We start from the raw sequence: 71,485 nt of genomic DNA on the forward strand, positions 1-71,485 counted from the left end.
GTGGAAGAGGAGTGATGTTGATTACACTCGTAGGTTCTGGACCTTTTGCAGGATATCAAAATTGTCCATACACACAATAGGACTTATAGTGTAAGGCTTGGACATTATCGCCCGGAGGGTGGCTTGTCTTGAGCTACGTAGATGATCCATTGCTGATACGGCCGTTTCGCGACCACTGGATAGACCAAGCTTATTTAAATATTTAAAAACTCTACTTGAAACCCCGCAAGCCAAGAATGTCATTGCGTTGTGTAGTTGTAGGGCATTGTAACGGTAATTCGACAGAAAGGAAACCATCAAACATATCGTTGTTGCAACCTGGTGTTATTATGTTACAATTATTATGATGTAGCTTGATGTTGTAACATGGAACAAGAACAACTAACCAGAGTAGCCCAATTGTTTCAAGCCTTCTCTTCGTCCTCAGGAACGTACTCGATACCTTCATCATTACGGGTTTCTTCTTTGCTCAAAGACTCTTGCATTTCAGGAAGTGAATCACCCTCAGTTCCAGTGTCCTTCATTATGGATTCTTTGTCTTCCAGTGTCACACCATCGTCGGGAGCGCTCTTCATGAGATCTTCGCGGTTGTTTGCCCTAGCGGATACTTGATGATAGATGAGTTTCCAAAAAAAAGGCATTGATGTCCTTATAGCATTTTCGCGGTTGTCCAGCTCCTCCAGTTTAAAAAAAGTGGGCGTGATCTTCTGAGAACTGTAAAACTTTCGAGGTTTTTTCCAGACCTCCTTATGGATTTGCTCCTGCGCCTATAATCATAAAGTTCATCATCAGTCTGAAAACTGATATGGGTGAAATCAGTATATAGATCCACCTCGGTCAAAATGAAATCCATCCATCTAACGTCTCCAGTTTGACTGTTACTCGCCAGATCCTTGATCGCGTATAAAATTTGCAAAGTTGAAGTAAATCCCCGCTTGACTCCCCAGTATTTCCGACTTTCTTTCAGGGAAGGGTGCTCTGAACTCAGGAGAGCATAAAATATTTCCTTTGGAGTGACACCTTGTTCCTTCATCGTATGACATAAGTGCACGGCAATGTTATCGATGTAAGGCCTCTTTCGGATGGTTTCGTGTTGAGCTTCCATTCTTATTTTTCAGTGAAATCATGGAAAAAAATTCTTTCAACACCATTGCTTGGCTAGCACAACCTTTCTTGCGCTAGCCAAGCTGTTCTAAATTTTTATTTGATGACATTGACACTGATTTGATGTTTCTACTGCTGTATCCGTACCACACTTTGCAATTTGTGGTAGGAGTTTGAGGGACTACATAAACACATAAGAGGGTAGAACGGGGCCCTTTACTGTTTTTACAATGACAAAACCCTTGGTTGTTTTGGACATCAAATTGGCCTTTTCTGACCAAATAAAACTTACAGCCTTTTTGGCTGAAACTCACAGCTACACTTCTCATCAAACTTGCAACGCTTTTTGCAAACCCTTGCTTCCAACAAAAACATATAAAAGTTGTATGAGAATGTGTAGCATCTCATGAAGATGAACATACCTGAAGGTCACAAATTTCTACGGTGAGGGTTTGAGTAGAAGTCCAAAAAACAACATAAGGGGACTTAACTTTTGGAGCTCACCAGCCAAAAAACTCGAGTCAGTTGTAAGCCCCTCTTCGAGGGGCGCGGACGCAGCCGCGCGAGAGGGGCTTAGTTAAGCTTAATGTGCCCATAAATGTCAACACAATACAGGCATTACAACTTGTTGTAAATGCACACTGGAATTCGCGGTCCTCGCTAGGCATTGTAATTTTAAGAACTCATGCTTCCGCCCTCGCAAAACCCGAAAGCACTGTCCTATCCCGCATTTCGTGTAACTTTTACCAACCTCATCGTTTTTTTTCTATCGAAACAACATACACAGTGTCCACCAAAATTGCGCCGGACGTCCGGTGAGCTGGTTTGTCAGCAGATGTACGACGTTTCTACAGCATTTGTTCGCGGGAATCTCATAACTCAGCCTTGCCCCTCAGTAGTAACACCACTCAGGTTGAGCAGGATCAACTCGAGCCTCGAGCACCAGCTTTGTGCTTATGATCTGAACCATGCCTGAGACACGATGAAGATATGTACACACATCAATGATACAACCTATGTAAAGACTTGAGGATTCGTGTTCTATGTATCACTCTGTACCCATCCGTTTTAGGCAAATACATGTGCTAGCATTCTCATGTTTCAACAATGGGCAACTTTGGAATGAATTCCTTGAAACAACTTTCATACATATCTTTGTACCCGTTGTGATAGAATACAAGTGCATGAAGGGAGTCCTCTGCACCCATCATCAGGTCCTGGAGGAAATCGTAATAGACCGATTTACATAGGGAGTTCATCGGTGAGGGAGTTCAACTGATGAAAGGCATATTTGGTAGGCCTTCGCAGGAGTTCGGATTGTATGTATGTATGTACGAACAGGTACAGCTGTACAATTTTAGTTTACATAATGATACATACGTGATGAAGTCAGAAGAGGACCCTGGAAAGCTCCTGGAGAACAAACCGTCCTGAGGGGGTTTTCGGATACCGGTGTTTTGTGAAGTCATGTCACATGGTACCAGAGATGTGACAGGTGCAAAAGATGCACCTCAACGAGGGCTATCAGATGGTACACATGTCTGACCCTGAACATGACTGGTGGCTTGGGAAATGTGTGATTTGTAACTTTTGCCCCCCCAGACCGACGAAAATCCATACCGGCTCGGGTCGGGTACTTACATACGGATATCTCGGTGATTACACGTGGTACAAAACTGAAAGTATATGTAATCGAGAGCCCTGATCAAGGCGCTTCTCCTACCACCGAGAAATCCATGTTAACCCACCTCTCCTCGGGGCAAATAGTGAAAGTGTGAGGGCCGGGGCCGGAATGGATCGAGGACGGTTTGTTCTCCAGGAGCTTTCCGGGGTCCTGTCAGAAGAGACCCTTCCATCACTCCCTTTCGTCCAAGTTTCCCAGCGGCGAATATTCCCCATTCATCAAAACAACAGCCGGGTAGTCTACGTTCTGCTCTCTATCGAACTTGTCCCCGTTGATCACATCTGTTGTTTGGAGCAAGTTCGCAAGACTTCGTCAACGGTGACACTCGTCCTTGTGTTCATCAAGACAATCGGCTCCGTTTTGCCAATGCATCTATCTCTCGACTTGACTTTCCATGAATCGTAAGTGATTGTTATATAATGACCATCAAACCTCTTCATTCTGCTTCATTCAGGTTCTACTTCAAGTCACAAGAATCAAACTCACTCCACCTCTCAATCAAGCTCGCTCAAACTCTCAATCAAATTTACTGGTCTAATCTACAGTTCGTCAATTCATGTTCTATCTTTTTCGAATTGCTTCCATGTCTATTTTAGACCTAAACTTTTGTCCATCACTTTCACTAGCTTAACATAAAGTCATGTCGTCCATCACCATCTACGGCAACCTCACTTTGGCGGGGAACTCTTCTATCGCCACTATCCGTTCTAGCCGAAGGCGCGGAGCAGCAGCTCAAAATCTCACTCGGCCCAGAAGTAACACCCGTCAGCACAGTCAACCAGCAGTAGATGACCTCGCGATGGAAAACTTGGAAATCAGAGATGTGCCAATTGATGATGCGGTGATCAATGATATCCCCATAGAAAATCAGGCCATAAATCACCAACAGGCAATGGAACAACCTCACCCTGTGGAAGTGGTGGAAGCTCCACGTCTTCAACAAGATCCGCTGGTACCTGCAGCTCGACCTGCAAGAAGGAATAGGAATGCTTTGCTCCGCCCACGTCGATCATCAAGAATCGCCCGGCGTACTAATCTCAGGAGACTTATGTACCGGCGAAGACGTCCACTCCCGTCAGCCCAAGATCGCAGCTTCTGGACCAAGATCTGGACCTTACCGGCGAATCTTCTCATATATCTCTCACCTGAATGGGAGCCGATTTGGTGCACTCGAGATGTTCTTCGACAAATCGTCTGGCACTTCAAGCCGAATTTGCACATCCCGTGTCGCACGCTGAAAGCAAAGTTGGTCGACCAATTCCAAACTCATGTCGTTTACCAGTACGGCGCCTACTATGGAATCTAAGGAGTATGTTTTGTACTTTCTTACGTTCCATTATCTTTACATGTGACTGACAATGTCTTGGACTTCTACATCAGAAAATTTTGTCAAAATATCTTCTTTTCAGTTTTCATTTCCCTTCTATCATACATAGATTCTAGACAAACAATGACCGTACTCTATCATGCATGTAAATATTTTGGCTCAATCAAAGAATCTCCTTTACGATTTTTATTTCCCCTCATCTCATTCATGTATATATTCTGCCTCCACCAACTATACTTTCCTAGAAAATAGTTCTCACTAGAAATTTTTGAACAGAAATGCCTAGACCGTGTCTTTTGAATGTATTGAAAGCACTTGTGCCCCTTCCCCAAATACATTCAACTAATTGAATCGCGGTGGAGTTACTCGACCTTCAAAACCTTTTTCTCAATATGTACAATTGGATGGGGAACACAAAGAAACTAATTATTCCACGCTGATAGTAATGATATCAGGTTCGAGCTTCTTGAATAGATGAATTTGTAAGAGTCCATTGTTTGATAACTGCGAATATATTTGTAAGATAAACTCATGATCCCTTCCCAAAATGACTTCAGATAGCTTGTCTGGAACTCGTATCCAGACTTTCTTCACTCAAAATAGGAAATTGTCAATGAACCCAAAGACTTGAAAACCCAGAGGGGTCGCGATTGGTCACAGTGAAATCATGACTGCATGTGCCGATTGAAAAAATGTATTTGGCGAAAATACTTCTTTCTCATATCTTCCACAGATTTCGTTTCAAAGAGTATCAGATGTTTTGGCTAACTTTAGAAAACTTGAAGATCAGAAATCAGCATCAAGCTCCTATCATATACACACCTTCCAAACAAAAACTAATTGACGTCCTTCCCCGCTGAAGAATGAAAGATCAGCACGTATGCTGCTGCGACGAGCTGGGATGTGGCTCAGAAAGCTTCCTGATCGATGGGGTTCTTCGCAAAGGGAAAGTTAGAAGCCGGCAAAACGGAGGCTTCCACGAAGCTAAACTGCGAAAGCTACGCTTAACACAGGAGACAGCCAGCGTATCAACACCTTTTCGAAATCATGAAGTCTCTACAGCCTATAACTCGTCTACCAGTAGAACTGCAGTCAACAGTGTAAGTGTCATGCAGTTCATTGTGTTGCAATCTTTAGCTCTTGGATTGATGATTTTGTCTACTCCAGGGACGCCGAAGGTCCCTGAGTACTGGCGATTTGGGATCCATCAATCACATATCCCGGGGTCGGATTCCAAAACCTTCGCCGATGGGTTCGTGCTTGCCTGGACGCCGTAGCAGCTCGCAGACACTCAAAGGAAAAGATAATGCAAGCGAAGACCGTCATCTCTTTAAAACGGTGTCGACGGCGGCCTACCAGATACCGGAGGTCTATCTTCAGCGACCATCATCTCTTATTGGAATGTTGACCTTTGCTCATGGAAGTATCATCAAAGGAGTCAAGCATAGGACAAGCCGATCTTTGCTCCATATGAATAAGCTACAAATTGAACAAACAGCAAAAGATATCGATTATACCGGCTGTCCTTATTGGGAGAGCTTACCCACAACTCTATCCACTCTATACACAATGCTAAGGCTCGATGTTGAGCTGGAGTCGCAGATTGTGTGTCCAGTATGTTTTTCTCTTAATGGCGCTCCATATGAGAAAATCGACAATACTTACAAGATGAAGTGTGATGCCTCGCGATTTTTACGAGATCCTGGTGCGCCAAAGGGCACTCCAGTCACACGTCATTCATGTGGAGGAGATCTCTATTCAGGCGATGTCCTCAAACCATGTCGTCAATTTCATTATCAATCCGTTAAAACATGGCTAGCTAGGATGTTAAATATTCCTGGTTTTGAAGCTGCTCTGGACGCTCCACTTCAGCACGAGTACGATGGCGTAACAATGTGTGACATATGGGATGGAGATATGTGGAGATCTTTCGGGCTCTCAGGAAAACCGTTCACTGCAAAAAGCGGTAATCTGGTCTTTGGATTATTTGTGGATTGGTTTAATCCTCATGGCCGAGGTGCTCGCAAACCAAAATCTCACGGTATAATGCTTCTCATCTGTTATAATTTGCCACCAGATAAACAATACAAGCAAGAAAACCTTTTGCTTTTTGGGGTAATTCCTGGACCTTCCAAACCGGCTCTCGAGCAAATGAACGAACTTTTGAAGCCGCTTGTGGCTGAACTTCAAGAGCTTTGGAGAGGCATTTTTTTCACATCAACGGCGGATTATCCTCAAGGCCGTGTAATACGTGCAGCACTCTGGCCGCTTATAGCTGACCTCCCAGCCATGCAAAAAGTAGCTGGTTTTGCTTCGCATTCGGCAACTCACTTTTGCGCGCACTGCGGTCTTCTGCGTAACGATCGAAAAATCCTTGACCCCGATCAATGGCCAGAAAGACTTGACCATCAAAAACATGCAGAAGAGTGGAGGGATGCTCCCACGGAAGCGGTACAAGAGAAGATTTTCAATTCCTACGGCCTTCGATATTCAGTTCTATCAGAGCTTCCATATTGGCGACCCATCGAATTTGTCACTATCGATGTTATGCACTGTTTGCTCCTTGGAACTTTGAAGGATCACGCATTTGGCTTTATAGGGCTTGGTGAAGCTGGCAAAAAGCTCAAAGCAAAGCTTGATGCTGATGGTCATTTAAATATACGCAATCCACTAAGCCCAAAATCTTTGTCTTCCAACAAGATCAATGTAAGCACGTTTCTTTTGGTACACCAGTGCTATTTTGTGGAAAGAAATGAATGTCTAAGTACATGCTTCTTATACCTGTCTTAGCCTCCTATTTCAAACTCGGCCACTTCCAACAAAATTGTCAGCTCAACAGAGGACAATAGCCTGCACGTCGACCTCTCGAGCGAAACAAATGACAGTGTCCCCATGGACTGGTCAAGCAAAAACAATCTGGAAGAATCTGCAAGTTCCCGTGGTGCGGTTGAGGACACAAGCGAGGCATCGAGTGTCTCCCATTCTGATGTATCGGTATTGGTATCTTCAAGTCAAGGCACCCAAAATTATTCAACAAACAATGTGGTACCCAGGAAGCGTGGCAGACCACGTGGCACACGTGGTCAAATCAAAGATTCTAAAAGGGGGAAATTATCTACTTCGACCGGCACCCCTGTCCCTTCTTCGACTTCTGAAGAACCCAATATACAGCCCTCGATTCCACTAGAGTCACAAGGCGCTTCAGATTCAAGGTCCTCGAGCGATTTTTTCTTGGTTCCATCGTCCGAAGATGGAGGGCGCTCAAATCTGCGGAGGTCCACTCGACTTCAGTCACAAAGTACCTCGAGGACTACTACTGTAGATAGACCAGTGGTAACTCCAGGTCGGCTTCGAAGTAATTCCAACATTACTGTTCGCGCGTCTCCCAGACCCTTGAAAGATAAAGGGAAACAAAGAGCCTCAGGTGCTGGCCCAAAGCCCTCAAAGCCAAAAGGAGGCCGTGTCGAACCCACCACCTCCAATCCATCACTCACAATGGATGATTTGATCGATATTCGACATGCAATTTCAACGGCAAAGACGCCAAGTTGGATGACTCGACCTCCAATCAAGATCGGACTTCCAAACTGTGGGTCTCCCAGCGCAATTGAATGGCTCACGTTCTACACAGTTTATATGGTCCTGGCGATTATCCCTAAGCTTTACATTTCAAAAGATGCCAAAGACCAAGCTCTATGTGCGAACCTGATCTACTTGGTTGAAATCACGAACTGTGCGCTTTCTCGAACATCCACCAGAGAAGATAGGGAATATTTCAAAGGAGTGGTGCATGATTATCGCGCACACCTTGGTTCCTTTTGGCAGGGTGTCAGTATGAAGCCAAATCTGCACTTTTTGCAGCATCTGGTCGAAATCGTTGAGCTCTTTGGCCCTCCACCATACACTGGATCAATGTTTGGTGAGCGTGTAATAGGAATGCTCACTAAAGTCTCCAAGAACTATCACGAAGGTATGTTTTCTTTTGATTGAGGTGAGCTAAGATATGGACATTGACTCTGTGTATCAATATCTTGTTCTGTATCTAGAGGACATAGACAAGACAATGTCACAGACTTACATTCGGAGAGGGCTATTCAAGTCAGTATTGAATGGTTGTCCTACCTTCCTACGTCGCGTGGATGAAAAAATTAGAGACAAGATAATCCAAGGTCTTACGGGGACGCCAGAGACAAATTGGTCTAAGGAGACCACCCTCAACCACGATATTTATGATATCTGGCTTGACTATCTGAATTTACAGCTTAATCAACGTTATGGGAAATTTTCTAATGCTATTAGAATTTCCAATGACCGCCCTGCTCTGCCTACAAACGTTGAAAAGACAAAACGACTCAAGATATGTGGTAAGAACTATACCTCGAATCAACTTGTTAAAGGTAAGGGTAATAGTGCAATTGAGTATCAGATCAATGGACATTGTCGTTTTGGCTACATACAATACACGTTTCGAACGAAGCTAGTCCCCACCGTTTTTTTGGCAGTGTACCAATTTGCCCAGCTGAACGCAACCGATTCTACACATGACTGCTTTGTCTCTCACCCCCGCCTCCAGGCTGCCAGAGTATACTCAAAGGTCGAACATTCTGTAGTCGTTGACATTCAGGATCTTATGGGGCACGTCATTGTGTTGCCCTATCCACCCGATCACCTAGGAATAGCGGAGGAGACATTAGGTATAGTAGGGCTGCGGAACATAGTCAGTTTTTTTGGTATTTTGTAATCTGTTTCATCTCATGACTGATAGGACCATTGTTGAATAGAGCTTAATCGATGCAGACAGTACATCCAAATGGTGACAAATACAGAAAATGAATCATGAGATACTATTCTTTGCGCCTAGTGGGTCTTAAGACAAGACCATTTACGTCTTCACAAGTTCAAAACAGGCTTACAAAGAGGATTCTTCCCACTCCCGATCCGACTTCCCTTATTTCATCTTGAGTAGTCCTGATAAGATGAGATATGATAGGTTCTGAATGGAAATAGATCAACCGGTTCTATCGTTTTACACTCTATATCAAAGAAGTAGAGTGTTTATTTAATGAATGCGAGTTGAATCAGGATGAAATTTGTAAGATGGACAGAAGGCTTAAAAATTGAGGTAATATATTTGAGTGCGTCCTTGTTAGTCCGATGATTAGGTGCTGTTTGCAGCACGAAAGGATCGAGCGTGTATGTCCAATCTAGGCATGTCAAGCTTGATATTTGATTTCAAGGTGGCAATCAAACCAAAAAAGAAGCACACCATCTGAATGTAAAGCAACGCGAATTCGTCATCAATTGTCTTTGTACATTCACAAAGAAATTTGCAACAAAAAACCAGTTCTGCATCACGAGCTCTGACATTCCCAAATGTGATTGAAAAAAAGCGCTTCTAAACCTAGTGAAAGACCATACAACATACAACGGTTTGACTACATAATGCTCAAAATCAGAGATTTGATGTTTGAGGAAATCAGAACAGATTTCTTCATAAGGGGCTCTCAAACCTGACCCGGTTTTCAAAAACCCAGTTGACCCAGTTGACTTTTTGGCAGTAACTTTGTATATAAATTTGACATTTATTGACAGCTCCCAGCCAAAAACTCAACTGGGTCAACTGGGTTTTTTGAAACCGGGTCAGGTTTGAGAGCCCCTATAATTTGGTCTAAGAACAGAGAATCAATCATGTATTTTGACTAGCGGTTTTTTAAGATTTGAATCAGATGTTTCGACGCTTCTTAGAGTTTGAGCCTTCTGCTTCTCTGTTGTCAAGCTGCTGCCGCTTGTTGTATTTAGTTATGCGGGTCTCAATTCCAGGCAACAGAAATTGTGGATTGATTGTATCAACCATAGGTGATACAGAGCGTGATCCAAAACGAGATAGTAAGGCTGAGTGTACAGAAGCAACTTCAGTGAACCTCTTTAAATCAATCTGAACAAGACGTGACTCACATGGGCCCGGTGTGCTTTGATTCATATCGTGATCAACCAACACAGGTAATGCTGAGAGAAAGATATCAATTTCAGTGGATTATCTCACTGAATGAATATTGAAAAAGTCAGACTCACATGCGACGGGTGTGGTTTGCCCCAGGCCAGGCGTGGTTTGACTGATCTCGCTCTCCAACACGGACCAAAAACTTTCCGTGGACGAGGTTGGTTGTGCAGAGGTTGGTTGTGCGGGTGCGTTTTGGTTCTCAAGACCTTTTTCCTCCTCGCCGATTGGAGCTGAATTATGATGGAGGTCAACAAACACTAACACATCGAAGTTTGGAAAGTAAACAGTGACTTACGGGCAGTAGTCGCGCTTTGGGCCACAGGTTCCGACTCATCACTTGGTACTAGGTTGGGGGTAACAGCGACCGGTTTGGCAGAAGTCGTGGAAGCCTTAGCTGGTGCCACATCATGCTCTTTAAGTTGATTAAGGTCCATCTCTATAGTGAGTTTAATAATCATTGAGGCTTATGTAATGTGTTTGGAAGTTACTATCAAGCTTGTTAATAATATAAGATGATCAAGGCTGAGGATTATCGAGAATATGTGACTGAGTTTGAGGATTTTTGGGTTGTTATCACCACTACTTATCACTACAAGAAAGATAATATTTTCTGGGCAGAAAATTAAATTATTGATACACAAAAATATTGAGAGGCCAGGAGGAGAGCAAAAAATGAATAAAAATATGCATCTTGTTCCCTGCGTTGAGAACTTCACTCCGCATGTTTTTCCGTATTTTTACAATCCATATTGATAAGTGTACTAACAATCAACCTTCACAATCATCCAATTACAACCTGTAACAAGCACTGAAATTTGGCTCATTAGTGTTTAGAGAAACTTTTGATTTCTGAAAATACTCATAACTTTTTCAATTCCAGTCCAAAACGCTCGATTTTGGGTGCATTGGTAAGCTGGAATTGTCCTCCAAATAGTTCATAATAGGACCACACAGCATGCTGGTCTTCTAAAAAAGATATCATCTTTTTTATACATTTTTACATACAGATCCATAGAATGATTGTCATACTAGCTACATAGTTCTTGATCTTATGAAAGTTCGAGAGGAAGAGTTAAGCTTTCTAATGCACTTAAAATCGAGTGTTTTGAGGCAGATTTGACAAAGTTATAGGTGTTTTCAGAAATCAAAAGTTTCTCTAAACACTAATGAGCCAAATTTCAGTGCTTGTTACAGGTTGTAATTGGATGATTATGAAGGTTTATTGTTAGTACACTTATCAATACAGACTGTAAAAATATGGAAAAATATGGAGAGTGAAGCTCTCACCGCAGGGAACAAGATGCATATTTTTATTTATTTTTTGCCCTTCTCCTGGCCTCTCAATATTTTTGTGTATCAATAATTTAATTTTCTGCCCAGAAAATATTATCTTTTGTGTAGTGTATACTCATAGGCTCAAGACAGAGCTCAATAGCGTTTCAAAGACAAAGGCTATGGCCACATCCTCTACCACCCCTCTTTGAAGGACTAGTGCATCAAAGCGTAGGATGTGAGACAAAGCCAGTGAAGTGTCATCTACCCTTTCTCCAGGCAGTTGGATACAACACAAGAGAAGTGTAGACCACCAGCCCAGTCTTGTCAAAACCGTGTCTAGGGATCTACTCAACATGCTTTTCACAAACCTCAATGTTGGTGATCTCTCTCACTTTGGGCTTCTTCGACCTTCTATTATTGATGTAATTGGGGTGCAGAGTTCTAAACATGATGCAGATGATCCTTCTTTGGTTCTCTTCTCTGAAAGGATTTGTCGGATCCAAAACCGTTATGCAATCAAAAACCAGTACACCAAGAGATCCTTTGTGAAAACCACTGGTTGATCTCGGCAGGGGTTTTGACACACGTTGGTGACCTCCCCGATCCTGAGGACAAGCGGTGTGGGCCTCAGAGCTATGCACTAGACACTTCGGGCGAAATTTCTGCGGACACCATGTCTAAATTAAACAACCCTCTGGTGTCTTAATTTACAATGTTGACTGTCCAACAAACTGCTGAATGTCTTAGTCAGTCTCATGTAATGTGACGTTTTTAACAAAAATCCCCTTGAAAATAAATTTTGCTCCAAATGTCAAGTTGAAGCAAGAACATGGATTTGAAAAAAGACAATCAAGAAAAACGTCAGGACCAGATTTTTGAAAAAGCTATGGGCTGAGCGGCCTGAAAGTATTCTTCAAAGATGCTCAAAATTCCAAACTTGATTATATATTCCAGATCCAAGATATATATTTCAATGTTCAAAATCGGAATTACTGACATATCAAAACCCCGCCTGGATTTGTTTCTCACCTCAGAGATAAACAAGTTTAAATAAAACACCAATTAAGATAATGGTGGTAAATCTCTTGAGTTTGATAATTAGAATCAGAATGTTCATATTCATCAAGAACCATATAAGACCTAACAGTTTTGATAACAAGGACAACAATCTGATTCAAGAGTACAGGTAATCTATGTTTTGAAATTTCCAGTTGTGAATCAATCTTTTATCAAAAGGCATCAAGTACATGAATATGTGCTATGGTAAACAAGTTATATTTGGTAATGAGTACGAGGCAATTTCAAACAAGTGATGCACGTAGTTTTGCTATCAGCAATGGAAGAGTTGTACTGGGAGGCTTTTGAGTCAGGAGCTTTTTATGACTTTCTCCCAATGTATCCCTCCAAACGGAACAGTAACAATTTGATGGTAAATTCCGGGGAGCTTGACCGTGAGATGAGATCCGAATTGCTGGGGATCTTCTCATGTCCAGCCGGCCAGCCGCCCATCTTGACCCGTGCAAGGCCCTCTGTTGTCCGAAGGAAATCTCATCAAGCAGATTCATAAGCTCGGAGAATTCCCGACTTCTCCAAACCATTCCTACCGCGCGAACTTTACCGGGTCCATCGTCCTCGGTGTCCGAACAACATCCAGCGCTCGGAAGTAAGCTTAAAGCAGAGGAGAGCAGTTCTCTGTCTTCTGATTCGACAAACTCCTCTAGAGCGTCTTGACGGTAACAAAAAAGCTAAGAAAATACATCAGTAATTGAGATATTAAAGGAAAAGTGTGTTAGGAAGGTGACCTACTGTAGCTCGTCTCTGATTTTTCTTTTTTCGGTTGCGATATTTTTCATCTTCCCCCCCCCTTCCTTGAATCCATCTCTCCATGACGGCTCTAAATATCGAATCACTGGTGTATATATCGTTAATAGGATATTTAGAGAATATACCTTGTGTCAACCCCCTTCGCCAGTGCTTCAGTAAGAACACTAGCATTGTCTGGTTCCAACGACAGCTCACAGTTGAATCCCAAGCGAATGTGGCACGAGGGATTGAAAACCGAGCAAGATCCTGAAGAAAGAACGACCTGGATGTGAACCAACGGGCATCTTTTCGAGGTAAGAGCTTGATTGTTTGTTGGGATGGACTAGGCGGCGGAAGATCATTGTGAAAAACGCTCAAATCAGTGAGAATAGCTTCCTCAGACACCTGAGGAAGCAGATTGAGTTCGAAAGATTCTGGACCAAGTGGGTAAGGTGTACGAGTGTTGAATTTTCCGAGCAGAAATTTCAAGTAGTCGATCATAGCTTTATAAGAGCCCGAGTTGCGCTTCGGCAGCCAATCAGCAACCTCTTTATTTTGAGCTTTTGTAGATTTCACTCCAGCCCTGTCTTTGAAGTGCATAGGGCGATTGACAAATGCTTTTCGCCGCAAAATGAAGAGTCAATACGCAAAGGTAAAGGAGTTGGTATGTTGGCGAAGGAAAAATGGATATCCACTCACGTTTGGAAGCCACCACGGTGTTCATTTTTAGGGAGTGTGTATGGTCAGAATTTGAGAGTTCTTTGCTAGGAAGATATAAAAGATTATATATGTAAGATATAGTAAGTGAGAAAGATGACTTCTCCGGTAAGCCAAGTCAAAGACTAAATTGGGTACTGTTCAGTGAAGCGGAAGGAGAAACTGGATGCGAAACGGAAATCTTGGATAGATTTTTGAAGACCTCTTCTCCAGGAAGATGAAGGAAATTTAGTATGCCAGCGGCTTACGATGATTCCACGTCTACAAAGAAATCATCCAGTCAGAAACACCAATTGAAAGGTGAAGAGGCTATACGCACAACCTTTTGTCAGATGAAAAACAGAAAGGCAAGGGTGTGGTGCTATCAAGGCATGCCCAAAGTTTGATGTCCACCGGTTATCTTCATCAAAGAGCGAAGAAGGGCTCATGATCGGCCGCTGGTAAGTTGCTTTTTGCTTTCATACTAAAACTAATTGCGATTTCTCTCAAAGAGGGCTTATGATCGGCAGCTGATAGTAAGTTTTTTTCCTTTCATCAATAGGAATTTACTGGGCTTTCCAAGATTCCGTCTTTGACTTTCAAGTTTCTACGTCACATTGGTACATATATCTAAGTTGTACTGCTGACTTTACATATGTATGTTGTTTGGCAAAACTCGTCAACTTTGCGATCCTCCTAAATTCACCTCTGACATCGTTTAATCATCTTTCCGCCCTTGCAACTTCTTCATCCTCCATTCAAGAATTGCCTCAACTTCCGCTCTTACTGAACTCTCCTGCTGTACTCCAAAGCCGGCAATTAGCCAACCATTTTGTCTCTGCCAATGTCCATAACAGACCAGCGTCAGTCATTTCACCATAACATGATGTGATACGCTATGTATTTCATTTATAGTCTTGCTAACGTTAGGGATGTCTATTTTTTTCAAGGCCAACACAATGGTGTGACGTCACCGGATATGTCGAGAAATTCAAGTGATTTGGTTTCTCCTCAAGGCTCAAGCTCTCTGGACAAAGATATCACCTTATGCGAGGATACAGGCACCGAAAACGAACAGATCCCAAAGGCTTCAGTGTTTGTCAATCATCACAACGGCCTAGGGGCTACATTTCACCATTCAAGCGCCACCTCAACCTCGATCAATGGTGAGTTGCTTATCACAAGGGTTTTGTCATTTGTAAATCATCGAATCTGATCCTGAAATGACTCTCTGGTTCAGACAGCCTCCTGGATTCTCGCTCTAGTGATTCCGCTGTGGACGCCAATTTGAATGGTCAGTCCAGTCCGTCTTCCTCTACATCCTTTACGCTTTCATTTGATTCTGTACTCACTGCGACTGGATGGTTTTATTTACAGATCAAAATGACCAGGGGGACACGATCTCAGAGCTCTTTGAAGACCTCGAACAGCTTGTTGCTTCACCTGAGAATCGGCACCCTGCCAATCCAGGCGAACCCACTCCGGAGCCCTCTGATTTGTATAATCCCTCCCAGGTCACCCCTGGAGCCCCTTCTCTCCCAAGTGCACGACATAAAATCGCTAGATTACCTTATCATATATCAACAGCGTATCACTCAGCAATCATGTGTCTGCCAAACTTTGCGAGCTCAACTGAAGCTCCTATGGAAGACTTACATGAACCAGGCCCGATTGTCCCTCGAAAGCGTCGTTACCCATCACATCCACACAAAGACACGCAGTGTAAGCGTTCGCGTCAACCTCAACAGTTGCCCCAACCGGGGTCTCCAATACAACCTGTGCCCTTGGCCGTCCCCGTCACCCCTCAAAAACAACGTCAGATATCAAACGACCATGATGAATCGGACCATAAGCGTTGTTGTACCCAGTTCGATTTCACCAGCAACCAACATATTGTCAGAACTTCAGCAAATCACTCTTCACCGCAGCTTCACGGGAATGTAACCCTCCAGGAGCCTGTGATTGGACTCGATAGACAAGCCCAAGCAGCGTACGATGACACTCAGGCTCATGCTCGGACTAATCTCACCCCCGTAACTCAACCTTATTGCCAGCCACTTCGAAACCATGACTCAACCAACATCGATTTAGCCACCAAACCTGCTTGTGAGATCCATATTCACTCACGTGCTCAATCTCGCGAAACACTGAGGAGCAACCACACATCTTCTCTGATTGAAGACTATGGTCAAACGTCTCGCAGGACTTCTGGTAGTATCAGCTCTTCCGGCCACCTTCGACTGCCAGACCCTTACCACCAGCAGTCTGCACCCGCTTCACCTTTGCACCACCCGTCTCCCACACATCCGCATCAGAGATTTCAAACGCACAACCAGCCTGGGATGTACCCAAGCGGGCCAGTCGACTCGTCACACGCCGCCTCACGTACTCAGCACTGCCAGCATTAAATAGGTTCCCTGGTTGGAACATGACCTAGGCTGGGAATATCATTGAGAGAAGAATGGAGAATCAAATCATCTTGCACTGCACATCTGAGCCATAAAGTATACACTACATATGTGCAAACATCTGAGTAAATCCTTAGCTATCAGCTACATACAGGTCCGTTCAGTTATCTGCTCATCTAGATAAGAAAATCATGTGTAATACATGCTGTAACTTTGTTCAGATTGAGACGCACATTTCAAAATATTGACTACATATATCACAACGGCTACTCAGGAAATATTCATGGAACTGTGTAGCAGTAGCAGAATGGGAATCCGATCACTAGGACCCGTATTCCCATCTGGGAACCTCTTTAATGCTGGCAGTGCAGCCTTGTATGTCTTTGGGCAGTCAACCCCACGACGATGTTCTAGTTCCTACTGGCAATAATCAAGCGCAGTCTTTTTCTAGATCTCACTCCAAAACCACATCACCGCTGCCGGATGTCCCACTTAATTCATCTGCAGAGCAATCTCGAGAATCAACCAGAAGCAACTTATCGCAACCACACCATTTGGAGGCTCACGTCCTCACCAGATCTCTCAATTTTCCTGCCTCGCCATCACAGTATCCTCACAATGTGAACAATCCACCACGTGCGCGATCTGAAGAACCAGCAAGATGGAACCCTATGAATCCACGCGACGGAGATGCTCCAAGAGACCATCTGTCCTCTTTGTCACACAATGCCATATTCGAATCACCTCCAGTCAAGGCTCTGAATATTACCAAAACATCCCTCTTACCGTCTCAACATGAGTTTCAATTTGCTTTTGGGGGAGATCATGCGCCTCATTTCCCTTTGCCTGCGCCGACTCCAGCACCGCCCCAAAGTTCCCACCCGCGTCCTAGTAGTCTACCATCACAAACCGAGCCCCATAGCTTGCAACAAAGCCAACCACAGCCGGCAACACTAACATCACTTCATGTTTCCCGTCCGTCCTCCAGAATGTCTTTCTGTTCTGATCAAGTTCAGCAAGTTCAAGATAGTCGTCCTTGTCAAAGTGGCCAATCTTCAAGCATCCCTGTCTATCTCACTGAAACCCAGCCAAATCTAGATCACCGTGATTCACAACGCGATCAATCGTCAAGGATGTCTTTCTGTTCCGAATTTCAGCAAAATCAAAATCCGAGTGCCAGTCAAAGCGGTTGATCTTCAAGGATGTCCTTCTGCTCCTCTGAATTCCAGCAAAATCAAGATCCGAGAGCTAGTCCAAGCGGCCGATCTTCAAGAATGTCCTTCTGCTCCTCTGAACCTCAGCAAAATCAAGATCCGAGAGCTAGTCCAAGCGGCCAATGTAGTATTTATAGCTCAACAAGAGCTTTACAACACCTAAGAAGGGATAATCTACTACGTGTAATATAGTAGAAGTTGCCTAAAGACTGCCTTCTTCAAAGAAACCAGCACAAGGGCACTTGCTGACCACTTTGTGATAACAGAGAAAAGGATAAAAGGCACCAGAGAAATAAAGCAATACTGTTGTTAAGTATTATTCCCAGATTTTAAGCGCAAAAAAGTCACACACTATGTTTATTACTAGCAATACTGTTGTAAGTATTATTCCCAATTAGACTTGTAGTCTTTAACACACGTAAATAAATTTCTCCTTGCTTTTGAAGGGGCGGATTTAAGTGATCTTAGTACAAATATAGTAAATAAATGATGATTTATAACACTACAACAAAAGGTATAAGATGCAGAAAAGGGCGCTACAATCCCAAAATCATCAAGGAGTACTTATATCCACATGTAACAATCTTTACAACAGTCAACAGCCTCAAAAACCAATCAAATCCGCCTAAATAACCCTAAAAACCATGTAATGACGCAATGTAATGATCTTGTTACTAATGTATGATGTAATTTTCACAGCCAAAATTGATCAATGACGCAATGATGTAATGTACAGCACTTCTTAAGATGAATACAGGTGATTTTTTCCTTGTAAACTAGCTGAAACCCAATTTTTGAGATTACGAATTTTTTCAGATGTGCTCCAATTTTTGATTACTAAAGTGCATCTTGTAGCCCACGTGTTACTGATCATTTCTGACACCTATAAGACCTACTTCTGATGAGTGATGAGTAAGATATTGAGTTGTGAAGTTAAGGTTTTTGGTGTTACATGTGTCTTGTGACTGTAAATTCGAGATTCACACCAATTTCTTCTTTCCCTTATAACTTTTTACATACACCTCCGTTACTAATGATTCAAAGGTTGTACATTATGTAATCCACTCTTCTGCGTTGAATGAGCCATCTACCAACTTATTCTGACGTCATTTGACATATGTAATTAGCTGAAAACCTCCATTTTCGACGATTTTCACCTATTTTCTTCACTTTTCACAGCTGCTACTCCATTTTCCTTGCTCATGCAATATGACATCATCTTCTATAACCTTAAAAATCCCGGAAAATCCTCTTGGCAACCTTAAATTCCATCACTAACACCATTACATATGTAAACTACACGCCTAACCCTTGTTTACCAACTGCAAAAAAGTACCTTTCTGCTAATAACCTCTGTTTCCCCTTATCAACCTTGAATATTAAAATTGTTCCTGTATAATAAACTGTTTTTCTTTCATATTCTAACCTTATAAAACCCATAACTTAATTATAAATAAGCTAAAAACCATTTTCCAACTTTTACACCTATATTTTCGAATTTTTCTTATCTTTTCTTTTTCTGTCTTTTTGTAATAACTTTGTAAGTAAACTATGTTGATCTTAATAATAATTTTGAAATAAGATGACATAATAATGAGCTAATAAGTATACATAAGCCTCTAAGAGCTTCAATTGATCTGAAAACCTGAATTTCGAATTCTCTGCTATATTGAAGTTTGCTAATAAACTGGTAAAGTAAAGATGATTAATTTTTTTGCTTAATATCATAAATAGATCACCACACCGATCTTCAAGAATGTCCTTCTGTTGGACAAATGATAAACAACCTAATCTACGGCCTGAACACCCATATACTTATCAACAATCAACACCAGTACTATCTTCTGGGAATCCTACATGTAAGGTCCCTAATCATTAAAATCGAAGATGTATCTTACTGATTCTATGACATCTCATCTCCCAGCTGTTTGCTTACACACATCGAATCAGACAAAAGATCCTTTAGACCCCAGTAAGTATCGCACTGAGCATGATCAGATTCCACGTCATCCGGAAGCTGGTCATCTCCATCCAACTCGTGTAGATTTCCAAGAATCCACAAGGGGAATTAATGGACCTTCTTGTTTGGATCACAACCATCTGCGAACTTCATGCGCTGCCGTTTCAAATCCTATACACCCAGCTCACCTTTGACCACACCACTCCCAATTCAATAATTCTCCCATGGCTTTGAGTTTGCAACTTCAGGCTATATCACAATCACGGGAAGTTCAAATGCGTCAGCAGGGCAACGTGGCTTGCAATCAAAATCCACCTAGCCTTCCTACAAGCCATCACGCCTATGAAAATTTGCAAAATCATCCTCATGCTAACCGTACCCACATAGCCAACCACCTCAATGTACCACCTCAACATCGTCCTTCAAATACCAATTCCCGCGTTTTGGATTTACCTTGTGAGGAGAATACTGGAAATTACAATTCACTGCCGCTCAATCGACCTTACACACAAACTCGGGTGTCAAGTAGCCCTCAAAATACACGAAGTTCACGTCCACAGGATTTCACATTCCATCTGGCTCCTCCTGATATCACTCATGATGTCACCAATCAATCCCGGAACTCTCAGATGCATACTCAAACTCAAATTACAGCTGAAAGTATCCAGCAAAGACCGGCGCAACACAGTCACAGTATTCCCCATCTGCCCTGTGGCCACACTTCCACTTCAGCTTCTCAGACGCAAAACTCATCCTCTCTACAACGGCCTGTGTGGAGTGGGGTCCAATTCGAATTCCGGCAAAATCACGAGCCTTCTTTGGTTTTGCCTTTGGTCACTCCGGTACAGCCTCAATTTTTCAACCCACGCCCTAATGATGGACCACCACAAACTGAACGCAATGACGCCCAACAAACCCGAAACCAGCCTACACACTTGACAACAATTTATCAACCTCGTCAATCGTCTATTATGCCCATCTGTCCCGCTGAAAATCAAACAAATCAGCAATCCAGTACTCGTCAAAGCGTCCAATTCCAAAGAGGGTCAGCAACAGACCAACAAACCAATTTTCAGCCTGCACAAGCAGCAGGATCTCTCTTCAACAAGCCCCGCCGGCCTTGTCACCTGGTTTTTCAGATGTTAATAGATGTAAGCTCTCTGATAACCGAATTCGCGCCATTCATCTTGATGTATGCTGACCAATATTATCTTTCAGCCAATCATCTACACCCATCCGAAGAATTTACAGATCCACATGAGATCAACCATGCTGCGGCTGATGATGATGTACAGAATGTAGGCGATGACACTGAAGAATCCGACGTTGATGGTGTTTTTGATCTTGCTGAAAATCGCAAGTATCAAGAGCTGGGAGCTTCACGCCGGGCTCAAAAGACAATGGCAAGGTGTGATGGCATTCGCTTGGAGAAGCTTGCTAAACCGCCTGTAGAGTGCTCTCAACATGAAAGACTCGCCATCGCGATCCAGCATTACAACAATTTGCTCCTAGGTATTGTTCGGAAAGGTAAAGGCCGAAAAGGCAATCGATCGCTCCCCGAACCCCCTTCTGACGATGAATATTCTGCATGGGACAAACGGAAACTCGAGCGTCGACGCATCGTTGATAAGGCCGTTGAACAGGCTTGTTCTCTCTACCGCCGAAAACACCCACATGTTCTCCCTGCTCAGCTTGCTAGAGTTGGAGATCACGCCGCTGAGGACGCAAATTCTTCAATCCTCCCTGTCAAATTCACTTCGCTAGTGGCCCTCAGGAATTCAGGCGTTCATTATTCAACAACCGTGGCCTCGACTTGTGAAGGCGCATTGGCCCTTGCTGGATTTGCACGGTTCACCTACGACTGGACCGATTCTATCAAGTCAAAGTGGAATGAAGCCATCTCTTACATAATTCTCCAAGAGTGGGAGAAGTGCTACAAGAGAGGCGATGCTGATGATTACGATGTCGATGCCAAACAGGTGACCGCCAAAAATCTCCGACAGGTTCTTGATAGGTGGTTCAACACCAAGGCTCGCGAGTTTTCAAGCCAATGTCAGAAATCTCCAGAGGAGAAGTCAAACCAAGCCAAAGAGCAGGAGGCTGCAAAAGAGAAAAATCGCCAACGGCAATTGCAAAAGCGGGTCAGCCTTTTCATTTACGTTCATCCTTTTCTTTTGTCAGTACACTGATTCTCCCTTGATTCCCCACCCTTTTTGTAGGTTTGTCAGCTTCGCCGACATACTCTCAAGACGTTTTTCCCAGAACACCACACTCTGCAAGCAATCTTGTCCGAGCGAACAGTTCATTCTGAAGATGAGGTTGACTCTGCTGGTCACTCATACCGAAAACCAAAGCTTTGGAGGCATCAGCATCTCAATGAATTCCTCCATGAGTTGGACGAGCTGCATATTGTCATAAAAGCACAGGAGGGGGACCAGGCGTGCACTTCTGCTACTAAAGCTCTCCACCGTGGGCCTTATGCCCCTTTAGAGGATCCCGATCTCCTTGCACGCCCTCCAAAAGGATTTCCTAGAGATTTACTCGACCAGCAATTCATGAATCAATATGTCTCAAGAGTAGCCATCTTCGGCCTTGAACTCTCCGCACACCAGTTTGATCTAAGGCCCTTACTTGCCCATGCTAGATGGCTCCAGCTCGCAGAAGCCTCTTGATAGCTGTTGTATCCAAGAAGCTTGATAATCCGCTTTTTTTTGTTTGTATGATCCAATGTGTTTTCAACCCCAGGAGCCTCTTGATAGGTGTATCTATTGTATCCAAGACGCTTTATAATTCACCTTTTTTTGTTCGTATGATCCAATGTGTTTTTCAGTCATATCTTGTTTTTGCCTGGTTCGAATGGTTGTTTTAATGAAATGTTTGTATTGAATGAAGCGGTGTGAGCCTTACAATCTTTCAACCGTTGGAGGTTCTTGACATTGGCTAGAGCCAAGCCTAACATTGTATTCGGAGAAATTGGCTTCGTTGATGAGAGTCAAAGCTTGGAATTATGTATCCACATGTGTTGTCATTGTTAAAACTATCAATATAGAATACATCATCGAGGTATTCCTCTCCTCCTGATCTCATGATCCATGGATCATTAACAAACATAGTGCCTATACACAATACGTACAACGTTCCGTTTCCCTCACATATGTCGATGATCAATGCACTGTGTGTTATGGAACTTTTCACAAATTATTTCGCAAAGTGACGTTTACGGTAATTTATTGGTGTTGACTTGACTGTCAGACTTAAAACTGATGTCGGATTTTTTTCCCCCGTGGTCTTTGAAAGAAAACAAACAAATATGTATGTACTACTATGTAGCGGAGAATGTACATACATACCAATGAAACAGCTCTAGTCACCTTTATCAACGCAGAAGTTCTCAGAAGACCGACTCCAACCTCCACTCATTGTTCTTTTTTTCCATCTCTGGTCAGTTTTTATTTAACTGTTTCTCTTATTACATATCAATGCTGACATGCAGGATATCCTTATTCCTATGTCAAGCTATCTGTGGAAGATCTCAGATCGTGAACCGTTGCCGTGATCTCTTTTAGATTCTCTTTGGACATGCGTTCCCAACCTCTCTTGCAAGCAGCTTCACCCTTGTGCTTGTCGGTTTCTTTTATCGCACAAATGCATATGGATCGATCGGTACGCTACCATCCCCCTTCTTCCGAACCGAAATCCCTTCCATTGTCTTAGATATCATCACGCGTTCTTGGGAGCGCTATGCAAAGTCATGGACAACCACGCAGAGTATTTATACTGACCATCACTCTCCTTCTTTCTTGATCAACACATTTCAAGTCGTGCATAGCTCACTGCCACACTTTGCTTCTAAACCTACACGATGAAAGTCTTACGTTTCTCATATATTAAGAATTGCGCTACCAAGGCCAAAAATTGGTTTGGTACGTAGTATCAAGCTTCTTTTTTTTTCGTTTTCTAGGTTGATGTCCCTTTTACTTATTGTTTTTGTTGCACTTCTTCTTTTGATACATATTATTCGCAGCCGTGACAGCTCGCCGATTCCACGCCTCTCGCCAAACCCGGAACCCTTCCTTCTCAAGCTGCCATCCTCCAGTCTCAGTTCCGTCCTCTGATGTTCAGATTTTGCCTCCTACGTTGCCTCGTAGCTCAACTCCCCCCAACTCCACGAGTACTAACGACATCATCGAGCAGGTTACTCCCCACCTTTACGGCACCATCAACTGTTATACTATGTTGTCAATCCCTTACACCTCAACTCCCACAGCTCCCACCACCCCCATGAGCATCGACACCACCAGCCCCATGAGTATTGACACCACCTCACTCCTCACTCCTCAGTTTTGCGATCCCACCACCCATTACACTATAGCCTCAACTTCACACAGATCTATTCCACGCTTTGCTTCTAGGTCACCCATGACACCATTCACTCGCACAAGCATCCCAAGTGATGAGAGTTCCCAAACTTCAATGGTCTCAACACGTGCCAATCCCGCAGGACAAAACATATTTCAGCAAATCGTGTCTATACATCGTCTATCCCCTAGTCCCAGCTTTTCTCGGCAGCCCAGTCTTGTCATTGACGCGTCCCCCCCAGATTGTTTAACCCAGCTTGCCCCGCGAACGCCTCGACCTTATGCCTACATCTCTCCACAAGACTCTTTTGTTCCACTGTCCCCGCCAGCCTATCACACACCTCTCAAAAGGTCTTTCTCTTACTCTGTGGATGATGATTTGAATGGTAAGGTTCTTTTACCACATTCCTTTGGGATTAATTAGACCAACCGTCCTAATCTCTTCTGTGTTGTAGCTCCTCGGACTTACAAGCGCAATAAGTTGAACAACAAACAATCTTTCTCTTTACCCATGAGTCATGAGTGCAACAGTGAAGATTACGAGGACGATTACTTGAATGGTAAGCATCTCTTACCACATTCCTTTGGGAGTAATTAGACCAACCGTTCTAATTTCTTCTGTGTTGTAGCTCCTCAGACTTACAAGCGCAATAAGTTGGACAACAAACGATCTTTCTCCTTACCTATGAGTCACGAGTCCAACAGTGAAGATTCCGACAGCTTGGCTCCTCTACCGGCTCGTCTCCCACTCTTTAGGAAACGTCCCTTCTCTGCTTTGATGAATGATGATCAGCCTGGTAAGGATAACTTGAAATATCAATCGTCCTTGCTCAGAACTCCCAATCCCTAATATTGAATGTCTCGTTTTATTACTACAAGCATACAAGCGCTACAAGATGAGCTCTAGAGTTCGGCTTTATATGGCGGATGCGTTTCCCGCTCCTTCCTCCTCCCGGTATCAGCATGGTTGGTGTCTTGACCAAAACAAAGCACCAGTATTTTGGGCTTCTTGTCCAACAGCCGAGATGAGTAGCGTGCCTCATTAACTTAATGAAGCCTTTTTTCCAAATTATTTCATACATGTTATCTACATACACGTTGCACCATCATGATACACGAATTTTCTCCATTATTTTCCAAATTCTTTACCTTTTCATACTTTGTCAATTTCCAACTTCCTCTCACCTGTAGATACGTTTCTGTCTCATTCACCTCAAAGTTTTCATGATGCACGGATGTTTTTTGTAAGAAGACGGATCAGTCTAAGTCTTGAGAGGCTCGCGACCCACCATGTGGACACAGGTCCAAATCGGGAAGCTCCGAACATGTCTCTCCGGGCCTTTATCTTGAGCTGAACAAACAAAGATAGTTCCACCTAAGAAGATCTTGGATCTCTGGATTGAACACTCTGAGGGTAGCAAACGCCTCCCTAGCGTGTTGAGACTAGCAATCAGAGGTTAAATGGATGCGGGTAAGTAGTGGTGAGCCACTCAGGCCTTACCCGCCTGCGCCTAGCTTAGTTGATCAGGCACAAAGGTACGCCTCGCGCTGCTTAGCTAAAGTTTACCCCCTCAGGGCCGGCGCGTTTTTGGGAAAAAACCAAAAACGGGGGAAATTTGGCGGAGTTTCAAGCTCACCGGACGTCCGGCGCAACCCGAAACCACTGTCCTATCCCGCATTTTGTGTAACTTTTACCAACCTCATCGTTTTTTTTTCTATCAAAACAACATATCGGGATAAAGATTCACTGTGAAATCAGACAAGGTGGGTATGGTAGTAGTGAAGTCGGTTCTGGTAGGTATGGAAATGCTGTGGTTCAAGGTTATAAAACTCACCACCATACCGTGCAGTGTAACTCTCAAAATCCCAGTTGACTCTTTTGTTATCCAAAAAACTAAAACCTGATTCCACAATTTTGGAAACCTCAACAAACCTCAACAAATTGAGAAAATCACATATACTCTTTGTTATATAAGACGAGCTCACACATTGGTTTATTCCTTCTTCTCCTCAACTTTGACTTTGAAGGTGCAATCAATACAATTATATTTTCCCCTTCAGACCTGAGACTTGTGCTCTAAATCTATATACAATCTTTGTGCCATTCAATCAATTAAAGATCAAAACTCTTCTCATTATTATAATTCATATAATTCACATCATTTGATAATTGTTGATCAAGGAACTTGGCATTGATTATTTTGGATAAATCCATCTCCTATCTCTTCTGCTCGTCAATTTGGGTTGTTTAGTCCAGATGAAAGAAGGTTGAATTTTTATCTGTGTATGTTCAATTGCATTTTATCTGTGTACCCAACATTTGTTTAGATGACAAACAGCAAAAAAGTAAGTACCTGGTTTAAATTGGCAATTTGTCAAATAAGGGATCTTTGAGAAATCATGAATAGCACCCAGCATTGAACTAATTGTGGCAAGATGAAGAGACAAAATTGCACAATCTACAGCCCTGCCTGATGGGGATTATATCTTTATTTTTGCCAATTCGTTCAAATTTGGTGGAATTATCTTCAAAGATTTTTGATCAAAGCTGCTTTGAGTATATGAGTTTTGTTTGGACAACAAGGAGTGATGGAGTTTCTGGTTCTGAAATAAAACAGATACCATGTAATTTTGTCATAGATTTTGGTATTAAATGTGGAAGAATTGTGAATGAAACATCCAATGTTTGTCAATTTTTCCATCAACTCATTCAAAGGCCAGCATACCTTTTATTACCAGATTTCACCATATTAAACAAAATAAATTGATAAATAATTAGTTTCAAGACAAACTAATCATCTTGATGAAAAAAAGTGTATTATCCTGGAAGACAAAGCCCCTCCTTCCAATTTTCAACTGAGCCAACATCTACAATCACACAATGGAAGATTGAAATTTGATCATGGGTACAAATTGTGTTATCTGCAGAGGAGGAAACCCAATTGCAGGATTCTAGAGTACCTTGCATACATGTGACATTCTGCATGAGTGGAGGGAGATGAGCAAATGAGGTTCAATAGAATTGCAAACTCAAATTTGGATATGGCTTTAGATACATCAGACACCACATATACTTTCAGGGGGAACAATTCTTCAATGATACATTGACTGTCAACTGTGATTACATATGATGTTTCTGTAAAATTCATTGATCTAGGATGCATGTACAACATGAAGTTTTGAGGGTCATACCGTATTTAATTTCAAATCTCATCAAATTTCATCAGGCACCTACAGCTGCTTGTGGTCTCCAATAAAGACAAGATTCATGATACCCCACTCCAAACCCTGGTCTGGCAGAGCCAGGCCAAAAGCAGTGAGACCAGGGCACAGATGTGATTACCAAGCCAGAGGCTTGGGGTCTCTAAACACCTGATCCGGCTTGATCCGGCGTAGCCGGATCAGCTGTGGAATCATCAGATCACAAGCTTGATTTCCATACAGCGGGTTAGGAAATTGGACAGGACCAAGTATCAAATGCTATCCCCCCCCCTGGAATTTCAGTGGCTCTTATCTATGCCATGAGCTAACCATCTACCACCCAGCATAAGCAAAGACTCCAGAAGAGGCCAACCCTCTGTGCCACTTGTGTTCAGTGTGGTGCCTACATCGACACATCATTTCAGGCTTGTCCTTGGAAACATTTGTCATCACATTTCACTCAATATCTGAAACCTGCATGAAACAGTACTAAATTTATACTGTAGTTTCAATTGTCAATGTGCTGAAATAATCAAATTGTGTGCAATTTATTGGCACATAGCTAGAAATATTTGAGCATACTTCTCCATCAAAAGTTTCTTGTTGCATAATTGTGGTTAGAATCAGTCAGAACTTTTCCAGAGTTGGCAAACATAATCTATTATTCCAATACATTGACGGAGAACAAGCTAAGAACGAGCGTGTTGATAAGTTACTGGTGTGGTTAAGGTCCCTTTTGAGGCCTCTGATCATCATGTGAAAGGAACTGAGGGAGACGGAATTGTGACAAAACAGGATACATGATACATGAAATTTGACTAGACGTGCGCATACAGGGCAGCCCGAGGGGAACCTGCAAACGTAATGTGAACGTATTGCAAACGAAACCCGTGATTGAAGGAAGTTGCGGACTCGGACACCGCAACTTCGCTCAATCGAGTTTCATACTTATCAATTCCCGCGGTGTCATCAGTCTGGAATCTGGATATCGCGGTAAACCGTAATACCAATTCGCAATACACATGAACAGCATGTGATAGTAACTGACATGGTACCCGGGTCGGATAACAGAAACTCCTCGATCGTTCTTCAAAGTCTTCATATTCCTCACATTGCTGATAAAGATCATGTCAATTATATCATTTCCATCAAAATAACAGTTTTGTCGTGGAATTGTTCACTCATAACTGTTCCTTATCACTTTATTCGAGGCTGTCGAATCTATTCCGATAAAGATCTGGTTATCTTTGAAAGAAAATCAGAGATGAATATCAAATCATAATCAAATTGGAAATCATAGTCATACATTGTAACAAGATCTAATAATCGGAAGAAAACCCAATGCAGTAAACAGAGTCCAGACTCCAGACATAATGTAAAGATCAAAATGCAACAAATCAAAGCCAATCAATAGCTATTATTGACTTACAAAGTCAATCTAAATCACCCCAAATTATACAAATAAGAACGAAAAAAACATGCTACATAAAATGTGATTCAACAAACAAAATAAACAAAATACAAAATTCATCACAAGCAATACAATCTAAGAAGTCTAAATTATCCATCGTAACATTTCCTTCAAGCCTTTGTTTTCATACCACCTCATGTCCCTTTGAATCCTTTCCAAAAAACCGTCTCACCGGGCATCTCCTTGACTGCGCTGCCTCCAATTAAGCCCGTTTCATTCCTGCTATCCAAAGCCTTGACCACCTAAGCCGTCCTCAGCAAACCCCAAAGTCCTTCTGAACCGTTCCCGATAAAGCATTGCCAAAAGTGTCTTCCTTGAGCGAGAGAAGTCACCTTGCTCTTGAGCCACTCCCTCAGCCATTCCAAAGTATCCACCAGTCAGCCAATCCTCAGCGAAAGCCCATTTGCCAATTGATCCAAAAACCGTTCACGATAATCTCCATCCCATGTGCTCAGAACCGTCAAGCCACCGTTTTTACCAACTAGAATCATACAATTGATGATTGATGATGATATAAGCGAGTAAAATTGGTATCGGTGACGTGATTTGAATCCGGTGAGAGACATTGAGAGCCGTCAATCAAGGTTTCTTGGGGACTGGCTTTGAAACTTTCTTGGGAGCTGGTTTTGGAGCTTTTGTTGGAACTGGTTTCGGCGCTGGCTTCGGGGCCACCTTCGGAGCCGGCTTCGTGACTGGCTTCGCAACCACCTTGGGAGCTGGCTTTGGCGCCACCTTTGGAGCCGGCTTCGTCACTGGTTTCGAGGCCACCTTGGGAGCTGGCTTTGGCGCCACCTTTGGAGCCGGCTTCGTCACTGGTTTTGGGGCCACCTTGGGAGCTGGCTTTGGCGCGGGCTTTGGGACCATCTTTGGAGTCGGCTTCACGATTGGCTTTGGGACCACCTTTGGAGCTGGCGTCGGAGCTGGCTTTGGTGCCGTCGAGGGAGCTGGCTTCGGGACCGTCGCTGGCTTTTGAACTGCCTTCGGAGCCGACTTCAGAGCTGGCTTTGAAACCGCCTTGGGAACTGGCTTCAAAGCTGGCTTTTGAACAGGCTTTGAAGCCACCGATGGAACCGCCTTCGGAGCCGACTTTGGAACGGGTTTCATAGCCGGCTTTGTAACTGGCTTTGGAGCCGCTGAAGGAACTGCCTTTGAAGCCGCCGATGGAACTGGCTTGAGAGCCGCCGATGGAACCACCTTTGGAGTCGACTTTGGAACGGGTTTCATAGCTGGCTTGGAGACTGGCTTTGGAGCCGCTGAAGGAACCGCCTTTGAAGCCGCCGATGGAACTGGCTTGAGAGCTACCGATGGAACCGCCTTCGGAGTCGACTTTGGAACGGGTTTCATAGCTGGCTTTGAGACTGCCTTGGAAGCCGCTGATGAAACTGCCTTTGGAGCCGCCGATGAAACCGTCTTTGGAGCCAACTTCGGAATGGATTTCAGCGCTGACTTTGAAGCCGTCGACGGAGCGTTCTTGAGAGCCGGATTTGGACCTGAGGTAGCCACATGGCCGGTAGGAAGAGAACCGGTAGTGACCTTTGGTACCGAAGGGCTAGTGACTCCCTTTGGTGCAACAGGAACAGCCGCCTTGGGAATGACTGTTGTCGTAGGCGGAGTAGGCTCTTTGAGAGTAGAAGCGCTCGGTGTAATAGCTTTCGCAGTCGGTGCTTTGGATCCAAGAGAGGGAGCTGTCGCAATCGGTGCTTTGAGAGCGGGAGCTTTCGCAATCGGTGCCTCGAGAGTAGCAGCTGCCGCAGTTGGTGCTTCGAGAGTAGAAGCCTTCGCAGTCGGTGCTTTGGCAGCAGGTACTTTTGGAGCAAGTGCCTCCGGAGCAGGCGATTTCAAAGCAGGCGAGTTGGGAGCAGGCGAGTTTGAAACCGGTACTGATGAAGCAGGTGCTTCCGGAGCGGGCACTTCCAAAGCTGACGACGTTGGAGCAGAGGCTTTCGAAGCTGGCGACGTTGGAGCAGAGGCCTTCAAAGCTGGCGACGTTGGAGCACGCTCATTCGAAGCAGATACTTCCGGAGCAAGCGCTTTTGGAACAGGCGCTTCCAAAGCTGGCGAAGTCGGAGCCGACGATTTTGATGCAGGTACCGTTGAAGCAGGTACTCCTGGAGCAGGCGCTTTCAGAGCAGGCGCTTGCGGAACAGACCCTTTCAAATCAGGATCATTTGAAGCCGGTACTTTTGAAGCAAGCGCTTGCGAAGCAGGTGGGTTTGCAACAGGCGCAGTCAAAGCAGTCGATTTCGAAGCTGACGCCGTTGAAGCTGGCGCATTCGAGGCCGAGGAGTCCGAAGCAGAGGATTTCGAAGCTGGCGCTTTTGAAGCCGGCGCTTTTGAAGCTGGCGCATTCGAAGCTGGCGATGTTCGGGCAGCCTCTTTCGAAGCGGGCGAATCCGGAGCGGGCGCGTTCGAAGCCGTCGATTCCGAAGCAGAGGATTTCGAAGCTGGCGCATTGGAAGCCGTCGATTTCGAAGCTGGCGATGTTCCAGCAGCCTCATCCGAAGCAGGCGAATCCGGAGCGGGCGCATTCGAAGCCGACGATTTCGAAGCAGAGGATTTCGAAGCTGGAGCTTTCGAAGCTGGAGCTTTCGAAGCCGTCGATTTCGAAGCAGGCGATGTTGGAGCAGCCTTATCCGAAGCAGACGAATCCTGAGCAGGCGCGTTCGAAGCGGTTACCTTCGCAGCCGTTGATGGTCTTGTAGATGGTTTTTGAGTCGGGATGAAAGAAGGTGGTGAAGGTTTCGAAGAGTGTTTTGATGAATAACTATTATGACCAGAAAAAAAAAGGAAATGTCAACAACCAGATTATTTTTGAGATTAGAATTGATAAAGAAAATAAAAGAAAATGTTAAGGAAATCAAACTGACTGTGAACCTCTAAGAGTAGTAGTATGAGTGATGATCTTCTCGTAAACAGGGCTTTTTTGTTTCTAAAGTGATCAAAATAATTCAATTTTGATCAGTTCCATAACTCTTGGCATTACTTTAACACTTGCGCATAATCATTCAATTGAATTCCAAGGTTCATCGGTTTGAGGCAAAAAAAACCAATGCTTGATACTTACTTTGATAACCAACGGTTTAGATTTTTGATATCTAAAAAAAATTCAACAATTCCAATTATCAGATTCTCAGTTGATTCGAAAAAAAAACACACGTAAAGAAAACCACATCACTTTGACTCACATCCTAGGTATCGAAAACCATCCAGCCTGTTTATGATGATAAGGAGAAGAACTCTTTGAGATCTTAATCGAAGATAAATGTCCACTACTTTGTTTAGATTGCTTGTGATGACGAGAAATTGAATGAGGTAAAGAATTTATAATAGGAAAAAGACTGATAAGAGAGATCAAGATAACAACCAGTGTTATTTTCATAGAGTGAGTTTTGAAGAACATTTTTCGAGTTTATAAAAAAAGTTTAAATGCTGAGGAAGATTGATTGTAAGGATGAATCTCTAAGTACGATGTGATTCTACTTTAAAGAAGAAGTAAGGAAGAACAAACTCTGAGGAGAAGATATCTTTATATAGAGTTCGACTTCCTACATCTTTATTGCCATTTGAGCCATTTCTTGGTCGATTGATAGAAGGCAAGCTCATCTCGATAGGCTAGGAAGTCGCAACCATAGCCATCTCTGCTGCAGACTGACATTCCAATTCGCCTTCTTTTCCTACTCTTTCCAACTGGCTCCGGTGAGAGAGCTTTTGCTGGGATCACTGGGCCAGCTCGGAAGCTCGGAGCTACCTGAAGAACGTCAACTTTCAAACGTTCTGGTTGGCTCCGAGTAGGCGAGTCTTCTAGGGAAGAGAGGAACGTACCAGAATCACACACAGGTCCATCAATGGGCTTGTTTTAGACTCGCATCCCCTAGGACTGTGTCAAATCGGTCAACGGCCAGCCATCCAACTCTACACCAACAACTTGACAAGACAATTCTGGAGTCTGGCCCCAAAATACCAACAATCCTTCGAAACCATTTCAAGTAAAAAAACAGCTCGCACGATCAATTGGACTGACAATGAGTAAGAAATCAGTAGTCTCGCTACTCATTCCCGACATCTGAAACCTCCAAGTAGTGTCAGCTACAAGCTAACACGTATGATCAAACGTTGTGCGCATCCTCCTATGCTTTTTTCGATCAGCGTATCATATGTCTAGATTATGACAACGAAAAAATTAGCTTCGATACATCCAAACAAAACATTTTGGTGATTTTTTTCTTCTTGTTATTTACAATCTTTCTTAATTTCTAAATATAACTTGATTACCACTTGAGTTTGTTTTTTTGTTTCTAAGGTCAACATGCTGTCTGATTTTGATAAGATAATAAAGCTTCATGGCCATAGAATAGATACAAAGATGACATATGGGGCGTAAAAAATGCCTTCAACACGATTTTTAACAAAGCTTGCATATATACAACTCACTTTTAACAGTCAAGGCGGAATCAATTGGTCATGACAAATCTGTAGCGGGCTGTTTCAACAAGCAAATCGCAAACAAAAAGGAAAACAAGAGAAAATCAAAAAAGCAGGATTATAAATTAATGAGTCAAACTAAAGACACGAGTTAAAGATACTAAGAAAGACGTACCTTTTCCTTGATCCATATCTTTGACTTTTTGTGAAACTTCTTTCATCGGATGAGAAGAAGTCCAAGATCTGACATTGTGTTTGACGGCCACATCAAGCATCTCCTTGATCAACTCTGGTGGTCCAATGATACTTCCACCAAAACTGATCCCTTTTCCAATCAAAGCTTGCCCAAAGAACGCGGGAATCCTGATGATTAAAAAGCAAAAGGCACAAATCAATTGACTTTATATACAAGATCACTGTGATATGAAAAATCAAGGCTTACTTTTCTTCTGGTAAACCAACAATGGTTAATCTTCCTTTAGGTCTTAATAATTTAAAGTAAAGATTTTCAATCGGCAAATCTTTTTGAAAACTTGTACAAACAATCAAATCAAACTTATTTTCCCATTTCTTAGCAGTCTCTTCTTGATTTTTGGCTATGATAAAGTTTTCTTTTTTGACTCCCAACTTTTCGGCATCTGCCAATTTAGAATCAGAATGACTTATTGCAAACGTTTCGGCCCCAAGAGCTTTTGCCCACTGTGGAATTCAAACGAATCCAATTTGAGATGAATCGTATCAGTAAAGATATTTACAGTGCGATTTATTCGAGAGATCAACTGACTTGTAATCCCAAATGACCTAAACCACCGATACCAACGATAGCGACCTTTTTACCGGGTCCTGCGCCGCCCATCTTGACTGGATTATAGGTAGTAACTCCTGTGTAGCGATATGCAGCATGTGTTAGACAAGGTGGGTCGAATACGAACGGACAGCAAAAGGTGATTTGCTTACCAGCACACATCATAGGGGCAGCAGTCTCGGAAGAAAGTTCCTTGGGGATCTCAATGGCAAATTTCCCTGAGGATGTTGAATACGTCGCTGGGATGAGAAGACTAGTAGATGGATCAAGGGGAGATAAGTCAAGAAGACGAACCTTTTACACGAATATAATCGGCATAACCTCCCTGCTCAAGGTAAATATCAGAGACAAATGGTGATCAATCCAATTGGAACCTCGTCTCATGATTCAGAATCACATGCGTGTTGATGAATTTAGTGGAATCCGAAAACTGACCTGGGCAAGAGAGCCATCTTCCCATTCTCCTTGGTAAGTTCCGATCATTCCTTTTTCACAAAACGGTTCTTGATCGGATTTACACCATTCGCAGGAACCACTGTAACAGGGTCGTCTCACTTAAATCGCTAGGCTAAACAAAGAAAAGTAAAAACAATCGCACTTACCATGATCCAGATTGGGCGCCTACTCCAACACGAGATCCAACCTTATGACCACTGTCCTTCCCAGCACGAACGACTTCTCCGACAATCTCATGACCGCAGATAGCTGGATATTTAGTGGGGCTAGGCCAACCATTACTAAAAACACAACTCGAATCACAATCAAACTCGAAACAAAACCATGCAGATCAAAGTGCTCACGTAAGGGTATGGATGCAACTACCACAAATTGAACAATGACTGATTTTGATATCAACCAAGCCTTCGTGCCATTTTTGAGGGGTGTACTTGTAGACTTCTAAATCAAGCTTCTTCCCTGCGCTTTCATCCATAGCAGCACTGTGGTAAATATGACATCAATATAAAGCATGAGTCAAGATGTCACATTCAAGAGATATATTGATATGAATTGAAAGAGACAGGAGTAGAGGAGACTGACTAGCCGGTGAATTGTTCTGGACTGGATGACATTTAGTGATATGGTTTGAAAGAAAATGGATGACTGAGGAGTTAAGAAGAGTTCAACAGGATTTTGGATGAGGATGAAGAAGATGATGAGTTTCTGATTTAAATTAATGAATCAGGTAAAGAGAGAAAGAAAGAAAAGGGTTGATTGAGGATTTAAGTATATGCAATATGATGGGTTGATGAAGAGTTTACCAAGATGATCACCATTGAATTTGGTCTTCAAATGAGAACCGATTCAAGTTTGTCATAATCAAGTTGTAATGATTAGAAAGCCAAATGAAATGAGTGTCGAAATGATCATAGTATTATTAAGACGTCATGATCATATTGATCTGATGATTGAAGCTGTCTTTTATCAATCCACTAGGTCTTCGGCGCCCAGCCGCCACATAGCTCTGGGATGTGCCATAGTCTCACTTACACACCTGAGTGATATACACATGCTCAACAATTGGTTCTTCAGATTGATGTATCAAATGCTATCCCCCCCCTGGAATTTCAGTGGCTCTTATCTATGCCATGAGCTAACCATCTACCACCCAGCATAAGCAAAGACTCCAGAAGAGGCCAACCCTCTGTGCCACTTGTGTTCAGTGTGGTGCCTACATCGACACATCATTTCAGGCTTGTCCTTGGAAACATTTGTCATCACATTTCACTCAATATCTGAAACCTGCATGAAACAGTACTAAATTTATACTGTAGTTTCAATTGTCAATGTGCTGAAATAATCAAATTGTGTGCAATTTATTGGCACATAGCTAGAAATATTTGAGCATACTTCTCCATCAAAAGTTTCTTGTTGCATAATTGTGGTTAGAATCAGTCAGAACTTTTCCAGAGTTGGCAAACATAATCTATTATTCCAATACATTGACGTGTTGCAAGAATTGGATTGATTGTGAGTTAGTATCACATAGATTGAGTGCTTTGAGAACACTTCTCCAGTTTTAGTGGCATGATGCATAAGCTTGTTTGGAATCTGCCACAGCTCTTCCAGGATTATTGCCTTAGCTGTGTGTTGGATAATCAAGCTTAGCCTCTAATATCATGCCCCCAGTCCGGCTCCGCCGGACTGGGGGCTGGGGCTCTTATTGCAAAGGAGGAGGAAGTGATATTTTTTTCAATTATAACTTATTGATGACTGATCACAGTTTTATTCAGATCAAGCCCTAGGGGACTTGGTCCTGTCCAATTTCCTAACCCGCTGTATGGAAATCAAGCTTGTGATCTGATGATTCCACAGCTGATCCGGCTACGCCGGATCAAGCCGGATCAGGTGTTTAGAGACCCCAAGCCTCTGGCTTGGTAATCACATCTGTGCCCTGGTCTCACTACTTTTGGCCTGGCTCTGCCAGACCAGGGTTTGGAGTGGGGTATCATGAATCTTGTCTTTATTGGAGACCACAAGCAGCTGTAGGTGCCTGATGAAATTTGATGAGATTTGAAATTAAATACTGTATGAACCTCAAAACTTCATGTTGTACATGCATCCTAGATCAATGAATTTTACAGAAACATCATATGTAATCACAGTTGACAGTCAATGTATCATTGAAGAATTGTTCCCCCTGAAAGTATATGTGGTGTCTGATGTATCTAAAGCCATATCCAAATTTGAGTTTGCAATTCTATTGAACCTCATTTGCTCATCTCCCTCCACTCATGCAGAATGTCACACGTATGCAAGGTACTCTAGAATCCTGCAATTGGGTTTCCTCCTCTGCAGATAACACAATTTGTACCCATGATCAAATTTCAATCTTCCATTGTGTGATTGTAGATGTTGGCTCAGTTGAAAATTGGAAGGAGGGGCTTTGTCTTCCAGGATAATACACTTTTTTTCATCAAGATGATTAGTTTGTCTTGAAACTAATTATTTATCAATTTATTTTGTTTAATCTGGTGAAATCTGGTAATAAAAGGTATGCTGGCCTTTGAATGAGTTGATGGAAAAATTGACAAACATTGGATGTTTCATTCACAATTCTTCCACATTTAATACCAAAATCTATGACAAAATTACATGGTATCTGTTTTATTTCAGAACCAGAAACTCCATCACTCCTTGTTGTCCAAACAAAACTCATATACTCAAAGCAGCTTTGATCAAAAATCTTTGAAGATAATTCCACCAAATTTGAACGAATTGGCAAAAATAAAGATATAATCCCCATCAGGCAGGGCTGTAGATTGTGCAATTTTATCTCTTCATCTTGCCACAATTAGTTCAATGCTGGGTGCTATTCATGATTTCTCAAAGATCCCTTATTTGACAAATTGCCAATTTAAACCAGGTACTTACTTTTTTGCTGTTTGTCATCTAAACAAATGTTGGGTACACAGATAAAATGCAATTGAACATACACAGATAAAAATTCAACCTTCTTTCATCTGGACTAAACAACCCAAATTGACGAGCAGAAGAGATAGGAGATGGATTTATCCAAAATAATCAATGCCAAGTTCCTTGATCAACAATTATCAAATGATGTGAATTATATGAATTATAATAATGAGAAGAGTTTTGATCTTTAATTGATTGAATGGCACAAAGATTGTATATAGATTTAGAGCACAAGTCTCAGGTCTGAAGGGGAAAATATAATTGTATTGATTGCACCTTCAAAGTCAAAGTTGAGGAGAAGAAGGAATAAACCAATGTGTGAGCTCGTCTTATATAACAAAGAGTATATGTGATTTTCTCAATTTGTTGAGGTTTGTTGAGGTTTCCAAAATTGTGGAATCAGGTTTTAGTTTTTTGGATAACAAAAGAGTCAACTGGGATTTTGAGAGTTACACTGCACGGTATGGTGGTGAGTTTTATAACCTTGAACCACAGCATTTCCATACCTACCAGAACCGACTTCACTACTACCATACCCACCTTGTCTGATTTCACAGTGGATCTTTATCCCGATATGTTGTTTTGATAGAAAAAAAAACGATGAGGTTGGTAAAAGTTACACAAAATGCGGGATAGGACAGTGGTTTCGGGTTTTGCGAGGGCGGAAGCATGAGTTCTTAAAATTACAATGCCTAGCGAGGACCGCGAATTCCAGTGTGCATTAACTTGGGTCAAAGCCTGGACACAAAGTCAACAGCATGGGCTGAGATTGAGCAACGGCATCAGGGAGTGATGAAACGCCTAGCCATGAGTCAAGGAGTTGCTCAACGGTACAAATTTGTCACAAGGAGAACGTGGCGAGTGAGCGTGGCGATTTTTTTAGGCCAAACCGACTACGGTAGCGGCAAGTTCACCTGATCTCCTAGTCTAGTTATTAGATATGCACCACCTAGATCATCGACAAGCTTTTGTGATGCCTCGCATTTTCACATCAGCAATTTCGAGCGACAAATCATGATGTACTTCGTGCCATATTTGTTGGTCAGGAACCCAATTTCCCAGTGTTTGGCATCTGGGACAAGGGCATCCACAAGAAAGCTCCAAATTATGGGGACCCATTTGACAAACAAGCAGCTCCAGAGTCCACACCAAAAACCTGGTTCACCTGATCTGCCCATGTATGGCCTGGACATGATGAGCCTTCAACTTATACTTTCAATCAACATAACACCCTTTTGATGCAATTAGTGATGAATTATGTTTACCATCCATTCTACAAGAGCCACAATATGTTTTGCTCCAAAACCTATGATACAATACTTGTGATGTTATACATAGCAATTCTCATGGCACTTCAGATAGATTTTGCAATGCCCTGCAGAATCTTGATTTTTTGGTTGGAATTTGATTTCTCTGGGGTGCAATGTTGGTGTCCAGACAAAATCCAGCTAGGACTCAAGATCAAACTCACTTCACATTCTAATTATAAGTTGAGGGTTTTGCTGCTTCTGTGCCTTTATCAAACCACATGTTGATATGGCCAGTTATGTATTTACCAGCTTACCATAAAAAGTACCATATTTTCTGAAGGACCTTGAGAACAATATCACAACAACAAGAACAAATGAAACAATCACATCTGTTGCAGTCCCAATAACAAACAAGCCATCATGCTGTTCAAGAAGATGAAACACTTGCAAAAACCCATATCATTAGTTAAACACAGGATTTTGTAGCCCATTACTTGAGTTTATTCTCTTTGTTAGACCTTGAGGGTGGACTTGGTCAAGTTGGGGACACAATCACCGTGTTGCTATCCTTGTAGCACATTGACATGCACACATGGAGAGTTTTGAAAAAAAACAGAAAGCTGTTTGGTAGGCTTTAGACTGAGATTGGTGCCGAGCACCCTTTGTGAATGATAATTTGACAAAAGAATTTGTGGGATCCTTTGTCAGCAGTTGGGGTCAACTGAGTGCCAACGTCCCAGTTGACAAAGGGAAGACATGCCTATTGTGGAGACCTCTTTAATGGGTCTTTCAAGTATGTATCAAAAGTCTTTGGTGTGTGCACGTCAACGTGCTACACGGATACGGACACGGTGAATCACCCAAAATGTACCTGCTCCACAAAGTGAAAATCCCAAACAAGAAATCTCATCTCCACCCAGAATTACAAGACATGATGCCAAATTTTGGCTTTTGTTCCACTCTACAGCCCAAATTTTCCAGGCTTCTCAGTAGCACCATCTTGACACTAGTAAAGGGGTTTTGGGCAAATACACATGCAAAATGGACTATTCCACACTCCAAGGTCTAAACGGTACATTTCTCAGGTCTGACACAGAAAAGAGTACATCATCAGATGAATGTGAGAATCACAATGGCTCAACAGCCCAGGCGTAGCCCTCCACTGCCAGGAGGTTCTAACCTGGACCTCTTCCTTGTAAAGTTTCCTAAGTCCAATCATTGGATTTAGAGAGATTGAGCTACATTTGACAAACACTAGCTTTGCTGGCTTTGTCAAAAACAAGAGGGGTGGGGGTTTCCGTTGATCTAGGCTGTTCCTGGGAACCGACTGGGTTAATAAACACGTTGGACGTGTTGTGAATTGCAGAAATGTTCTTTGGAACATTCTGCTTCCCTTGGCCTGTACCTTCCACCTTGTCAACCTCCATATTGACAGTTATCATGTAAAAAGGCAATTCAAGTATGCAAAAAAAGCTAGGAGAATGACATTTTGAAATTTGGATGAGTACTTGCATAGTCACAGACTGGGTCACGTGACTAATTGCTAATTAGTGGTAAAAGACAGAATCTCCCTCAAAAAATGGAATGGTCAAAGTCTCTGAGTTTTATAAAGTGACAGCCAAGTTTTGTTTTCAGAGCAGTAAATTTTTTTATACATACATCAGTTTAGTCTACAATCATGATCCTGAAGACCTCCTATCTTGAATTTGTGTCTTCCAATTTGGTCATCAAGTTGAATTGACCCATCCCCCAACCTCTGAATCTCAAAGGATTTTGAAAAACTGTCAAATCCTTGTTATGTTGACTTGACTCCCCTTTTCATTTCTAAACGCCCATCCATATACATGATATCATCCATCTTTAAGGATTTGATAACCAAAAGATGCAATTCAGTTAGGCGGTCCACTAAACTTGATATCAAGTTCCTGATGATCAAGAGATATTAGTTCATTTAAACCAAACCATGAACATTCAAAAGAAACTTACCATCAACTTTTCAGGCTTCACTTGAGTTCTTCTACCAATTTTACAGTGACTGCTCAGCAGCCTCCATATGATTCATCTATGATGAAAAGAACATGTTCAAATTGAAATTCTATTGCACACACAGCAGCCGGTGCACAACCGTCAGGGTATTGCTAGTGCTGAGAAGCACATAATGTTGGACTGGATATCGTACTTTCAAGCTGTTAAGACTGTGAGTGTTGAGATGCAAGGGAGATAGACTCTAAAGGTGGTCTGGTAATGTAGATAGATTGATAAGATACAAGCCTCTGCGTGGCAACAAGTATAATGTAGAAGTCTAAGCACATAAGTGACTAAGTGCTAAGTAGGTCACAACACAAGCAAAGAGGATTTATCTTTTCCAATCCACACCCAATACATACCAACATGTGTCACAATATTATTTTTCACTTGAGATGGAACAAATAAGATGCAAGTGTGATGAAGCCCTTTGCCCAGATTTACAAAACAGACAAATTATCTAAATCCATCAACACACCTTTATTATCATTTTCCCTATCAACACTATTTCTCAAATTCTGGCCTCATTTGGTGTTTGTTTTATTTCTTTTTTCAAAATACGTTCCTGTTCTACTCCTATACAGTCAGGCCTATGCAAACACATAATTTGGGTGGAAAGGCCAAGCTATGAAATTTTGCGGGTTATGCACAGAGGGGTAAAAATTACAATGCATAACATTTGTAAAATAGCCTAAATGCATAAAAATATGCACTTTGACAGGTTTGATGTGAGATAGTGAGAAGAGTGTGGATTTTCCAATTTCATTGGTTGTGCAGAGTTGTATATAAGGATGTAGTTATTGATATTATTGTATTGCAAAACAACTTCATAGTGTTAGAAAAGAAGAGAAGGGCTCTTCACTGGCAGGCATGCTGGATGTTTTGTTCTGTTTTTGAGATGTTTGCTTCTGTTTGCTCCCAGTTGAACTTCACATTTTAGGTTTCAAGAACCCAATCTTTTGATTTAAAATTATGCATTATTGTTTTTGGCATAATTGTGCAATAACATAAAATTTGGCCTGCACCACATTGGGTGGAACCCTGGCCTATGCATTTTCACGGGTGATACACTTGCATGAGTATACATTTGCGCAGGTCAGACTGTAAAGATCTTTATACAACATTATCATATTCTTTTCTCCTAAATTATGAATATTGAAAATGGTATTACTTTGATCAATATCTTTCAATCCGATTGAATATTGATTGACTCATCTTCATCAGTTGCAGAAATTTGAAAGGACTAGAGAACACGCGGGCGTGCCCGCACCTGGGGAATTGTAAACTGAGATATAAATCACTGTTCACAACAAAGCTTTGAGCGGCCTTTTCCCTTGTGTCCCTTTTGTTGCAATCCGGTGAATCCTGAATCATATGCTCCAACTCAATGTTACAGCTCAAGTCTAACCATGACATGAGACCTCTTCTCACGCATTGTCATAGCTCGGTGTGTTACGTCTTTAGTCCACAATTTGTTTGAAATTTAAAACCGTTTAAAAAGTCACTTCCAACAGAATAATGGTTACATTAATGCCTAGTACAAGCACTTGATACCTTCAATGCATGTATGTCTCCACAGAACAACAAAACATATTTTACCGCTGAATGACATTCAAAAGATGGACTTTTAGTTTGGACTAATGATGAGTTTTATATCCTCTGGTGAATCAATTTTAATTGCAAACTTTTACTTGGTCTGTATCTGTTGATTCACAATAGTACCATTTCAAAAGCAGGGACCAGTATTGTCCTTTTGTTCGAACAAAGGCAAATGACAAACACTGACCTTGGACAAAGTTGCCTACCAACTTAGCTAAAACAAAGTCATATATCACATATTGGCAAAGCAGTTGCATTGCCCACTTTATCACCCAATTCTTGAGGAAGTAACTTTTATGTTGCATTTTCTGATGGTGTCTAAGAAATTTAGAGCTCGGTTGTATAGGGTTTTTGGAAGTGTTAGAGTTTTGAATACTGAGTTTCTGTTTCAATTTTTGTATTTTGTGGTATGAGAATTCTTAATCTGGCGCAACAGAAGAGTAGGTATAGGTCATACCTACACACAAACAAGCTCCACTATTTAAGTAGATCACCTATCCAGTTTTCCGTGTAAAGTAAACGCAATCCTGTCTCGATTATTTCCCCATTTGTCTTCCCATGCTTCCCTTTCAAGTCGAAGAAAGGTTATATCAACATAATACCCGAAAAGACCCCCCACATTGACTCTGGTTCATGCATGAATGACTCAAATTGCCCTATTCACTGATTAAAGTCAAATATAGTTTTTTCATGAATACCCTAACTCTGAGCAACTGCGCTTTATAGCATATTAAGTCGCGTAATTTCCTTTTAGGCAATGATTGTATTACCTCTGACCATTTGCCAATTCACCATTTTGGCCAAGTACCCTCGCTTCCAGAGGATATGACAATGAATTCCTCCTCAAAAGCTCTTTCCGGTGGCCGACATGAATGCGACTCTGCCTTGTGCAATCAAAACACACAATGCACGACAGCTTCCAAGTCTTGTAAAGGGATAAATCTCCTTAAGTATCTTCCTGTCTGAGGAAAAGATTGATAATGAGAGTAGGGGCAAGGACATGGAAGTATGCGAGAAATAGACTTTGTATGAATAAACTGATTCAATCCTGTGGCTACAAGAGTTACTTGATTCCTTTCACTTGTGTGACCTTAAATTTTGGCACACCTTCAATCGGTACTCCAAAGATGTATGTGTACTTCCTTTCGGGGTTCAATATCCATATCGTTTCCTTCTCTAATTTATTGGCCTTTCTCCGCCCTCTGATGCTGAAGACCAAAGCATAAGTCAGAGATATTCAAATTTGTGTGATGGTACATAACTTACGTTCTAAGACCCTCTCTAACAGTTTTGCAACAAAGGTCTCCCCCACCAGCTTCGGTATTGGTGCTAAGGAAACCCAGTCAATCTTCTTGTAACAGGGCATGTGAGCAAAAATTGTTTGGTGAGTGTAACTGTTAAAATCTGTCAAGTAAGACAATTTGTTACATCAATAAGGACCACCATGGACCCAACTAAATTGCAGAAAGTTTTACTCGAAGGTTATTGCTTACTTATCGTTTAATTCAGATGGATATTGATTTTCAACACAGTTGAAGTATGAAAGAGTAAGAAATAAGTGTGTTGTTGCAACATTTATATGCTGTCCACCATCGTATATCGTATTCAATGAGATGCCTCTTTGTTAGTTGATGCACGACCAGTTACGACTTTACCATTCTCAAGCCGGGTATATATCTGTTATTGTTCATCGGGATTCAATATTACACATGCAGCCATGTACAACAATTGCTTTGGACCTTGGTGCTTTCGCCACAATCATTGAAATGTCTTTGAGGCAAACAAGTTCATTGTCTTCATAATCAATCCACGCGCACCATCACATGCCACATGGAACCATTTGCCGCTGTCCAATTTGAACACCACCCTCGATTCACAACGATCAACGAGCCTCACCACCAATGAAGTTTCATGTTGGCGGCAAAGATTGGCTACCAACTTTTACTCACCCATTTACTTTACCGGACTCAAAGAGGAGTGAGCCAGGCGAATGCTAATCACTTCATAAACATCCATTGGACCAGAATCCAGATGCATGCAAGGTCTTGACTTTTGATGAATATGAGTTAGAGGTAGCCATGTTGAACGCAAGATATTAAATCAAGAAAGATATCAATTGAATCAAGAAAGAAAGTGGTAACACAGGAATTCAAGATAAGCAAGTAGTTAACTGTAGAATCTAAAATATAAAAACGTGGAATCGACTCGCATGAAGTACCGTGTCTTGGATCTGGTTCACTTTGCTCCAGGTCGCTTTTCATGCTTTTGAAATGTTTCATTTCAATTGTGATAGTGTTGTGTTGTCTTTGTTAGTGCTTCCCGGTGCTTTTATCACTCTGTGGAGAGTAAGCACTAATGTGTGCAATCACACTCTTTTTGTTAGTCGATAACAGTCAGAATACAATAACAGACAATAACATTATATTTTCTTTGTTAGTGCACGACTGTACTTTTCTGCCCAGTGCTTTTCCCACCCGTCGATTAGAAGCTCTACCTTTTCATTATCACTTGTCTGTTTTTGTTCGCGTTTGTTGTGTTTAATTGTACAATCATATTCCTTTTAATCTTTTGACCTTCAACCCTTTTGTTCCTTTTCCTTGTTATCTTCAATTACAAGCTTTTCCAATGCTTGTTCCAAATTTTGTGTATCTCGCTTGGTATATGTTCATTTTCACACTATAAAAAGGCCCTGATGAGTTCTCCCAATCGCTTCACCTCTCCCAAACCACTTCACACATGGATAACTCTAGCAACACATCCTCTTTATATACAAATATCTTTATTATCATTGTCCGTTTCATTTTACTCTCCAATCAACTACTTCCTCTGTTATCTTGAGTCTCGCCATTTTGTCTTCATCTCTGGTTGATTAAATTGTATACTCAGCCTACGCTCTGAAACTTTCATATCTCTTCCATATTCATATTGCCTTGCTTGTAAACAATTTGATCTTTGATCGCGAACTTTGCTATTTCTTATTCCAAATGCTCAATCTCCTATGACGAGCTTTTCTACTCTTCCTCTAAGTTTGTGTCTCACCCTTTATATATGGTCACTTCCACCCTATAAGAAGGGCCTATTGCACCCAGCTTCATTTCTTGAACTCTCACAACCAATCTGCCTCTCCCAAGTTAATTCAAACTTGAATCTACTTACCCACCAATCCTCTCAGTTTCCAAATATATTTATCCTGCCAATAACTTCACAACTTTTACCCCTCACATGCAGCAGATATGTAGTGGTGTACTCTTGAATTTATTTTCATTGAACAACAATCAGGTGAAGATGCATTACAACCTAAATTGATGATTCTTACCACTTTCAAGTCACTTAGTTTTTTGTTTCTCTTTTGACCTTCTGCTATCTTGGCCAACATTTGTCAGATTTCAGGAAGAGAGAAAGAGAGAGATAGGGAAGTATAAAGAGCCAAATAGAGAAAAGCAGTTATTTTTCTACTCCTATAGTCTCATGACTGTAAGATCAACCACACTGATGAAGAAAAATGATGACGTTACATATGGCACAGAGTGTAAGGAGATTAAAAAGTAGGAGACACTATTTTTGAAACTTCTCTGTACTATAAAATGACATAATTGATTTTATCCAATCCATCAAAAGAGCTTAATTATTTTTGATCTCTCAGCAAAAAGTGCACATTTCTCCTCTTGATAATGAAGAAATAAATTGATTTTTTGATAAGGGTTGGTAACTTCAGTCTGATTTCTGACAAAGAACCATAATCATACATCCATTCAAAGCTTTTAGTCAGATTAGAGAAGATATCCAACCATTCATCATGAAGAGAGTTGTGAATTTCTTGCAAAATTGACTTTTATTAATTTTTTCCATTGATACTTCTCAGTTATAAGATAATTTGGCAAATCATGAAGAATGATAATTTAGGTTCAGCTTCAGTAACAAGTTGGTGCCAAGAGACTGACTTGAGTTCAAATCTGCAACTACTTTGATCATTTTGAAATGAAACTACAGAAGCATTATGCAAAGAAAGTGAGTCCATCATTGTTCTGTGAATAAAGGAAGAATCAAGAATGATGTCTTTGTATGAAAGCCTATTCCCAAATATCAAGCTCTTAGACCTGGTTCAGCAGGTTTTCATCAACATGTCTCATCCAATCAGTCACCAGATTCTTCCACAGAGACAGCAAGCGGTCAACCCAAGAATTTAATTGAAATACCTGATTCAGAAGATTTTCAAGGACTGCCAAATTGTCAGAATCCATCTTATCCTCAACTTCCGGAATTTGATCAACAAACTCAGAGTCATACAATTAATTCTTCTGATGATAATCAATTTCGAGACCAACTAGACGTCTTCACTCCAACTGAATCAATACCTATCAAGGCTTTTAGCTTTTTGGTAATTTTGCAATTAAAATCTTTATAACCAAACTATATTTATTTTCCAGTGTCCAATTCTGCTGCAAATTCTACATTCTCTTTATCTATAATTCATCAAGTTGAAAGCTTCATAAATGAATTATCCACTTGTTATACTCTTGCTCCACTTTGCATTCAATTTCATGGTGAAAATTCTGATGAGAATTATTTCAATCATTGTTCAAACCATGGTATCAACCACAGAGTCGGAATCAGAACAAGAAATCCAGGAACATAAGTTCTTATCCCTGTGTACTGTCACGGTAAAAAAAAACCTGAATATGTATTGGTTGTTTATAATACCAGTAACCAGATTAGAAGACATTGTGGTCCTTATGGATTTTGCTTGGCATGTGACTTACGCAACTGAGTCATTGAGACACTAAATAGTGGGTGGGGTCAACAAAGCTCAATTTGTTTAAGTATTATCTTTATTTATAGACCTTGAAGCAGAATATCATTGTTTCTCTGGTCTTATCCATTTGGTCAGGAGATATCAGGGATAAAACAATAATTTGTGTGGAAAGTTCCAATATCATTGTACAATCATTCATGGGTATGTTGCATTGGAAACCTTTTGTAGCATTACTGCCTTGAGTTACACTCCCATTGACTGTAAACAATAGTGGGACATGTAATTTAACATCTTGGCACATACCATAATAATGGCCAGGTGATTTCTTGGTAGGCTAGGTTTAGAAATATGATCATGTGGAGCAGTGTGGCATTGCTGATGGTTGCTATGGAGTATTACATGTTTGCAAGGGTGTTAAGGCACAGTGAGTTATTTTGGAACAATTCAATACAATGTTATAAGAGGTCCCTGGTTGCGGGCATGCCCGCATATTCTCTAGTGTAACAAATAGGTGAATGTGGGTTAAGAAAGTTTTTTGCTGATTTTTATGAGGTGAGGTTGTGTTCTGATTGCTGATTGTGGGGATAGCGCCCTTTTATATCAATTCAGATCCAAATTGTCAAAAACATGGAGTATGAACATCACACCAGAAACAAAAAGTCCCGCAAAAAGTCGCCAATTGCTATAACCACGTGGTGTGGATGACAAAAGTCATCATAAAGAAAAGTATATTGATCGGTAAACAAAGCCAGCAAAAGAACACGTGTGTAGTCCGAAAAAAAAGAAATAAGAAAAGACAAAATGCATGGTATGCAGTCGGAACAATAACAATAGGAAAAGTTGTTACAAAGGAGTTGGAAAAGCAATCATGGTATGCAGTCGGAACAAAAATTGCTGAAAAGCGATTGGAAAAGCAATAACAATAGGTGGGGCAGAAGATGAATTTGAACTACACGAAAAGCAATAAGAATGGGTGACCTAAAAAGTAATAGAAGCAGAAATCCGAATTCGGGACGGATGGACGGGTAAGAAAACGGACCGGAACTCATGCGAGTGGTCCATCTTTTTAGTATTTAGATATCAAAAACTGTCAAAATCAGATTGCTTTTCACACCACTTTCTATTTCAAGACACCCTCCAAAGATACAAATATCATTCATCTTTGAGCAATTTATGATAAACGGAAGCAAGTCACTTCAATGGTCCATTCAGCTTCAAGTGAAGTTCCTGGTGAACATGATCTGTTAATTTGATTGACTTAGGTACAGATACAGATTCATTAGATATGTATCAGCAGTTCATCAGGCTTTGATTCAGCTTTGATATGACAATGGATCCCATGATACTTGAGCAGGCTAACCAGGGTCAAAGTGACAGATGTGGGTTTTTCATCCTCTTCAATCAACATAAAAATGATATGTTTTAAGTTAGGTGTTGCATGAAAGGGATCTGGAGGTGAATTTTGTAAGTACTCTTCTCAATAGCATGCCTCACTGATAATGTCCAAAACAAGAGTGCGGGTGCTATGGAACATTGGCCAATTCAGGAACCACATAGGCTGTCTATGAATCCCAAAATCACTGGGACTACAGACCTGAGTGCATAGGAGACAAAGTTTTGGCAACTTCATATTGGTGGCAGACTGTGGGATATCATTGGTAACTGAATGTGTGATGAAACCTTCAATTTTGTTTGTGATTGTACTAAAGATTAGTGCGGGTTTTTGCGTATCTCCAGTAAATTCAACTGTCTTCAGAGTATCTTTTGCTGTTTGGTAGATTTGAATGATTGCCTTGGAGTTGGTCTCAAAGTATCTAAACATGAAGTGTTTCAAATTTGATAAAGCTGGTGGTTTCATATCCAATGTTGTCATGTTGAGATAGTCAAAGGTGAGTGCTTCAAGTTTGGGGATAGCCATCAGGAAGTTAGAGAACAATAGTGGATGGTAACACCCTTGTTCTGTCGTTTCCTCCGTGTCTCGTAAGTTCAACTTTTTTAGTTTTTGCAAGTGCTTTGCAGCCTTGACTAACCTTGGAGAAATACTCAAGGAATCAATAAATAACAATGACATTTAATTCAAGTTTTCACCAATTAACCTCAATTAGTCTTGCCGCCTGATCCATAGATATAGCAGATGGCCACTTCTGATCTATAGATTGGGAACAAATGGGACTATTTCAGAGACTGGTCTGTGATATTTAGTGATATTTGAAGTGATTGTAGACAGCACCTTGTTCCAAGCTATTCTTGTTAGGTTGCAATTAGACCAGGTCCCAAATCATAAGATGTTTTACCGGGCATGGTTGATCACAAGGGTGTATCTTTGACCAATTGTCAAGGATAACTTGAGCCAATGTTGACATAGGAAGTTCCAGTGTTTGAAAAGCAAATGGCCTTGTAGTGTCTGACCAAGTTTTAGAAACTAAACACAGCTTGAGGAGTTCAGTGATTGATTTGTGTTCAAGACATTGGTCTGAAGCACTATCAAATTCATCATATCCAAAGTGATACAATCCCAAAACAAATTCGAGAATGATTCCGGACACAATGTTGAATGGTAGCCAACACTTATTAGGTGAGATGAATGAATGAATGATCTGATAAATTGTTCATGGTTGGGTGTCAAAATGAGGAAGACCAGTCATGCTTGATTTTGTAATTGCACTTGCGCTGAGCTGGGATGAGTTGCATGGAAATTGGGGCAAAAAGGTTGTGGTACTTTCACGCTTTTCCATCTTACCAAGACCGTTAATGATGTGTCAAGATATTCCTCAGATATTGAGCTGAAGATGAAACAGATATTCAATATGCCAACTTCTGGCCCTTTGGCCAGTTTTCTTGACCATTAGGATTGTAAGAATCTGTTTGTCCAATCTTATTATCATTTCCCCCCCTATTCCTCGTATTCCTGCCTCACAACCACTGCCAGGCCTGTATTACATTCATGTATATGCATAGCTCCTTGCTGTAAATCGAGTCAAAGCTATTTTCTTGCAGTTTCTATTTTCTCCTTATGCATAATCAAAAGCATTCAAGAAGAAAGATTTGATCATTTGAGAATTGGTTAAAAATTCTACATCTTGCAAGCAGATGATTTCGAAATCCTGTCATATTTATTTTTGAAAAAAGGGAAATGAGGTTGTATATAACTTCAAGGTTTAAAATTTACATGGAACTCCCTTTTTGGTTTTTCAAAGAAAATGGATTGGTCAAAGTCTCTGAGTTTTATAAAGTAACAGCCATCTTTTATTTTCAAAACAGTCAATTTTTTATACATACATCAGTTTATTCTACAATCATGATCCTGAAGACCTCCCATCTTGAATTTGTGTCATCCAATTTGGTCATCAAGTTGAATTGACCCATCCCCCAACCTCAGAATTTCAAAGGATTTTGAACAACTGTCAAATCCTTGTTATGTTTACTTGACTCCCCTTTTCATTTCTAAACGCCCATCCATATACATGATATAGTCCATCTTTAAGGATTGGATGATCAAAAGAAGCAATTCAGTTAGGCGGTCCATTGAACTTGATATCGAGTTTCTGATGATCAAGAGATATTAGTTCAATTAAACCAAAGTATGAACATTCAAAAGAAACATACCATCAACTTTTCAGGCTTTGATTCAGGCCTCATATGACAACGAATCCCATAAGTCTTAAGATCTTCCACCAATTTCAAAGTGACTGCTGAGCAGCCTCCACTTGATTCATCTATCATAAAGATGATATGTTTTAAATTTGGTGTGTTCTCAAATGGACTCTTACCTCCACGTTCTAAGTGATCTGTTAAATAATATGCCCCTTCATAACTATCCAAAACAAGAGTTCGGATAGAATGAAAGATTGGCCAATTGAGGAAATGTTCAAATCTTCCAAACCTATCGGGTTCTCGAAAAAGCCGAGTACGAAAAAGACGAAGTTTTGGAAACTTCATATTCTTGGCCGACTGAGGAATATCATCTTCAACTATATAGGTGATAAGTCCTTCAAGCGTGTTGGCGATAGGACCAAAGACCAGTCTGGCATCCTTGAAATCTCCACGGTATTCAATTATCTTCAAACTTTCTTTTGCTGTTTTAACGATGTGGCCAATTGCATCGAGGTTATTAGGAAAAAATCTGAAGTTGAAATATTGCAAGTTTGATAGAGCTGGTGATTTCAACTGAAACCACATCAAGACGACATATTCGAGCGTGAACGCTTGGAGTTTGGGAACAGCGACGAGCAAGTCTGATAAGGATTGCGGAACGTAACCCGCTGGTAAATCATAACCCTCTCCATCTTGTATGCATAACTTTTTTAAATCTTTGATGCGTTTCACAGCTTTGACCAAATTTGGTGCGATACCGAACCCATCAACAAACAACATTGTCAACTCGTTCAAGTTTTCTCCAATTAATTCGATGAGTTTTACAGCCTGATCCATGAATATAACCGTAGATTTGAGACCTGGAAAGTAGAGGTAAACAAGATCTTGTCAGAAACCAATTGATGCTATGCGGATAAAGAGATTCCACAAATTACCTTTCACAGACTTCTCGTTGGTATGGTCTACAAAAAACAAGTCTTGAATTATAAGACGCTTTACCGGGCATGGACGATCGGGAGCCTGAATTTTTGACCAGTTGTCGAGAATCACTTGAACCGCTTTGGAGGAATGAAGTTCCATACTATGAAAAGCGAATGGGATTACAGCCTCTGACCAAGTTTTAGAAACTAAACGAAGTTGAAGAAGTTCCGTGATTGATTCATGGAGAAGGTATTCGTCAGAGGAAGTATCATGGTCGTCGTATCGATAGTGACCCAAGTCAGACACAAATATGTCGACAATTTGAGACACAATGTCATATGGTAGCCAACCCTTGTCAGGTGGAGTGGATGATTGAATCGAAAGGTTGGTCATAGTTGTGTAACAAGGTGGTTTTAACAATAGGTGTGGTTGAGTTTGAGATGAAAATATTGAAGGAAAGCGATCTTGAATGATGTCTTGATGGAAGGATATCGATCCAAACGCCGGAATTGGCACAATTGATTCGACTGCCGAGAGAATAAGGAAACCGGATATGTCAGGGAAGGATTCAGAGTGAGTTGGTTTCTTCTCCAAGTAAGGGCTATCGTACGATTTAGATATAGACAAAGTAACCACCGGTGCTTCATTCATCATCATTCCTCATCCAGATCATTGCCCTGCGTTGGGGATGTCCAGTATGTCCTGCTGTCACTGAGGCATCACGTGCATAGATCGTCATGACTCAGCCGTCTCACCAACATTTCTCATTTCAACAGCTCTTGTCACTCTCCTTGGTCTTGTATCCTGAGGCTGCCTCTTATCTTGCCTGACTGATATTGCAAACGGTGACCCATAAGACATGTCGCGATGAGCAACCCGTCCGTAGATGGTGCACAAGGTATGCCGCTAGATCAATCAATTCAACTTCTCGTCCTCTCCATGAAAGCTTGGAGATGTGTGGTAGGACCAAACGGGTATTTTGTCATCCTTGTTGCCACCTTTATACCGTAAAACTAGTCTTATCACACTAGGAATATGACACATGAGGGGATTAGTCAAGTCAGCGTTTCCACAGCTTTTTTCACTTGTCAATTATGTGTGCGAACTGCAGCTTCAAGACTTGTTTCCGTGCAAAGAAAAAATGACGCAGATAAACTCAGTGGGAACTTGGAAGTTGATTGGAGATTCTAAATCCCTCAAGGATGTGTTTCAAAGATCCTGAAATCTTGTTTCTAGAAGCTGGCCAGTGAAAATCTACAATCCTCTTGTAAAGCTTCCGAGTTGCTAATCTCATTCACAAGTTGAGGACGTTACTTTCACTCATTGAATTTGCCAACAATTGCCTCCCTCCTCTCTACAGCAATGTTTGACAAAACCGCTTTAGAGAAGCACTCCTCCACTGTAAATCTCAGTGTAAATATTCTTCACCTATTTCAAGTGCTTTGTCCTGAAGATACATGAAAAGCACAGTAAACCAGGACATGCAGGTGCAGAAAGAGACGCTTCAAGTTCCACTGACAACAAGTATTTATCAATGTGCTTTGTGTATATCTATTTTAGAAACCTCACTCTTGAACTTAATTGAACACCAAATGGATGTAAGATGTACTTGTTGTATCTTGAAAAAAGTGCATAGGCTTTCTTTTGACATCAATTTAAGTCTGTGCAAGTCATAAGGAGTGTTGATCTACTGTTGCATTCTTGGGAGAGAAGTCTGTATACTTGTTTACATACATCAATGCGATTTACAATCATATATACTGAAACGTATGGATATTGATACTTATCGAATTCATCTCTTCTGTGGAGGTTTCAAAGATTATGGACAAACAGTCAAATCCAAAGTCTCATGTTTCAATCTCCTTCCCATTTCCAAGCAAAAATCCATACGGCAATGTCATTGATCATTGTGAATTTGTGACAAGCCAAAGTGATTCACTTCATTGGCCCGTTGAGCTCGTCATCTAGTGCCTGATCATCACATTCTGTTAGTTGAAATGACGCAGGAAATGTAGTTTCAATTGACACGTACCATCAATTCATCTGGCTTATAGTAAGGCCGCACGTGAGATTGGATTCCATAGGACTTGAGAGTTTCAACCAGCGTAGAAGGCACGCTTGTTGGAACATCCTCTTTCGGATCCAAGATGAAGACGATATGTTTGAGGTGAGGTGTCATATGAAATGGGGAAAGATAGTCTCTACAGAGAGCCTTTAAATAAATGAGCCCGTGACCGATTCCTAGTACGAGCATTCGGATGGTATGCATGATTGTCCAATTCATGAAATTTCGGGGAGTGTCATCCCAATCGAAGGGACCGGGATTGGGACAACAGTAAGTGTGTAGAATCCGAAGTCTTGGAAATTTCATATTGATGAGAGACTCTGCGACATCGTGAATTGCAAACAGAGACAGAACTTCAAGTGTGCCCTGGATAGGGCCAAATATTTGGTTTCTATTCCTCAAATCTCCGTCACACGCATATCCAATGATTTTTAAGGTTGCTTTTGCTGTCTCACAGATGTGAGCGATGGTATGCCGGTTGACCTCTCGAACCAGGAAGTTGAAGCAGCGCAACTTCGATAGGGCCGGTGGTTGTAACTCCAATGGTTCGAAGGGAACCCATTGAATATCCAAACATTCCAGACCTGGGATGGCATTAAGAAAATCCGATAAAGAATTTGAATCGTAAAGTCCGACACGTATCCGACCAAGTTCATGGCCTTCGTCGAGGTTTAACCTTTTTAAATTTTTAATGCACTTTATAGCCTTGACCAAACTAGAAGGAAAACCAAAAGAATCAATGGATACAAGTGTCAACTCGTCCAGGTTTTCGCCGAGCAGCTTAATAAGTTTCGCCGCCTGATTTATGAATATAGGACGGTGCTTCTTCCATACTATAGATTGTAATTAAATTAGAATAGAAGGTTTCAGTAAGTGATATTGAATAGTTGAAAGATTCTAGGAATCACCTTTTCTTACACCTTTCTCATCTTCAGGTCGTAGCCAAATCAGATCTTCGATTATTAGACGTCTTACGGGGCATGGACGATCAGGAGCGTAGACTAAACTGGACCAGCGTCTGAGAATAACTTCAATCCCTTTAAGTTTGGACCTATGAATTCGAAGAGTCCGAAAGGCAAACGGTATCGTAGCCTGTGACCATACTTTAGAAACCAAACGAAGTTTGAGGAGTTCTGAGGTTGATGTTGGGTTAAGATATGGGTCTGCTCCACTGTCGTGCTCCTCGTATCGATAGCTCATCAATTGAGAGACAAAAATGTCGACAATTCGAGACACGATTTCATATGGCAGCCGAAACTTTTCAGGTGTGTTCAGGGATTGGTCCAGTAGATTGTCCATCGTTGTTGATTTGTTGTGAATTTCTCGGATCAAAGGACAACGGAAGGGACAGTTCTTTTTCAAGCAAACTGGATCAGAGGGGATCCTTGTTTTGCGTCTGTCCAAGGTAAACAAGTTGACATTGGTTGACAGCTTCCAGCCAAAAATTCCACTGGGACAACCGGGTTTTTTGAAACTGGGTCAGGTTTGAGGGCCACTAATACTCTATCCACTGAAAGTGATTTAAGGGTCTATACTGGTGTAGACCATTGAACAATTGAAAGTGAATACTTGAGACGGCTAAGATCGTAGACTGTGGTGATTCGCTGTGATTAAGGAAGTGGTGTTCTGACTCTGAGGGTTGAAAATTCTTCACCGGTGACCCGAGGTTACCACTTTCTTCATTGCGGGTTGCGTCCCATGTCACTGAAGTGACATAGGAAGACTCTATGTCTATCACACTCTCTCAGCTCCTTAAAATATGGAAACTCTCCACATGTCGTGCCTTTGGTGTGAAGTTACCATAAACTGCTCTCAAGGGTCTTTGAACTCGTGAAGTAGCAATCAATGCTTAAAAGATCCCTTTGCGTTAAACTTATGGCAATGCAAGCTTTGCATGCAACTCTATGCAACCTCCCAGTCTGCCTCTTCAGATTCAATTTCCAACTTTTCAATCAGTCTCAATCTTCTCATGCTTTAAGCGCTCTACATATATTTGTTGAAATAGCCATCTGGCATCATCAACTTGAGCTGAGTCATTCAAAATCCTGGATGTTGTAAATATCAACCAATCATGATGTGATGGACTTTTCCAATTGTGGTCATCACCCCCAACCCACGGATCTACACTTCACAGGCATCAAGAGAGAAGTTAAAAAAAGCCTTGAATTCCATGTATTTTTTCCCTTGCTTTCAAAGATATCAGGACCAATACAATATTTTCATTATCGTTGAAACGTGGATCAGGAACTTACATGAACTTAGAAAGGAAGCTTCTAAATGAAGCGCGAGTTTTGGGCCAACACCCAAGGCAAATAGCCCCGGGACAATGAATTCCCCCATAATGACAACAACACCCTACGGGGTGGACAGCGGACACAAAAACTACTAAAGAAGAGATAAAGGAAGAAGGAACTAATAATGAGACTAAATTGTAAGGAGAACCAAAAAATAGAATAAACAGGCAGCTACGCAAACACATATATCTCTCTCTTTTTTTTTAAAAAAAAACTAAGAAGAGAAAGAAAGAAAAATTGGAATAAGACAAAAACCAAGCGCAAAATAAATAAAATAACGCACAGAATAATCATGAAATCAATAAAAAAAAGGAAGAAAAAAGAACCAAAGAAATAATAATAATAGGATAAGTCAAAACACAAAAAATGTAGAATAATAATTGAAACAAAGAAATAATAATCGACAAACTAAAAATAATAGGATGAGGGCGGGAGGGCCGAAAAATACACTCTTAATAGAATAATTGACAATGAAGTGGAATCGAGAAGGAAACGCTAAAAAGGATAGATGTGCTGGAATGGTAAACAGCTGGTGGTAAACAGCCAATGACCTCATTGATGTCAAGTAAATGTAACTGTAGATATCCGATGAGAGTCAGTACCGTAGCACATCTAATCCCTGTTCCCTTCTGTTAATAACAAGTTACCAACCACAAGTAAATTGGGTGGCATTGATAGTAGACACAATGTCAATATCATCGTAGCACATCAACATGCACACACAGAGAGTTTTGAGATGAATCTGAAAGTCTTTTGGTCAGATTTAGACTGAGATTGTTCTTCAGCACCCTTTGTGAACAATGATTCAGTTATAGCATTCCCAGAATCCTTTGGCATCAGCTGGGGTCAACAGACTGTCAACATTCCAGTTTATAAAGGGAATATGCGTCTGTTGTGGAACCTTTTCAATAGGTATTTTGAGGGTCTAAGGAAACTACTTTGTGTGTGCACAACAACATGCCACAAGGATACAAACACGGTGAGAAGGACAAAACTACATGACATCAGTATCACCCTTTGAAAATGAGCTGGCGGCTTGACCACATCATTTATTTTCAAGCTCCTGAAAAACTAGAGCAAATAAACTAATTTCCCAAGCTCTGTTAACTAGCGCAACTCAACAAGTTTGGACACTTCTTTGACTCAAATATTGAAACAGCACAGTGGGAGATACTTTGCATTGCTAGCATTATGTATTTTCAGTGGTTTCAATATTATATTTTATTCATCCAAAATAAATTTCTATACCAGCTTCATAACTAGAATTTGAAAACACATCAAATAAATTTGTATCCTTTCCCCCAGAAGCTCTTGTCAATCTCCTTACCCATAACTGAAAAGCAATCAGATCAATTCATTTTTGGAAAGGACTTTGAAGCATCAATACTATGTACTACTTGAATGATGAATACGTTGACATCCCTTGGCTCTAAACAAGGATTAAAGCCAGTTATTCTCGTATAAATCGACATATCTTGCCCTCTTGTAACTCAAAATTTAAATGCTAGTTATTACGTTCCACCAGAATGGTCGGAGTGAGCAAAATATCTAATCACATTTCAAACTTGCCGCAGTGAAACATTTTGTCCTCCTTACAGCCCCTCCATGCTTCTTATGAAGTCGAACAATTACTTGTGGCACATCATACTGTAGAATCCATTTAGCTTGCAACAAGCAATTCAGCACAATACCAAACACACACTCTCACGCTTTCAATACAAATGGAAATCCATCGTAACTGGTGTGAGGGCCAGCTTGTGGCCTGTAGGCGACATAATTTGGGATAGCTCAGTAGACCAGGCGATTCGGGCGCCAAGAGAAGCCCACACATACATGATGTAGTCAATCGCTTTCCAACTTGATTGTAAGATATGTACCATCAATCATACTGAAGATCTTTGGTCTTGAAAGTACTTCTTCCACTTTCGTCCATCAACTACAAATCATTAAAACCTCAAAGGATTATAATATACAAAAAAGTCTCTGTGCTGTCTTATAATTTGCTCTAATTCTCATTTTCAAAAACATCGTTCATGTTTGAAATTTTCATGATAAGCAAAACTCATTCACGTTGCTGGTCCATTGAGCTGCAGATCCAGTTCCTGTGAATCAAATCCTGTTAGTTTAATGGCCCAGGTTATATGTTTCAGTTGATGCGTACCATTAATTCATCAGGTGTTGCTTCAGAATCAGGTATGGTCCAGCATTCAATCCCGTAATCCTCAAGATCTTCAATCAAGTCAGCATCTATTTCCGGGTCGCTATAACCTTCCCAAATGATGAAGACAATGAGTTTCAAGTAAGGTGTTGCACTAAATGGGCCAAGTTAAGAAAAATGCTGGGATTTCCTCTTCATCAAAGTACGGAGTCTTCCGAGTTCTTAACAAACGTAGTTTTGGAAATTTCATATTGATGGCATCTTCTGGAATATCCTTGTTCACTAAGAATGTAACAAGACCTTCGAGTGTGTTTTGGACAGGGCCAAATATTCGTTGTGCTTCTTCAACTTCTTCAAGATGAGAGGTGTATTCAATAACTTTCAAAGTATTTTTTGCTGCCTCTATGATATTAGCGATCGCATCGAAGTTAACCTCACGATATCTAAAGTTGAAATATTGTAAATTTGATAGAGCAGGTGGTTGTAATTCCAATCTCTTCAAGACGGTCCATTCAATAGACAAATTTTTGAGGTTAGGGATGGCGACGAGGAGTTCAGCGAAAGAATCTGGATTATGAGCCCCTCGGTGTCCACTACATATTTGTCCATCCAAGACATTAAACTTTTTTAGACGTTTCATCCCCTTCATAGCTTTGACTAAACTCGGAGAAATACCGAAAGAAGCGCTAAACATCAATGACAATTCCTTCACATTTTTCCCGATCACATTGATCAGTTCTGCCGCTTGTTCCATACAGACCGGAGATTTTTTCAGACCTATGACTTGGAGACACGAAAGAATGATTCAGAAACCAATCGATCACAGATAGAATGGTTCTAGAAATTACCTTCTTTCTTTATTTTCTTTTCATCCTCAGGTTCCAAATAATATATGTTTTCAATGATAAGACGCCTCACCGGGCATGGTTGATCATGAGAGTAGCTCAAAGTTGACCATTCTTCGATAATAACTTGAGCCATCTTTGAATTGTGAATATGTAGAGAATCAAAGGCAATTGGTGTAATCATCTTTGACCATGTTTTTGAAACTAATCGAAGTTTGAGCAGTTCAGTGATTGATCGCGGGTGGAGGTACATTTCTGAAGAAGTATCGCGATCGGCCCAACGGTAGCTTAACAATTCGGAGGCATACGTCTCGACAATTTGAGATACGATCTCGTATGGTAACGAACGCTGGTCGGATGTGGGTGCTTGATCTGGTAGCTGATTCATAGTTGTTTGATTTGATTTGAGTGCCTGGAGTCAAGGAATGATAAGAGTCGAGGTTCCTGCGGTACTGAAATGGATCCAGAAAGTATCGCTAGTCACAGACATGCTTTCGTCTCCCGAGGTTTATTTCTTTTATATTCGTACAACTGGAAGTATTGCTTGTCTTTGAACCGATCATTGGGTATGTACACCAGTATGGCCATGCTCAGGAGATGGCGATAGTATGCTCATGGAGGCTCATGGAGCACACTTCTAAAAAAGGAAGGGCGAGAAGGTTGGTCTGCTTCTTCACCATCTGGACAGGAGAACAAAGTTTGGGCCGGACCCAGCCTCTTTTGATCTCAGACGGGTATTGATTGAGGCCCAAAAGTTGAAAAACCCTTGTCCCTCAAGTCTTAAGTTTTTTAGGAGCCAAGGCTATTTATCGAACCCTGCACAACCACATTCTTGGACTATCTTTTCAGAAAGATCACTCAATCCTTTCTTCTCCATTTTGAGTTTTGAGTCTTTTTTATCTTTTCACTATCAAGTATGGCCCCCTTCTGAGATCAATAGAGCTGGATGGTGATGTCTATGATAAGCTAGTTTAAGGAATCTGTTGATGCAAGGCTTCCAAAGATACTCTTGGCTTCTCAAAAGCTTGAGCTTTAAAGGAGTTTAATGGTTTTGGGGATAAATCAATACCCGGCTGAGATTGCAAGAAACCTGCTGGCAGCCAATATATTCACTTCGAAGTGAAGTGGAAATCAAATCTTCATGTAAGAGCACAGGAAGGTGTCAGCTGACCCTGTGGAGTTTGCAAATGGTCCGCACTGCAACATTGCAGCTACCCGGATCTGTGGTGTCAGCTGCTTGTGTGTAGTACCATGTCCAATGAGCCAGTGGTTGCAACAATACTTCACAATCTACAATAGGACCCATAATGCACAAGGAAGGCCGCTGGGTTTATCATCAATTGAGACTTAAGTGATACCAATAATGTATCAATCGGGTTCTGACCTGGAGATTCTTGACTTGCCCGGGACCAGCTCAAGGTTAGACCAGGTCAACCCAGTCCTGTAGCCCAAACTCAACAACAGCCACTAAAAAAACCAATGTCCCATGAAATTGATACCAGATATGCTCAAATCCTGGATTGGACTCCAGATACCTTTATAAAAGCCTAGGATGGGACCAGTAGTGCATAGAAATTCAAATCTTTAGAGACATGATATCATTTGCTGTGGAAATTAAGGATCATTTCACCAAAACTTGTATGTTGTGCCAACATTTTCTTGAGTCTTTCTGATCTGAGTTCTGATGATCACCTCTAAGCTTGTTTGGGGTTCAAGATCTGACAATATGTTAAGGCCTGCACTCTCTGGTTGACAAGGAAGAGGTCTGATGGGTGTCTGAGTTAATATGAGTAGTTTTCTGATGAGGTACAAACACTGCCACATCTACAACTAAAGTACGGACTCTATCTGTGACATGAGCATACAGATGTCAACAAGCTGTACTCATAACAACAACCCAAAAATAAGATCAGTGGCCAATGGCGTAGACAAAGAAGACTTCACAACAGCTTGAGACAATTTCCAAGTATGTAGTTGCAGATTTCCTAAGCCAACTTGAAGACAACCTCCACTTAGTCATCATCAATTGGGCCAACAAGGCTTACTGTCAAGTTCCAATGTTGCCAGACCAATGGCAATTTTTGACAATCATCACGTTTGACAACATGTGGTGGGTGTGGCGCATTTTTTCTGCCTTTGGACGCGCCCGGCACAGCCTTTCTCTTGGACTTGGGGGTGGGTGCACCCCACATACTCCAGAGTACATAACATGACTTTTGACCTATACCACAGTGATATCTTGACCAAGAAACTGAAATCCAGGCACCAAAGGGCTGGATTCAAACCCCTAATCACCTGGTTGAAAGTATTCAAACAAATATTCACTATAACTGGATGTAAAACTGTGTCTGGTTGGTCAATTTTTCACCTGATCCACAATGTCTGCAATAACACAGATTGGTACCCTTGTGAGAATTTGCAATTTCAAGCTGAAATTGATGTTGATGAACTAATATCAGGTGCAAATGTAAATGTAAATTTTGTACAATTGTTCTTGATGTATATCAACCCAATGTGATTTTATTGTTTTTATTTGCGCCTCTTGAGCCCTCTTGTGTCTCTTGGTCCCTCTTGCGCCCCCAGCCAAATAGTGGGTGCACCCGACTCCCCTTGGGCGCGACCGGGGACGTCTTTTTTGAGAAATCATGCCCACCCCATGAGTTCAAAAACAAAGTTCTCCTAAATACAAGGATCACCATGAGTGGGGTGGCAGGTTGTGGCAGCTTTGGAAGGGTGGCAGACGCCTGGAAGGCGGTCAGGCTCAGCCATTTTCCGCTACAAGCAGCATTTCAGTGGGTTGACAACACCATGTTTGTCAAGACACGCAACAAACACCCCAATTTCAAATTAGCCAACGTATCCAAATTTACAATGGAGATGGAAATCAACAATTATCAAGAGAAACATGTGTAAGGAGTACACAAGTACATTGTGTGCATGGGTTTAGATTATGGGATTAGCCAGTGGGCATTATACCTTTGTGATCCACGCCCAGTTCCAGATAGTCCTCACTCCTCAGAGAGCCTTCTATGGGACTTTCTTGAATCAGGTGAGCGTAGTTCTTTTACTTTCTCTATGTTGTTCTATTTCAATTTTTCTTGTTACTGACTCCTCCGAGAGCCTTCTATGGGACTTTCTGGAATCAGTTTGTAATTCATATAACAAAGTTCCAAGTTATTTGTCCCCTCAATGCGCAGTAAAAAGGCTGTTGGTGAGCTCACAGAAAAGGGGAAAACAAGAATTCCCCCGCAAAGAATTCCTTACTCCTCAGGCCAAAAAGTCAAGTTTTGATGTAAGTCCCTCCAGTGAAGACATCCTGATTCAACTTGTTGATTGACAGGTGTTGAGCCTTGTGGGACTTTGTTAAGTCAGTGGCTTTCTGGACTTTGCAACATCCACCATCACAATATGCCTGACAAGCTTCACCTCAAGTACCCCTTCAAGTAAATTTATCAACAAGAAAACAACACAACCACTTTTCTCAACTTACTTCATTCAACCCCAAGTTTCATCTGAAGAAATCTGAATCACTATTAATCAACTAATTCAAGTTTTTACCAATCATCATTAGAGCGCAATCCATTTGATTCATAAACTTGCTCAACAATCAACATCATAAATTGAATTAGATAGATATTACTCTTGTTTGAGATCCAAGAGTTTCTTTTTGTATCATTGAATAGAACTTGTTCCTATCAATCTTTTGAATGTGATTGATTCAATTCTTCAACTGAGTCCACAATCAACATCAGTTATCAATTCAAATAGATATTGATCTTGTTCAAGATCCAAGAGCTGCTCTTATCTTTTTTTGTACATATCATCAAATAGAAGTTGTTCCTATCATTCTTTTGAATGTGATCAATTTAATTCTTGAACTCGGTCCACAGTTAACATCAGAAATTGATTCAAATACATAGATATTGATCTCGTTGAAGATTTAAAATTTTATATCAATCTTTTTATGTATCATTGGATAGAACATTTTCCTATTGATCTTCAACAACAGCTAATCTAATTTGGAGTCTTGTCAGTTGAAGGATCAGACATCGATCTTGTTCAAAATCAAGGTTGTTCTTTCAAAACATGTTCTTATCAATGTGTTTCTATTGATATTTTCATACACAAATATAATATAAATCAATATATTCATTCATCCATTTCAGGCCATCTTGTGGTTTATGAGGACAGAGGTGTGGAAGTGAGGTGAAGAGTGAGAGGTGGTTGAGGGGGGAGATGTAGAGGCCTCAATCAGCAGCTGCATGGTTGGATGAGGCTGTCTTGTGGATCCTAGGGGCAAAGGGCATTCAAATTAGTTTTTTTCCACAAGTCCACGAAGCCAGAACACAGCCAAAATTTTCTTTTCTGGCTTTGTGGAAAATCATTCTGGAACCTTTGTGGAAAAGTTCCAGAAGAACTTTGTGTACGATGAACGTTGGCTGGGTAGGAGACGCTTTGAAATCCTATGGTATAGGGATCATAATAGTCCAAACGTGGTGCAAGTTTTGTCTTTGAAGTTAGGGGAAGACAATTCCTAATGCTCACAGACAATGCAGTTGCGGAGTACACAATGTGCAATGGCAAGTCAAGAGATTGTAAGGTGAACAGACAGTGGACAAAGATTCAGGAGTTACTGATCAGCAATCACACTTGCATAGAGGTCAAAATAGTGGAATCAGATGATATTGCAACAGACATTTTGTCCAGGGGTTGATTCATTGAAAGGTGTGTTGCTTATGCTGAAGCTCCCAATCCTGGGGAACTTTGAGAAACTGCTTGTGCAAGAGAGATAACAGAGGCAAGAGAGGAAAGTAGGTCAGAAAACCAGAACACAGAGGAAACACCAAGTCAACTCTGAGTTATACCTTCAATATCCTCACTCATGTGAATCAATGCCAAATCTTCCAAAGCATTTCCTAGAATTCTAATGCCATCAAGTCATTGTGCATAAGTTGAATGAGCAGAGTTAGCACTTCTTCTTCCAGATCAAAAAAGCCAACAAGATAGCAAAGTCTCCAGCTCAATGAATTAATAGCATAAAAAACACTTTTGAGAGTGTCTGTCTTGCTGTCATGAGTGTTGGTGGGCTTTTGAATAGGAGCGGGTAGGAGTGCAGTAAGCTCTTCAGTGGTGTAGAGTGATTTGTCTTGCTCCTGTAGAGACTCTATATCAATTCCTTCATCTATGTTTGCCACTAGAGCTTGATGTGAGGAATCTGTATGACTTTGAGCATTGCTCTTGGCTTCACCATCTTTGGGCTTTCTGAGATCTCCTTCTTTGGTCTCTTGATGGTCATAATTTTTGGCTTCTGTTCATTGAATATCATTTGGGGGGATGGTGCACCCAGAGCAAACTGAGATAGCTGCCATATTCTATGAAGTCTCTTGTTACCAAATTGTTCTTCATCATTGGATGAAACCAAATCTTTGGCTAACATCTTGAAAAATGATGACTTGAGTAGATTTTTTGTTGGGGTTTGGTAAATGGATCAGATGAAGCAAGGTGGCAAGGATCTTTTCAAAGGATGAGGAGTTGTTGGTAAGCAATGAAGCATGGAGTAGAGCAGTTGGTAAATCCACAATCAAATAGTTCATAGGGAGCTTCCAGGTATTCAGTGGGGAACACTGAGCGTTCAGCGGGAACACTGAGTGTGCAGTTGGTGTTCAGGTCTGCTTGTCTCCCGCTCTGCCTGAGCCTTGACTCAGACTGATGAAGTTCAGCCTAGGTGATGTTCATGCAATATTTACCCTTTGTGTACATTTGTAGACATTTGTGACACAAAATCAGACAAATGCAACACACTTGCCAAGACTGTTGGGCCCCCAACATTGGGGGCCTTCTCCATGGGCACTGTGATGACCGCTTCTTGAACAATTTTTCACAAAATCTCCAATTGCACATTCTTTTCAAAAAGCACTTCTCTACATGTAGAAAAGCAGTCACCCAGAATGTGATTTCTCAAACTCCGCACTAAGTGAACATGGCCTAAGGGATTAATCCATGTGTAATGATGTCATTGAGAGATTTAAGGGTACCAAGAGTTTTTAGAATGATTTTTATAGTTACTCTTATATATTAATTGATCTAGGACAATCTTATGATAAAGAAGAAATCAATATTAGATGTGAAACAGAGTGAAACTGGTCAAAGAACATCAAAATTGACGGTTTTCAGCTAATTACATATGTCAAAACTTGTCAGATCAGGATGGGTGATAGCTTCATCAATGTGAAATGTTTCACTTCATAATGTACAAACTTTGAACCTATAATAATGGAGGATTTGTGAAAAAGTCATAAGGAAATAAAGGAAATGATGTGAATTTTGACTTTTGTGCTTACATACACACACAGGAAACAAGAGACAATTTTCCCGCGGGAAGACCGATTACACATAATGTAGTTTCTGAGCCATAATGTACAAATAACACAGATATAACACCAAAATAATACATTTTGGCTCATTAACTGAGTCAGATACAATTGGTTTTTCCGCGGGAAAATTGTCCCTTGTTTCCTGTGACACATGTAGCAACATTTACATGTCAAAAAGCTTATTTTATCAGTCTCTACAACTCAATACCTTATTCATCAGACATCAGAAGTAGGTCATAATGGGGAAATAAACGATCAGGATCAGGCGAGCTACAAAATGAGCTATGGTAATCCCAGATTGGACAGCTTCACAAAACAGTTGTAATTCCAAAAATGGGTTTAAGCTATGGATATTAGGAAAGAATCACCGGTATTGATCATAGGAAGATCTATTAATCATTTTGAAACATCAGTTGATTAATTTCACAGCTTAAATCACATCATTCATTGATAATAATTACATCATAAGATTATATCAGTGGGTTTTTGAGGTTTTTGAGGTTTTTGTTGGTTTTTGAAGGTTGTTTACCATTGTTGAAAGATTGAAGGGATGATATATACTATTGGTTGTTGTTTTTGCGGGCCTTGTTCACCTTTTTACTCATGCTATACCTTTGTCATAGTGGTTTTAAACATCATTAAATTACTATATTGGTACCAAGGTCACTTCAATACCCAAACTGCTCCAAAACGCAATGAAATTTGACCCAATTTCATTGCGTGTCAGAGTGACCACTACCAGGATTTGGTGTGCAGGACCCGCTATGAACTGTGGAGGTCATAGTGGGTACCAATACCGCTCCAATACCGCTCCAAAACCACTATTTGGAGTGGAGCGGTTTGGGTATTGGTCACTTAAATCAGCCCCTTCAGGCAAGGAGAAATTTATTGTGTTAAAGACTATGGCCGCGTTCACTTAAGCACATTTTTGCAAAAAATCGCTTTTTTGAATGTTGAGAATTCACATTCTGTGGAATGCGTTTGATTTCTTATTTACAAGCATTCTGTAAATCACAGAATGCTTAAAAAAAGGCTTTTTTGATCGCTTTCCAAGAATTCGATAATATCACATTTTTCCCTCTAGAAATCAAATTCTGTGATTTATTTTCTCAACCTTTCCTGCCAATTGATATGTATATAAACTCTTCCTGAAATTTCCAAGGTACCTTCCACCGTACAGAACCCTCTCAAAATCCTTCTCAAAACCCATCCTCCATCACCATCCTCGATCGATCCCATTCTCAACTCAGCTTGTATATCAATCATTCGATTTTTGTTTCTCATTCTCAACCCAAGTCACCTTATACAGCATGCCAAATCCAATAAATGAGGAAGAGTCGATTGGAGACTGTGTTGTATTTGACGTGACTTTCTAAACGACTTCTGTTTTCAGATGAACAACAAGCAGGAGTACATATCGATTTGAGAAAGTGCACGCAATTGACAAGTTTGATGATGATTCTTGTTTTGTAAGAGAATATAGGGTCTTTGCCATCACTCAGAGGTTGAGAAACGTGATCTAAGATGATAGTAGGTGTAGCAGGACAATGTTGAGTCCAGTATTGAATGCTTTAATGTCGATTGAAGGATCTTGAAGTTGATGATAAGCGTTGAGATGATTTAGTAAAGAACGGAAAGAGATCAACATGATCTACACATGAAAACTTCGCTTAATTTCTCTTTAATCAAACACTCCATGACCTCTTTTGTCAAGAAACTTGAAATTTCATTTTTTTACAAAATTTGCTTTTCTACATGTAGAAAAGCGGTCAAGTAGAAAGCGATTTCTCCAAAGCCAGCTTAAGTGAACGCGCCCTATAAGTCTCTTTGGGAATAATACTTACAACATTATTGCTAGTGATTGATACAATTTTGTAGACTTTTTGAGCTTTAAAACTGGAACAATACTTATAATAGTATTGAGATCATTTCTCTGGTGCTTTATATTTTTCTCTGTTATCACAAAGTGGTTGGCAAATGCCTTTGTGCTTCTTTGTTTGAAGAGAAGGCAGTCTTGAGGCAACTTCTACTATTCATAAATTAGTACATTATCCCTTCTTAGGTGTTGTAAAGCTCTTATTGAGCTTTAAATACTACACCATTTGACCTCTTCACACAAGCTCAAACAAATAGATTTGATGCATTTGAAGCCACCAAACAATGCACAACTTGAGTTGAATAATTGTCAGTAAACTCTATCTGAGTTGAGAGAGATGCATCAGATTTGAAGACAATGTGTGCAATGTGATGAGGGATCAAATTTTGTTGTTCAATCAACTTGAGAGAATAAAAATAAAGAAAAAGTTTGCTCAGTTTTTGCAAAACTTGATGAGTTTTTGAAGAAACCTTGCAGGTTTTTTTTGGAAAACTCAAGCATTTTCTCCTTTTCCAAAGTCATCAAGATCTCAAATGTGTACAGCTGTTGTAATATCCATTGGCATATTTTGAGAGCTTTGTGTTGTTGCTGGATTTAATGTAGAGGTCAAAAACCTGAAAAAGCCCTTTTGTGATTGATAACTCTACTGCCCATTGGTCCAATCTGCACCAGGACAATAGAGTTCAGTCTGAAAGTGATATAAATTTGAGTTTTTGACTTCAAAAGTCAAATCTGGCAACAACCAAACTCTTCAAAAAGCTGCCAGTAGCTCTTACAACAGCTGTAACATTCTTGTTTGCAATTATAAAAGTTATTTGCATAGTGGACCAATAGTTCTCACAACAGTTGTAGAGTCTACAACATATTTAAGCTAAGGATGGGGGCATCAAATTCTATAGTGCTTTTTTGCTTTGAAGTCCTACAACTTCAAGGGAGGCCCGTTCCAAATACAAATTTGAACTTTATGATTGCACTCCAGCTCTGTATCAGATTTTTATAATCACACGGTTCAAATCTTCCTTCTTCAAAATTTCAATGTTTTCTAGTTTGCAGGCAACTATTGTTCCAGGCGCTTGGTTCCTGCGTGAAACCAGTGCCTCTTCTGCAATATGGCTGAGCTGGGATTCAAGTCGCGATTCCTACTGTACTGGTACCACATTTTGAAGGCAAGTAGTCCCAGCGGGGTATGATCAGTAGCAGTTGTGTGGATTCTGAAAAGTATCAAGTCCAACCTCGCCTTATTTGAGCTGGATGATACCATATCTGGTCGAAGTTGATTAGGAGGAATGATTTGTGATCCAATTTTAGATTTAGGTTCTTTAAGTGAGTTCTAGTTTTTGCCATTTGGGATTAAACTCTGGTTTAAACCTTCTTTTTCAGCTTCTGTTGATCTCCAAGTCATTTGTCAACTTCACGCCCTGTCAGTTACAGCTCTTTCCCTGCCTGGTTCGTTATCTTCGTTCCAATCCATCATCTCATGGACTGGAACTTCTCTCTATACGGCTTTCCCCCTTTTCATGAATCGTACCTTTCTCGACCATCTGGCCTCTCTTACTTTGCCAGCCGATTCTTTCAACCTCTTCAACCTCTGGGCTCTTATTCCGTTCGCGCCACCAGGTAAACCCATTGGCGCTACCTGCTTCATCTTTATCTCCCATCGCCCTTCCTCTCACAATCAGAAATGGCCGACAACCGCAAATATCACGCACAATCTTCTCGTGCTAAACCGCGAGAACTGGAAGTTCCAAACGAGATCCCAGGCTTTACAATTGGTGACGAAATCGGTCGAGGCTCCTTCGCCGTAGTCTATGAGGGCGTCAATGCACACACAAAGCAAAAGGTTGCCATCAAAGCTGTCATCAAGGGCAAGCTCACCACCAAACTGTTCCAAAACCTACAAGACGAAATCAATATTCTCAAGCAGATCCGACATGGTAACGTTGTCGGGCTAGTCGATTGCATCAGTACCAATGATCACATCTTTCTGGTCATGCAATATTGCGCCGAGGGTGACTTGTCCGTCTACATCAAGAGCAAGTCCAAGGCATCCAACCAAGATAATCAGCAGATAGCGAAGCCATTGGACATTCGACATGTTGCTTCTTCAGCTCCCCCACCAGCTTCTGAACGTTTTCTTCATCCTAGAGACGGTGGCCTCAATGAGTGGGTCGTCAGGAGCTTCTTGGGACAACTTGGTACGTCAATGCAATACACATCGTGCTAGATATTGATCATCCACACAATCGTTTATGTTGAAATCACTCCCTGTGATCTTAGCCGATGCTCTCCAATTCCTTCGCTCACATTCCATCATTCATCGAGATATCAAACCTCAGAACCTACTGTTACACCCATCGTCGTCTTCAACCTATTCTAGCCACGGAGAGACTCCTCCCGGATTAACTTGCACGTCGAACAAAATGGGTGCAACGCACGAGCAAAGATCCGGCGCCGGTCTTCATCGGTATGTCCCACCTGGCATCCCAATCCTCCGGGTCGCCGACTTTGGGTTTGCAAGGGTTTTAGAGACTAATTCCAGCCTAGCTGAAACACTATGTGGCTCGCCGTATGTCTCAATCACCCTTATCTTGTGTTGAACCGCGATACTACCCGCCTTGCTGGGACTAATAGCTCCTTACTTCCAGATTATACATGGCTCCCGAGATCCTTCGCTACGAAAAGTATGACGCTAAAGCAGACCTTTGGTCCGTTGGCGCTGTTCTGTATGAGATGGCTGTTGGCAAGCCACCGTTCCGAGCACAAAATCATGTCGAACTGCTACGTAAAATCGAAAAGAGTGAAGACAACATCGTGTTTCCTGAAGATAAATTTGTTGCACAGGACATCAAAGAGTTGATCAAATGTTTGCTCAAGCGAAACCCAATTGAGCGGATAAGTTTCCCAGAATTCTTTCGGACCGCCGATGAGGTCTCTCTTGTCGGTATCTTAGCCCCTCCCAAACAGGTGCAACGGACTAAGAGTTCTCAGCCTGCCTCTTTGTCATCGACGCGCATTCACTCGCAACAAATACCCTCCCGAACAAACGCCGAAAGTGGTGGCCTTCCTAAACCACCTTCGACTTCGTCTTTACCAATCCCCACGTCTCCTTCGCACCCCAAGCCACGTCGTTCGATCACCTTGAACCCTTTCGAAGGCGAGCAAGGTGCCTTCGTCATCGACAAGGCATCGATTCTTACTCGGCACAATTCCACCAACACTGCAAAATTGCCACCATCTGGATCGAAAGTAAACAAAGCACCAACACCCCAGCTTACCAACGCGCCGACTACTGCAACTCATTTGGGCTCGAACGCGCCATCTCCTAGCGTTCTTCCTCTACCTTCAACCGGGGCGCCTCGTCCGACTGTTCCGACCTTTCCTGCTAAATACGTCATTGTCCAAGGCGGGTGCACTCCTGGCTCCTCACCTCAAGTCGCTGTTGGAGTGAAGACAAAGGATTACGCACACATACCAGTTCCAAAACCCGCGAATTCTTCATCAACGAAACTTGACGATGCTGATGATTTCGGCAAGGAATATGTTGTTGTCGAAAAACGCTCGGTCGAGATAAACTCCCTAGTTGACGACTTGGCTTCATCGCCAATCAAACCCATGAGCTTAACCCGACGCATGTCTCGCGGGTTTATGCCCCGACCAACGCATCCTGGTTTATCAGGCTCACCTCACCATCCAGTTGGCCGTTTCTCGCCACCCTCTTCTTCATTAGCTACCACGGCCGTTGGTGTTCATCATCCCCATACCCCTTCAAATCCTTCCTTTCCTCCACAGCCGAAGTCATCACCATCTCCGCCTTCTAGTGGCACACACCCAATGATGATCACCAATATCGGTCGCTCTTCGCCCTCGCAGAACTATCATTACAATGGTCATCCATCATCACCTCGTAGTTTTGATAGTGGCGGGGGCGGCGGTGGAATAGGGAGCCTGCCAATTGTCGGTAAGTATTTTCCGCAGAGCTATAACAGCAGTGGACATTCGCCACGTTCTGGGGGCGCGGCGAACGATGGTACTGGGACCTCATACTTTAGCTTTCCCAATAGCTCACTCGCCCGGGCAATCATGTCATCCAATGCAGCTTTCAACTCACGTTCTTTGAAGCCAATCCAACATCAAGCTTCACTATTCCCTCATACTTCCAATCCAAGCACTTCTAAAGCGATGATTGTAGGAACATCCCACTCTCACCGGCCGCCTTCAGCGAGGTACAGCATTGACTCGGTTGAAGCTGAGCTGATGAACGAACTCGAAAAGTTTGCTTCGAAGGTGCTTGTTATCTTGCAGTTTGCTGACGAAAAGCTCGCCAAAGTCCTCCCACCTACACCGTCTTCAAGTTCCTCTACCCCGCAACCGATGGCAGCTGCCTCTTATTCTCCTCCAACCTCTCTTGGTGCCTTTGCGCCTTTGACAAAGCACTCTCCTAACCACCTTTCAAAGACATCATCAGAAGGAACCAGCTCCTCTTCTTTGACAGCGACCAAAGTTGACAAGGGCACCGGCAATCACAAACTTGCGGCTGGCGAAGCAATGGTACTTTATATCAAAGCTCTTGCATTTCTTGACAAAGGCA

At 41.5% G+C, this 71,485-nt stretch overlaps 12 protein-coding genes across 12 annotated transcripts; 5 read left to right on the forward strand and 7 right to left on the reverse strand.

The window, feature by feature from the left end:
* Positions 1-2,994: 2,994 nt before the first annotated feature.
* On the forward strand, positions 2,995-4,393 carry MELLADRAFT_73279 (uncharacterized protein; the record flags this gene model as incomplete). The annotated part of the gene is made up of 3 exons (XM_007416690.1): positions 2,995-3,332; positions 3,415-4,097; positions 4,169-4,393. One exon carries the CDS (start codon positions 3,429-3,431, stop codon positions 4,092-4,094), a length of 666 nt encoding a protein of 221 aa, XP_007416752.1.
* Positions 4,394-9,837: 5,444 nt separating this feature from the next.
* MELLADRAFT_93925 (uncharacterized protein) lies at positions 9,838-10,550 on the reverse strand (the record flags this gene model as incomplete). Its single annotated transcript, XM_007416660.1, has 5 exons — positions 9,838-9,924; positions 9,967-10,007; positions 10,071-10,121; positions 10,188-10,346; positions 10,412-10,550. The coding sequence occupies 5 exons, from the start codon at positions 10,548-10,550 to the stop codon at positions 9,838-9,840; spliced, it is 477 nt and encodes a 158-aa protein (XP_007416722.1).
* A 2,142-nt stretch (positions 10,551-12,692) lies between these two features.
* On the reverse strand, positions 12,693-13,918 carry MELLADRAFT_112226 (uncharacterized protein; the record flags this gene model as incomplete). The annotated part of the gene is made up of 3 exons (XM_007416659.1): positions 12,693-13,136; positions 13,494-13,537; positions 13,894-13,918. 3 exons carry the CDS (start codon positions 13,916-13,918, stop codon positions 12,693-12,695), a joined length of 513 nt encoding a protein of 170 aa, XP_007416721.1.
* Positions 13,919-14,937: 1,019 nt separating this feature from the next.
* MELLADRAFT_93926 (uncharacterized protein) lies at positions 14,938-16,065 on the forward strand (the record flags this gene model as incomplete). Its single annotated transcript, XM_007416698.1, has 4 exons — positions 14,938-15,056; positions 15,135-15,184; positions 15,268-15,996; positions 16,046-16,065. 4 exons carry the CDS (start codon positions 14,938-14,940, stop codon positions 16,063-16,065), a joined length of 918 nt encoding a protein of 305 aa, XP_007416760.1.
* A 3,631-nt stretch (positions 16,066-19,696) lies between these two features.
* MELLADRAFT_93927 (uncharacterized protein) lies at positions 19,697-22,144 on the forward strand (the record flags this gene model as incomplete). Its single annotated transcript, XM_007416699.1, has 4 exons — positions 19,697-20,517; positions 20,559-20,623; positions 20,691-21,613; positions 21,692-22,144. 4 exons carry the CDS (start codon positions 19,697-19,699, stop codon positions 22,142-22,144), a joined length of 2,262 nt encoding a protein of 753 aa, XP_007416761.1.
* Positions 22,145-23,334: 1,190 nt separating this feature from the next.
* Positions 23,335-24,876, forward strand: MELLADRAFT_112229 (uncharacterized protein; the record flags this gene model as incomplete). Its single annotated transcript, XM_007416716.1, has 5 exons — positions 23,335-23,395; positions 23,497-24,216; positions 24,286-24,390; positions 24,460-24,627; positions 24,665-24,876. The coding sequence occupies 5 exons, from the start codon at positions 23,335-23,337 to the stop codon at positions 24,874-24,876; spliced, it is 1,266 nt and encodes a 421-aa protein (XP_007416778.1).
* A 4,113-nt stretch (positions 24,877-28,989) lies between these two features.
* On the reverse strand, positions 28,990-30,007 carry MELLADRAFT_93929 (uncharacterized protein; the record flags this gene model as incomplete). Its single annotated transcript, XM_007416658.1, has 2 exons — positions 28,990-29,888; positions 29,950-30,007. 2 exons carry the CDS (start codon positions 30,005-30,007, stop codon positions 28,990-28,992), a joined length of 957 nt encoding a protein of 318 aa, XP_007416720.1.
* Positions 30,008-50,191: 20,184 nt separating this feature from the next.
* On the reverse strand, positions 50,192-52,146 carry MELLADRAFT_112230 (uncharacterized protein; the record flags this gene model as incomplete). Its single annotated transcript, XM_007416657.1, has 4 exons — positions 50,192-50,248; positions 50,377-51,224; positions 51,300-51,926; positions 52,041-52,146. The coding sequence occupies 4 exons, from the start codon at positions 52,144-52,146 to the stop codon at positions 50,192-50,194; spliced, it is 1,638 nt and encodes a 545-aa protein (XP_007416719.1).
* Positions 52,147-52,956: 810 nt separating this feature from the next.
* Positions 52,957-53,695, reverse strand: MELLADRAFT_73280 (uncharacterized protein; the record flags this gene model as incomplete). Its single annotated transcript, XM_007416656.1, has 2 exons — positions 52,957-53,256; positions 53,318-53,695. The coding sequence occupies 2 exons, from the start codon at positions 53,654-53,656 to the stop codon at positions 53,221-53,223; spliced, it is 375 nt and encodes a 124-aa protein (XP_007416718.1).
* Positions 53,696-57,356: 3,661 nt separating this feature from the next.
* On the reverse strand, positions 57,357-59,035 carry MELLADRAFT_68163 (uncharacterized protein; the record flags this gene model as incomplete). Its single annotated transcript, XM_007416655.1, has 5 exons — positions 57,357-57,501; positions 57,534-57,580; positions 57,806-57,905; positions 57,958-58,579; positions 58,651-59,035. The coding sequence occupies 5 exons, from the start codon at positions 59,033-59,035 to the stop codon at positions 57,357-57,359; spliced, it is 1,299 nt and encodes a 432-aa protein (XP_007416717.1).
* Positions 59,036-63,563: 4,528 nt separating this feature from the next.
* MELLADRAFT_68164 (uncharacterized protein) lies at positions 63,564-64,084 on the reverse strand (the record flags this gene model as incomplete). Its single annotated transcript, XM_007416654.1, has 2 exons — positions 63,564-63,955; positions 63,991-64,084. 2 exons carry the CDS (start codon positions 64,082-64,084, stop codon positions 63,564-63,566), a joined length of 486 nt encoding a protein of 161 aa, XP_007416716.1.
* Positions 64,085-68,305: 4,221 nt separating this feature from the next.
* MELLADRAFT_50544 (uncharacterized protein) lies at positions 68,306-69,780 on the forward strand (the record flags this gene model as incomplete). The annotated part of the gene is made up of 5 exons (XM_007416672.1): positions 68,306-68,934; positions 69,043-69,092; positions 69,175-69,256; positions 69,341-69,463; positions 69,543-69,780. Coding segments are annotated over 5 exons (849 nt in total), but the record flags the coding sequence as incomplete, so codon positions are not given.
* Positions 69,781-71,485: the final 1,705 nt, after the last annotated feature.

This window comes from Melampsora larici-populina (assembly GCF_000204055.1).
Source record: "Melampsora larici-populina 98AG31 unplaced genomic scaffold MELLAscaffold_63, whole genome shotgun sequence".
NCBI lineage: Eukaryota > Fungi > Basidiomycota > Pucciniomycetes > Pucciniales > Melampsoraceae > Melampsora > Melampsora laricis-populina.